Below are 72,089 nucleotides of genomic sequence, written 5' to 3'. Positions count from 1 at the left end.
TTTATTAGAGTATCTCACCTCTAATATCCTTCTTTATCGGATAAATATAATCCGATATACTTCTTTATTGGAATATCCAATATCCTATTTAATTCATGAATGCATGTATATGTTTTTCATGAATTCACTCACAATTATATAGCATAAAGCTCTTCATTTACTATATGGAACACTATCCAACATACTTCATCATTAAGATTTAACAAAACCTTAATATTCTTCATTTATACTTCATACATGATTAACAATCAATTAACGATTAGCAATGAGCATTATAAGCATCAACATGCATCAACAATCATGTAAGAATATCATTAAACCATGTTACAAGTGCCTAATTACACTTACAAACATTAACAAAAAGTTGCAGGTCCAGTACTGTTCGCTAAGCGAAGGGTAGCGAGCATCAGCGAACGCTACTAGAGAAATGCTAACTCATAGCGAGCATCAGCGAACATCAGCGAACTATTCGCTGAGCGAAGGCTTAGCGAGCCTAAGCGAACAACGCCAGGAAGACACCTGCTCGTGGCGAGCTGTTCGCCACACGTTCGCTGAGCGAAGGCCTAGCGAGTGCCTCCTGTCAGGACAGTTCAAAACTTGCGTTTTCTACACCAAATCACCCAAAAATCCCATTTTTCATGTTATAAATCCCAAAAGAGTTTGTATTCAAACATAACAAACATAGATAAACACAAAAGGACAGTTCATTTATCAGATCTACATCATAAACATCGAAAAAGTAAAGATTGAACACTTTTTCATCAAAACTCTCAAGAACACAAAGTTCTTGAGTTTAATCTCTTATAAAACTCGTTTTTAACCCTTAAATCCGTTCATTAATCATGTTAAAAGCATGTTAAACATATTAAGAACCTTAGGAACGATTTCCATCAAGAAAATCCGTTCTAAGCTAAAACGAAAATGGGGTGAAGAAAGTTCGGGTGAGGAGAAATCGACATTCTCCCCTTCCTCGGGTCACCCACGATTATGGAACCTACTCTCATACCTGGATTCGAAGAAAACTCGATGAAAAGATCTTGAATCTCTAGCTCTTCTTCTTGCCCTAGCTCCCAAGCTCTCCCTTCTCTCAAGAACTCACAAGAACAAAAGAGAATAATGAATTTCTCTCCCACTCATGGCCATATGGCACCCCACACACACACAAGGCCCATTGGGCCTCAAGCCCAGTTGGCTTGGCCCAATAACACGTTATCTCTCACTACTCGCTTAATAACTAAAGTACTCGGTAAATAACTCAAGTTATTAACTTAATTAAAATTCTACGTTAATAAAATGTTTTAACACATAAAAATTAATAATTTGAAAATTGGGTCGTTACACTATTAAGAAATTTGAATAAAAAATTATGATTATGCAATGGAACAAGACTTATTATTATGAGATTGGGAAAACGTGCTCTTGAAGGAAAAATTATTTCATGAAGTAATATTGGTGATCAGGTTTTCATACCTAGATTTTCTCTGACATCATCTGAGGTGAGAATTCCTTTTAAATTTCAACGGAGACAATTTCCTATAATGATTTCTTTTGAGGACTATTAATAAGAGTCAGGGACAATCTTTAAAGCATGTTGGGATATATCTTTCGTCGCCAGTGTTTTCACATGGTCAGTTGTATCTTGCAATTTCAAGAGTTACTTCTAGAAAAGGATTAAAAATATTGATCATCGATGACGACGGTGAAGATACGACTAAGACTTCGAATGTGGTCTATAAGGAAGTCTTCCGTAATATAACATAATTTTCTTTGTATGAATATTTATCCAAAATTATTGTTGAACTATCATTTAATGTTACTCAACTTTTTTCATATACCTTACATTATTGGAATTATCATATCTTATTTAATCATTATATATTTTACAGCTAATTAGACTCGTGCACCGCACGGGTCGATGTTCTAGTATATCTTTTATATTATAAGCTTGTATACATTTTATATTATAAGCTTGTATACACAAGCAAACTCTAAACCCTAATTTGTTTTCCCTGTTTTCCCTCCATTTTATCTTGCAATTTTTATTAAAAAATAATACAATTTTGTCTTGACTTGGATTCGAACCCTCGACCCTTCAGTGCAAGACAATATTTCCAACCACTATGTCAAGTATACCAATTGTGATTAAAATTATGTGCAATAATGGATAAGCACCATCAATTTTAAAAGTATGTCATATCAAAATTATTGTTGACTATATTATTCATCACAAAATATTTTTATGTCTTTCCTGATCAATGATTTTTTTTCTACCGAATCATAAATTTAGAGAATAATTATCATGTGAGATTTGGAAAGTTATATATATATTCTCATACTATAATACCTTCAACAATATTGAAATCTATTAAAAAAAAAAACATCTTTCACATTTCAATGTCTCATGTAATTGGAGTTTATTAAATTGAAGTTTTTTAAAATTGGAAAAAGAATTTTGTCAAAAAAAAAATGGAAAAAGAATTGATATTTTTTATAAATACCCTTTATTTTTACGTTAATATATTCAAACATAAATCAATTTTGTTTAACTCACTTTTAACCAAAATCAAATCTATCAAACTCAATTCTGCTAAATCAATTTTTTTTTTGCAATACAACCAAACATAACCATGGTCATGTCACTAATCACATTCATTATTTTGATTTTAACATTGCAGATTTAATATTAATTGATGATCAATTGATACAATATGCACTAACAGATATTGAGATGATGTTACGTAGTTGTGGGAAGAGTTTAAAAAATTATCCTCCAATGCTTAGAGCAGACACATCATTAAATAGTTTAATACATGACGAATTGAATTATAACAGACAATCATTAGCTGAGGAACATGTTAGATTGATGTCAGCTATGACTTCAAAGCAACGTAAAATATATGACACAATCATGGCAAGAGTTAACGAAAACAAACCTGGTGTTTTTTTTCTTTATGGTTATGGTGGTACAGGGAAGACATTTATTTGGAGCGCCATCTCAGTCGCATTACGCTCAAAAGGTGAGATAGTTTTAACAGTTGTCTTAAGTGGGATCGCTGCATTGCTTATACCTGGCGGTAGAACAACACATTCAAGGTTTTGTATTCCTCTAAATGTTGACGAGTTTTCAACATGTACCATAGTTTCTAAAAGTCCTTTGGCACTATTAATACAAAAAGCAAAGCTCATTATATGGGATGAAGCACCAATGATGCACAAACACTGTTTCGACGCTGTTGGTCGAACTTTAAAAGATATTCTCAAGTCTGTTGATGAAAAAAATAAACATATTCCCTTCGGTGGAAAAATTGTTGTTTTTGGCGGAGATTTTAGACAAATTCTATACCAGTAATACCCAAAGGTACAAGGCCAGAAGTTTTTCATGCTACTATTAATTCTTCGGTTCTTTGGAATTTTTGTGAAGTTTTAACATTGAATAAAAACACAAGTTTATATTATAAGCTTGTATACACAAGCAAACTCTAAACCCTAATTTGTTTTCCCTGTTTTCCCTCCATTTTATCTTGCAATTTTTATTAAAAAATAATACAATTTTGTCTTGACTTGGATTCGAACCCTCGACCCTTCAGTGCAAGACAATATTTCCAACCACTATGTCAAGTATACCAATTGTGATTAAAATTATGTGCAATAATGGATAAGCACCATCAATTTTAAAAGTATGTCATATCAAAATTATTGTTGACTATATTATTCATCACAAAATATTTTTATGTCTTTCCTGATCAATGATTTTTTTTCTACCGAATCATAAATTTAGAGAATAATTATCATGTGAGATTTGGAAAGTTATTATCACGTGTGATTTGGAAAGTTATATATATATTCTCATACTATAATACCTTCAACAATATTGAAATCTATTAAAAAAAAAAAACATCTTTCACATTTCAATGTCTCATGTAATTGGAGTTTATTATGCAGTTTATTAAATTGAAGTTTTTTAAAATTGGAAAAAGAATTTTGTCAAAAAAAAAATGGAAAAAGAATTGATATTTTTTATAAAGACCCTTTATTTTTACGTTAATATATTCAAACATAAATCAATTTTGTTTAACTCACTTTTAACCAAAATCAAATCTATCAAACTCAATTCTGCTAAATCAATTTTTTTTTTGCAATACAACCAAACATAACCATGGTCATGTCACTAATCACATTCATTATTTTGATTTTAACATTGCAGATTTAATATTAATTGATGATCAATTGATACAATATGCACTAACAGATATTGAGATGATGTTACGTAGTTGTGGGAAGAGTTTAAAAAATTATCCTCCAATGCTTAGAGCAGACACATCATTAAATAGTTTAATACATGACGAATTGAATTATAACAGACAATCATTAGCTGAGGAACATGTTAGATTGATGTCAGCTATGACTTCAAAGCAACGTAAAATATATGACACAATCATGACAAGAGTTAACGAAAACAAACCTGGTGTTTTTTTTCTTTATGGTTATGGTGGTACAGGGAAGACATTTATTTGGAGCGCCATGTCAGTCGCATTATGCTCAAAAGGTGAGATAGTTTTAACAGTTGTCTTAAGTGGGATCGCTGCATTGCTTATACCTGGCGGTAGAACAACACATTCAAGGTTTTGTATTCCTCTAAATGTTGACGAGTTTTCAACATGTACCATAGTTTCTAAAAGTCCTTTGGCACTATTAATACAAAAAGCAAAGCTCATTATATGGGATGAAGCACCAATGATGCACAAACACTGTTTCGACGCTGTTGGTCGAACTTTAAAAGATATTCTCAAGTCTGTTGATGAAAAAAATAAACATATTCCCTTCGGTGGAAAAATTGTTGTTTTTGGCGGAGATTTTAGACAAATTCTATACCAGTAATACCCAAAGGTACAAGGCCAGAAGTTTTTCATGCTACTATTAATTCTTCGGTTCTTTGGAATTTTTGTGAAGTTTTAACATTGAATAAAAACACGAGGCTTCTCGGCGGTGCTTCAAGTGCAGACGTTGAACAAAGAAGATTGTTTTCTGAATGGGTTTTGGGTGTTGGTGATGGAGAAAATGGAGATGACAATGACGATGATTTAGAACTTGACATTCCATCAGATTTATTGACTCCAAATTCAGGTGATCCTCTTGCTTCTATCGTTGAAAGCACCTACCCCCAACTTTTACAAAACATGAACGATATAACGTATTTCCAAAATAGAGTTATACTAGCTCCTAAAAATTCAATAGTCGACACAATAAATGATTATATGTTGGATTTAATTCTCGGTGATGAAAAAACATATTTGAGTTATGATACTCCACTCACAAAATGTAGAAGGTCAAACAATGGATGATGTTCATACTCCCGAATTTTTGAACATGATTTCTACGTCGGGACTTCCAAATCACATGTTGAGACTTAAAGTTGGAGTTCCAGTTATGCTATTAAGGAATTTGAATCAAAAATTGGGATTATGCAATGGAACAAGAATTATTATTACGAGATTGGAAAAACGTGCTCTTGAAGGAAAAATTATTTCAGGAAGTAATATTGGTGATCAAGTTTTCATACCTAGATTTTCTTTGACACCATCTGACGTGAGAATTCCTTTTAAATTTCAACGGAGACAATTTCCTATAATGATTTCTTTTGCGATGACTATTAATAAGAGTCGGGGATAATCTTTAAAGCATGTTGGGATATATATCTTCCGCCGCCAGTGTTTTCACATGGTTAGTTGTATGTTGCAATTTCAAGAGTTACTTCTATAAAAGGATTAAAAATATTGATCATTGATGACGACGATGAAGATACGACTAAGACTTCGAATGTGGTCTATAAGGAAGTCTTCCATAATATAACATAATTTTCTTTGTATGAATATTTATCCAAAATTAATATTGAACCATCGTTTAATGTTACTCAACTTTTTTCATATACCTTAAATTATTGTAATTATCATATCTTATTTAATCATTATATATCTTACAGCTAATCAGACCCGTGCATCGCACGGGTCGATGTTCTAGTAATGGTTATAATATGCAACTAGGTTAACCCTAATTTGCATATGCAGTTTTGGAGGGAATTTATTCACTATCTAATTTACTAAAAAAAGAGAAATGTGTCTTACATGAGATTCAAATCCGGGATCACTTGCTCTAAATTAAGTCTTTCAACCACTATGGCATGCAAATCAATTGTGATTAAAATTACGTCATCCATGTATTAACCTTATCGAAATTTTAAAATTGAAAATAAATCTTGCGGAATTAATTTGTTCATACCCAAATAGGAAAGATTTTGTATGTCAATTAATTTGTTCATACCCAAATAGAAAATATTTTGAATTTTAATTAACTTGATTTTATTTTTTTTGAGATTGGAATTATGTATTTAGTATCACTTTAGCACATATTTATAGTCACAATTAGAATGAAAAGGAAAATAAAATAAAAAAAAAAATATTGAAGGAAAATAGAAAGGAATCAAACCCGCATCATTTGCTTGCAATAAAGTCTTCAAACCACTAGAACATGTGCTTCAATTGTGATTAAATTTAGGAACTCAAATTGTTAACCATGTTTTTTAATAAATTTTGAACGGCATAATTGATCACAATTTCTAATATCTTTCTTATATCTAAGGGTTATAATTTGCAATTAGGTTAACCCTAATTATCTTTGCAATTTAGGCTGGAATTTGTATTTGCATGTTGTTTTGTGATTTATTATTTTTTATTCATGAAATCAAAATTTTTCTAAAATTTTATGCTAATTTTTTTTAATATATATATGGGGAGGGATCAAATTACACCGGTGTAACATTTGAGTAACGTTACACCGCTTGATGAATAATTTGCAAGTATACAAATAGCCGTCAAGTAGTATAAAAATCGTTCTTTCCACAGGGATTGTTGTAATTCAAAAACGAATTGAATTCATATTTAAACATATAAATTTAAATGTAAAAATGGGGGGAAATTTGTTGATTCAAATTTCGATCACAAGAATTAGAAATAACTTAAGATTAAAATCAATAGGAGAAAAGCGATTGATCCTTTAGGTTCATCTAATTACTACTTCTCTTGGTAATTTCATGTATGATTACAAATTACTCAATTTAGTTTCACGATTAGATTAAATCAAAATTGATTATGCCCAATGTCTTGGTAACATAATCCTCTCCCTTGATCATCGATTCCTAATGTCTTAGGTAATCTATGATCAATTGAGGTTTACAAACTTTAATCTTTTAATCTCAATTAACGATCCGAAATGTCTTAAGTGAAAGTTAATTGATCAATCATTCCTAGATCGATCATTCATTCCTATCGTCATAGTAAAACAAATAATTGAAATCATTACATAATTGATCAAGTCATGCAAAGCATTAAGCACAAGGAATAATTGAAGAAACTAACTTCGTAATTCATTGATCATATCATATGATAATCACATTGTTCAAGAGAAATAGAAATCAGAATCCCCTAAGGACCAATCATGGGAATTTTGTTACACATAGTAATAAAAGACATTACAATCAAAGAAATTAAAGAAAGCATGATTACAAGATGAACTTGATGTGTTTCCACCTTCAAATCCTTGTCTCCAAGCTCCTTGATCTTCAAAAGTTCTCAAAATTGATGTTTCCGATGCTATTTTTCGATCCCTGGTATCAGATCTACCATTTCCTTTTATAACGGAGGCCAATAAATGAGATTTTCGCCACAGGCACGAAGATTTTCGCCCCAGGCACAGAAATTTCGCCCCATCTTCCAATAACTAATTTCTTCTTTCTCTTGTTTGTTAAGAATTCCATGAACTTAGCATAGAGAAGCAAATTTTCCCATCTTCCAATAACTAAGTTTTTGGAATGGACACTCTCCCACCTTTGAGAAGATTGATGCTTCTTTGACAATTGATTTATCTCTTTAAACAACATTAGTTGAAACTCAAATGTCACATAGAGATCACCATGGTTCACTCTTCTCATGTCATTCTTCTTGGTTTTCAATTTTTCTTCTTCTCCAATAGCACGATGTTTCATCTCCATCTCAGCCAACTTCTCACACTCATTTGCCTTTTCAACAAGATTACGACAATCAACTTCAAATCCATCAAATGAACCTTGATTTAACCTAAAAAATTCATCCAAAATCTTTTCGAGTTGAGAGTTAAAATCAATCTTAATCCCTTGATGTTCTTCGTCCTTTAAACAAGACTCCTCACAATTGTCATTGTGATGATGCGACCCACAAGAATCACTTCTCACCTTCAATCTTCTTGAAATCTTTGCATCCAACCTCTCTTGTTCATAAGATAGTAAACATAGTTGATAATAAATGATATTTATTTCTTTGTTATCAACCAATCTGTTATCAATCCATTTCATTGCTACAAAACTTAGAGAAAATTTTCAGTAGCAAAGAAAATTAAAGAAGACATGAAGAGAAAATTTTAAATATACAAGAATAACATGAAAATGATAAAAAGAAACAAAAATTAAAACAGTAAAAATTACTAAGTATGGTTCAATTGCCTTGTTGAATCAATCAACAATCCCCGGCAACAGCGCCAAAAACTTGATGAATAATTTGCAAGTGTACAAATAGCCGTCAAGTAGTATAAAAATCGTTCTTTCCACAGGCATTGTTGTAATTAAAAAACGAATTGAATTCATATTTAAACATATAAATTTAAATGTAAAAATGGTGGTAATTTTGTTGATTCAAATTTCGATCACAAGAATTAGAAATAACTTAAGATTAAAATCAATAGGAGAAAATCGATTGATCCTTTTGGTTCATCTAATTACTACTTCTCTTGGTAATTTCATGTATGATTACAAATTACTCAATTTAGTTTCACGATTAGATTAAATCAAAATTGATTATGCCCAATGTCTTGGTAACATAATTCTCTCCCTTGATCATCGATTCCCAATGTCTTAGGTAATCTATGATCAATTGAGGTTTGCAAACTTTAATCTTTTAATCTCAATTAATGATCCGAAATGTCTTAAGTGAAAGTTAATTGATCAATCATTCCTAGATCGATCATTCATTCCTATCGTCATAGTAAAACAAATAATTGAAATCATTACATAATTGATCAAGTCATGCAAAGCATTAAGCACAAGGAATAATTGAAGAAACTAACTTCGTAATTCATTGATCATATCATATGATAATCACATTGTTCAAGAGAAATAGAAATCAGAATCCCCTAAGGACCAATCATGGGAATTTTGTTACACATAGTAATAAAAGATGAAATTCCTGGCACACAGTGGACAGGTGTTGCTCAAGGTGTAGCAACACTTGTCTGTTGTAGACAGATGTTGTTACTAGTGCGCCAACACTTGTCTATAAACAGAGCAAATAACATAAAACAATACAAACAGTAAAGTAAATAACACACGAGAGTTGTTAACCCAGTTCAGCCTAAAGCCTACTCTGGGGGATACCAATCCAGGAATGAAGTCCACTATCAGCAGTATTACTTCGAAGCTAAACTCACCCGTTTACAACTTCTCACTCAATCACTACCCAATGACCCTTCTACCTAGGAACTCCTAGATATGAGACCCCGTCCCAATTCCCACCTTAGCAACACAGACAGCGCTGCTATTCAACTCAGACGATTACAACGATTGGAGACACACTCCTACAAACTAGGATTCACTCTTGCTTAAAAGCTTGCGAGTAAACCACACAACACAATAGAACAATCTCCGTACTTCAAAGCTTAGGAGAAGTTCACACTTACAACTCAATAACACTCAGGTCCTAAGCTTGCATCAATGAGACACAAGATAGGCTCACAATTAACACTCTAAAATCCCTAAAAACACACGCTTTGTAAGACTCGATTTTAGATGCTTGAAACCATATGCTTGCCTTCGTATTTATAGTAGTAGAACGACTTGGGCTTCAAGAAAAATTAGGGCTTCTAGAATTGCGGCAGCAGTGATATATTTTTGAAAACAATAGTTATATTTTTGAAACCGCAAAAATATATTTTCCAAAAATATAATTCTTTTGGAAAATAAAACTAGGGTTTAGCTGCCTCATGAAACACATTAAACACGTGCGCCTTCCTCTGTAAGAAACCTTGACATAATTCTTCAAACAGATCTTCAAAAGATTGAGTAGAAAATAATAACATCCAGCTGGCGCGCGCAGAACAGAGTCAGGTGTTGTTCCAAAGTGTCACAACATTTGTCACAACACTTGGGGTCAGCACACTTGTCTCAACACTTGGCTAAAATATGTTTTTGCAAAATGTAGCCAATATACAAAAACCCAACAATCTCCCCCTTTGGCAAATTTTGGCTAAAACAATATTAGACCAGTATATAGAGAGATACAGTATTACCTTTCCTTCGAGTCAACATGATCACACAACTAGGAAAGAAAGTAACACATAATAAACAATACTTCCAAGATAGTCAAGTAGCATCAGAGGCAATGCAACAGCGGAATAAAACACAACTAGCCTCATGGAACAACACAAGGGAGAAATAAACTCCCATAGTAGATGCTAAGTAGTAGGAGAAATAAACTCCTAATAGTTTAAGGCGCATTTCATCAACATAAGAACAATAGGAAAAATAAATTCCCATAAACATCTGAGAAAAATAAATTCTCAGTCATAATAGATAGTGGACTCAATAGTCAGGTGCCATAACACTTGGCACAACATTTGTCATCAAACATATTCAGGCGCGATCAAGAGATAATATCACTCACACTCCCCCTGAATTCATGCATACACACACCAGATAGAGAAAGAATATTTACTACTCCCCCTCAGTACATGCATATTACTCACACTCCCCCTCAATACGAGCATACGAGCATACGAACAATTCATGCAAAAACAGTCAACAGTCTCCAGATGTGAGAACATCTGTCTTCACACTTGTCACACACACTGTCACACACACACACACTACTCCCCCTTTTTAGCCATAATTTTGACAAACATCATGCATAGGAAATAGTAGTGTACCAGAGCATAGACAAACATCAGTGTGCAGTTATTACAGACCATCTAGAAATCCAGGGCCTTGCCCATAAAGGAACAACAAAAGAAAAACAACAAAAGTACATCAGAAACAAATATAAGGAAAACATCAGAAATTATATTGAAGAACTTTCATCAGAGTCCTCCATCACATCCTCAGAACCATCCTCAGACTCACTAGCCTCTTCTTCTTCTTGTCCATTTGGCTCACCCTCAGCCATCTCAGTAGCTTCCTCAGCCTTGAGTGCCTCAATCACACGGTCTATTTTCAGCTTCCTGGCCTCAAGTGCTCTGCTGGTCTCAGTCAAGTCTGCAATCATCTGCTTCCTTGAAAGAACACCACCCTGGACAGATGTGCCAACACCTGCTGCAGCATTTGTCCCATCCAGCAGCCTCTGCTCAATCACCAACACCCCTTTCCTTTTGCAAGGAACATCAGAACTTCTTAGTATATCTGGGTGTTGTTCAAGTATAATATTGCATAGCAGAGTGGGGAGAGCCACTGGCTTCTCAACAGCATAAGTCAGGGCATGGCTTAAAGTTTCTTGAAAGAAATAAGACCCATAATCAAATTTTGCCTTTGTACCCACAGCATATATGAACTTTCCCAATCCTCTGGCCACATCACCTGAATGGGTTGTAGGGACCCAGTTGTGTGCAGCTATCCTATTCAAAACAGCATAAAATGGAGAGAGGGAAGTTGCAGACAACTTAGCCTTGCTTGGCCATACTTTAACTCTTCCTCCAGTGAGGACCTTGCAGATTTCATTATCTGTGGCTTTCAGAGGAGCCACTTCATCAGAATCCCTTTGCAAATATTGGTTGATCACAGTTGGAGAGAATTGAACACACTTTCCTCGAACAAACACTTGCCTATATTCAGGGCTTTTTGGATCATTACAGTCTGCAGCCACATTAATCAAAAATTCCTTCACAAGCCTGTCATAGCACTTGTCCAAACCAACCACAGTTTTCATCAAACCTGCATACTCAAGAGCTTCTACAACACTAGGACATTCAAGAATATCAGCCTTCAAATTTCTTTCCAGAGCTAACCTTCTATGATATACAAACTTCCACCTTGCAGACCCATTTTCCAGATGAAATGAAACATTATCTAATGGAGCAGATGGAACAGATTGAGGAACCTTCTTCCTTCCTACACTTTTCCTAGATGTGCTGCCAGATGCAGCAACATCTGTCTCTGGTTCAAAATCAGAATCACTAGTTGGAGGAGCTTTTCTTTTCTTGGTCTCTGACCTAGGGACCACTTTACTGACAGGTTTTGGAGGTCCATACACAGGCTTTTTACCAGTAGCCTTTCCAGTCTTAGAGGGTTTGGGAGTTTGGACAGGTGTGTTAGTAGTCTCTACAGCTTTACCAGCCCTACTTCTAGTCCTCCTAGCCACACTAGCTTCAGAATGTGCAGGAACAGCCTTATCACTAACAGTAGTTTCATTTTCATTAACAATTATCACCTCAGGAGTTTCATTCACAACTTTATCAGAACCAGCTTCTTTATCAGTATCCTTTGGTGGGGGACTCTCATCAGACTCAGAATAGTCCACAAGGTTTTCTTGTGCCAAAGATGTGGTAACATCTGGCACCACATTTGGCGCAGCGCCATGTGTTGCAACATTCGGCGCAACATGTGTCTCAGGAGCAGTTTTCTTAATGGACTCATTAGCAACAGGATTATTGGTCTCAGTAGAAGCACCAATATTATCATCATCAGCAACAGGGGAGTTAGGAACACTTTTCCCCAAATTTTCAGACACAGTAGGTTTCTCTAAACCTAGGTTTTCAACAGAATTTGGAGCATCAGAGTTTTGATTAAGTGAGTTCTTACCAGATGTGTCAACATTAACCTCTGCAGCTTTTACGACAGGAGTAGCAACACCACTCGATGGAAGTGGATCAACATGCAGTTCAGACATTGTAAAACTTCTTCTCGATTCAGTTCGCGATTTCTTGCTCTTCTTCTTCGTTTTCTTAATTGAAGAGGAGGGAGATGAAGGATTTATGCTCGTTCGTGATAATTTTTCCTTTTTCGCAACTGATTTTCTCCTCATCGTTGGACTTGTGGAAGGTATGGTGGTTAGAGGAACAGCATCGATTACCACCTTTTGTAGTGATGGAGTAGCATCTGACTTTGTTGGTGAAGATTTGACAGAGTTCGACATGATTTGGAATTGAAGTTTTCTGAGAAAAGACAAGGGTGGAGAAATGTTGATGCGGAAGATGGATAGTTTTTGAGCGTGAGAGAGAGAATGAATGAGGAGTAATGATTGTGGTTGAAGGAGGTTGTGGGAAGTTGAATGAGAACTTCCTTGATTTGCGTGTAACTTAAAGTGATGAGAGGTAGTTACACGCATTGCCTGCTGTAACTGCTATTTGTCTTCAAAAAGGCAAATTCCAAGTTTGCCTCTTAAATTTTCAAATTGACTTGCATCCAACGCTTTAGTAAAAATGTCTGCTAATTGTTTTTCCGATGCAATGTGCTCAAGTGTAACAATTTTTTCTTCTACAAGCTCCCTTATAAAATGATGACGTATATCAATGTGCTTAGTCCTACTATGTTGAATAGGATTTTTAGAAATGTTTATAGCACTAAGATTGTCACAGTAAAGTGTCATGACATCTTGCTCCACACTATATTCCTTCAACATTTGTCTCATCCATAACAATTGAGAGCAACTACTCCCAGCTGCTATATATTCTGCCTCAGCTGTTGATAGAGACACACTATTTTGCTTCTTACTAAACCAAGATACTAGATTGTTTCCTAAGAAGAAACATGCACCGGAGGTGCTCTTTCTATCATCAGCACTTCCAGCCCAATCTGCATCACAATATCCAATTAAGGTAGAATCATTACCATGAGAGTATAGAATTCCATAGCCACATGTGCCATTGACATATTTGAAGATCCTCTTTACTTGAGTCAGATGACTCATCTTGGGTTCAGATTGGTATCTAGCACAAACTCCAACTGCAAACATGATATCCGGCCTGCTAGCTGTGAGATATAGTAGGCTTCCAATCATACTTCTATAGAGACTTTGATCCACATCAACCCCTTTCTCATCTTTGGTAAGCTTCAAGTGTGTAGGTGCAGGTGTCCTTTTGTGACTACCACCTTCCATACCAAATTTCTTCACAATGTTTCTTGCATATTTTTCTTGAGAGATAAATATGGTGTCTTCCATTTGTTTGACCTGAAGACCTAAAAAATAAGTTAGCTCACCTACAAGACTCATTTCAAATTCAGATTGCATTTGATGCACAAAATGTTCCACCATTTGTCGCGACATTCCACCAAATACAATATCATCTACATATATCTGAGCTATCATTAGCTTCCCTTTCTCTTCTCTTACAAATAGGGTTTTATCATTACCACCCTTCTTGTATCCATGGCTGACAAGAAATTCAGTCAATCTTTCATACCATGCTCTAGGGGCTTGTTTCAATCCATAAAGTGCTTTCTTTAGTTTGTAAACATGGTTAGGAAAGCTTGGATCTACAAACCCTTTTGGTTGCTCAACATATACCTCTTCATTTAGATAGCCATTTAGGAATGCACTTTTTACATCCATTTGATATAGCTTGAATTTTAAAATGCATGCCACAGCCAAGAGTAATCTTATGGACTCCAAGCGAGCAACTGGAGCAAAAGTCTCATCAAAATCTACTCCTTCTATCTGGGTGTATCCTTGTGCTACAAGTCTGGCTTTATTTCTAGTAATATCACCATTTTCATCAGTTTTGTTCTTGTACACCCACTTTGTACCAATAACATTTATACCATCTGGTCTAGGTACCAGATCCCATACCTCACTTCTTTTGAACTGAGTTAGTTCCTCCTGCATAGCATTGATCCAGTATTCATCAGTCAAAGCTTCTTTAACATTCTTTGGTTCAATCTTTGATATGAAACATGAATTGGAGATTGCTTCTTTTGATCTTCTTGTTGCAATTCCTTGATTTGGATTTCCAATGACAAGTTCCAGAGGATGATTCTTCTGTGTTCTAGTAGATGGTCCCTTGTTTGGTCTAGGAACCTCTGTAGTAGACTCAGAATGTTGATCAGGTTCAGGTTCAGTTTGATCATCATCAGGTGTTGGGACAGGTGTTATGACATCTGTCTCTTCAGCTGGATCTGCATTTGTTGTATCACTGTCATCAACAACAACATTAATTGATTCCATCATCGTTCTTGTTCTGGAGTTAAAAACCCTGTACGCTCTGCTGTTGGTTGAGTAACCTAAAAATATCCCCTCATCACTTTTGGGATCCAATTTTCTCCTAGGTTCTCTATCTGCCAGAATATAACATTTTGACCCAAACACATGGAAGTACTTCACAGTAGGCTTCCTATTCTTCCATAGTTCATACAACGTTGTAGCAGTACCTTTCCTTAATGTTACTCTATTGTGAATGTAACATGCTGTATTCATGGCTTCAGCCCAGAACTTGTAAGGAACATTTTTGGCATGCAACATTACTCTAGCAGATTCTTGTAAGGTTCTATTCTTTCTTTCAACCACACCATTTTGTTGAGGTGTAATTGGTGAAGAGAATTCATGAATTATTCCTTCAGCAGCACAAAAATCAGCAAATTTAGAGTTTTCAAACTCCTTACCATGGTCACTTCTGATTCTTACAATACCACAGTCTTTCTCCTTTTGAAGTTGTACACAAAGATTTTTGAATTCCTCAAAAGTCTCAGATTTTTCCCTAATGAAATTCACCCAAGTATATCTAGAGAAGTCATCAACAATAACAAGAACATATTTCTTACCTCCAAGACTCTCAACTTGTATGGGCCCCATCAGATCCATATGTAGTAATTCAAGAACTCTAGAGGTGGACAAGTGTTGCAACTTTTGGTGCGACACTTTGGTTTGCTTTCCAATCTGACATTCACCACAGATATTGCCTTCCTGTATCTGTAAGCTAGGTAGTCCTCTGACAGCTTCTTCTGATATGACTCTCTTCATGCTCTTCAGGTTAAGGTGTCCTAATTTTTGATGCCACAGCTTAACCTCTTCATTTTTAGTTAAGAGACATGTAGATACATTACCTTCTTCAAGAGGAACCCACAAGTAACAATTATCCTTCGATCTAACACCCTTCATCAGGATGTCACCTTCATTATTGGTAACAAGACATTCATTTTTTGTAAAGTTGACTTGCATGCCTTGATCACATAGTTGGCTTATACTGATTAGATTGGCAGTTAGTCCTTTTACAAGGAGAACATTTTCAAGTTTTGGTAGACCATGGTCAATAAGTCTTCCAATACCTTTGATTTCCCCCTTTGCTCCATCTCCAAATGTCACAAAACTTGTGGCATAAGATTTTACTTCCTTTAAATATTTTTCAACACCAGTCATGTGTCTGGAACAGCCACTATCAAAGTACCAATCTTCTTTTGATGATGCTCTGAGAGATGTATGGGCAATCAGACTTTTCCCACTGCTTTCAGCTGTATACTCCTTGGTATTGGTTGCATCATCTTTTTGCTTCCATTCCATCTTTGTTTTAGTGATGGACTGATCAGGTTCTTGTGGAGTTTCACTTGGATAACCATACAGTTTGTAGCAATAAGGCCTTATGTGCCCCTTTCTTCCACAGTGATGACATCTCCATGAATGGTACCTGCTTCTTGGTCTAGGTATAAACCTAGGTCTCTGCCATCTTTGCTGATGTGGTGCCACATGTGGCAACACTTGTCTCTGCTGTCTAGGAGACAGGTGTGGCGACATCCTGTCATGCATTTTTGGAGGTGGTTGTTTCCTTATCTCAGGCATATATTTCCCCTCTTTGTTGTAATCCATAATCCTATTAACATTTTTGTATTCATACCCAATACCAGTTTTGGATTTGCTAGGAACTGGCAGAGTTTCCAGGATTTCATCTAGATCACTTCCTTTGAATAGCCTAAGAACATGTTTCTTTAAATTCTCAAGATGAGAGTTTAATTCAGTTACCTCTTCATTTAGATGGGCTATTTCAGTCAGTTGTTTGATCTTGTCAGCTTCTAAGTTGATGATGGTAGCCTTCTGTTCCTCAATGATCTTTAAACTATCTTCCCATTTAGTACTAAATTCAGAGATTCTTGACATATTATCAGCTCTCTCAGTTTGCAACTTAGTGATTGTTTCTTTTTGTTCTTCAGAGACTCTGCAGACTTCTGCACTCTTCAGACACAGCTTTTTATATGATTCAGCCAGTTCATCAAAGGTCAGTTCTTCTTCACATGATTCAGTGTCAGATGTGCAAACACTTGTCAATGCATGTATAGCCTTTGCAGTATCAGTTTCTCCTTCAGAATCTTCATCTGACCAAGTTACAGTTAACCCCTTCTTTTGTTTCTTCAGAAAGGTACCACATTCACTTCTAATGTGACCAAACCCCTCACATTCATGGCATTGAACACCCTTATTTGGAGCTGATTTTTCATCTGTTACAGGTTTTCTGAAGTTCCTGTAAGTGTTGCGCCCAATGTCAGCTGCACCTGTCTTAGGGCGTTTGTCCATTCTCTTCAGTACTTTATTAAATTGTTTTCCCAAAAGAACCATTGCATCAGAGATGCTTTGTTCAGACTCTGTGTCACTCAGTTGATCTTCTTCCTCAGCATTTGAAACAAAGGCAATACTTTTGTTTTTCTTATCCATCTTTTCATTTGCAGCTACCTCATAGGTTTGTAGTGAACCAACCAGTTCATCTAGCTTCATATCTGTGATATCCTTTGCTTCTTCTATAGCTGTGACTTTCATGTCAAACTTCTTAGGTAGAGACCTGAGCATTTTTCTTACCAGCTTTTCTTCAGGTATCTTTTCACCCAAGGCATCAAATTGATTGTCAAAGTCAAGTATGGTCATGTGAAAATCCTGAATGGTTTCATCATCATTCATTCTAAGATTCTCAAACTTAGTTGTTAGGAGTTGTAGCTTAGACAACTTCACTTTAGAGGTACCTTCATGAACAGTCTCAAGAATTGTCCAAGCTTCCTTAGCACAAACACACTTTTTGATGAGTCTGAATATGTGTTTGTCAACACCATTATATAGTGCATATAATGCTTTTGAGTTTGCAAGAGCAAGCTCATCCTCTTCTTTGGACCATTCTTCAGCAGATTTCAACTCAAGAGTTGGTTTGCCATCTTTGTCCATCTTCACAGGTGGAGTCCACCCTCTCAGAACTGCCTTCCAAGTCTTGCTATCAATTTGTTTTAGAAAGGCCATCATGCGGGACTTCCAATAGTCATAGTTTGAAGCACCAACCAGAAGAGGTGGTCTGGTAACAAAACCTCCTTCTTTGTCCATCCTTGCCAGAAAAAGTTTCCCTGGAGCTCACCCTAAAAATTCAGAACAGGGTGCCTGCTCTGATGCCAATTGAAATTCCTGGCACACAGTGGACAGGTGTTGCTCAAGGTGTAGCAACACTTGTCTGTTGTAGACAGATGTTGTTACTAGTGCGCCAACACTTGTCTATAAACAGAGCAAATAACATAAAACAATACAAACAGTAAAGTAAATAACACACGAGAGTTGTTAACCCAGTTCAGCCTAAAGCCTACTCTGGGGGATACCAATCCAGGAATGAAGTCCACTATCAGCAGTATTACTTCGAAGCTAAACTCACCCGTTTACAACTTCTCACTCAATCACTACCCAATGACCCTTCTACCTAGGAACTCCTAGATATGAGACCCCGTCCCAATTCCCACCTTAGCAACACAGACAGCGCTGCTATTCAACTCAGACGATTACAACGATTGGAGACACACTCCTACAAACTAGGATTCACTCTTGCTTAAAAGCTTGCGAGTAAACCACACAACACAATAGAACAATCTCCGTACTTCAAAGCTTAGGAGAAGTTCACACTTACAACTCAATAACACTCAGGTCCTAAGCTTGCATCAATGAGACACAAGATAGGCTCACAATTAACACTCTAAAATCCCTAAAAACACACGCTTTGTAAGACTCGATTTTAGATGCTTGAAACCATATGCTTGCCTTCGTATTTATAGTAGTAGAACGACTTGGGCTTCAAGAAAAATTAGGGCTTCTAGAATTGCGGCAGCAGTGATATATTTTTGAAAACAATAGTTATATTTTTGAAACCGCAAAAATATATTTTCCAAAAATATAATTCTTTTGGAAAATAAAACTAGGGTTTAGCTGCCTCATGAAACACATTAAACACGTGCGCCTTCCTCTGTAAGAAACCTTGACATAATTCTTCAAACAGATCTTCAAAAGATTGAGTAGAAAATAATAACATCCAGCTGGCGCGCGCAGAACAGAGTCAGGTGTTGTTCCAAAGTGTCACAACATTTGTCACAACACTTGGGGTCAGCACACTTGTCTCAACACTTGGCTAAAATATGTTTTTGCAAAATGTAGCCAATATACAAAAACCCAACAAAAGACATTACAATCAAAGAAATGAAAGAAAGCATGATTACAAGATGAACTTGATGTGTTTCCACCTTCAAATCCTTGTCTCCAAGCTCCTTGATCTTCAAAAGTTCTCAAAATTGATGTTTCCGATGCTATTTTTCGATCCCTGGTATCAGATCTACCATTTCCTTTTATAACGGAGGCCAATAAATGAGATTTTCGCCACAGGCACGAAGATTTTCGCCCCAGGCACAGAAATTTCGCCCCAGGCACGAAAACAGCAGCTGGCATGATTTTCTGATGAAAATTTCGCCCCAGGCACAAGAAATTTCGCCTGGGGCGTGAAAACAACAGTCTTGATGATTTTTTGCAGGAGAATTTCGCCCCAGGCACGAAGAATTTCTCCTTGGGCGTGAAAACAGGGACTTGGGTTGATTTTTCTGAATTCTTCAGCTACTTTCTTCCTTTGCAAATATCCTCAAACTAGTGCATTATTCCTCCATGAAATAGGTCACAATTCTTCTAAAAACACTTGCAATTGGTCTTTATTTTCATGTAATGACGAACTTATTTCATTCCTTGTCCTCAAGGAATATCTCAATCTCTTAGAAAACAACACACTACCTCAATCCATTTGGCTACACAAACTCAAACCCAATGAAGTTAATCACAACTTACACAATATATCAACGATCAATTTCATCATGATTCAAATGCATATAGTTTCAAATTTAGGCAAAACAAAGAGCATCAAAACAAAAATTGACCACACTTAATCTCTTCACACACTCACTGACTCTCCTGTTTAAGGGTAATATACACTCAATCAACACATCATAACTAGTCTACTATAAATTTGCAAACCTTCTCAAAAATCAATCACCATGTAATGAGCACACACATTAATAGAGGACTTTTATCGGTTGTAACGTGGCCTGGATAAAGGGTGGATGGTGGCATTTTGGTAAGTGAGTAGAAAAACTTGAAGTTAAATACTACTAGATTGAATAAACGTATAACACCCCACCCTATTTTTCAAGAATTGATACTAGAGAACAATTTTTCACATTTTCTTTTGGATTTAACTATCCAATTTCAAACACAATTTCTTTTTGTTTTCAAGAAGATCACCATGATTTTTGTATATTTTTTTTTTACTTCTTTTCTTGGTGAACTTTTGAATTTTTTCTTTCATAATTTTTTTTTTCTTCATTATTCTATAGTATACCCACCCCAAACTTTATTTGTTGCTAATTCCAAAAGCAACCCCAAACTTAGTGACGTGCATTTTGCAACAATCACTAAAAAAGTATCTAATTCTTCAAGAAAATCATCATTTTTTATATATATTGTGATATTCAAAACTTGGGTAAGAACACAAAACACAATATTTTTCTTTAAGCTCAAAGGGGTTAAGCAAAGGATAAACAATGATAAAGGCTCAAGGTATCAAACAATTTGCCTCGTGTGTGCATCACAACAATAAATCAATTAAAGACAACAAGCGCAAATTCTAGAGACATAGCTAAGTGTGGAATTCTCATAATCAACAAAAGATCAGTGTATGGCTCAAGAACTCACGGTTAGGCCGGATTCAAAATGTGGTCACTATTTGTAAGAGTCCCTAAGCTTTGCCTAAGTAATCAACAATGATGCATAAACATCACGCATTCATATCATGCAAATGGTCAACAAATTTGAATCTAAGGTGGTAGCCAAACAAATTGCAAATTGTAACGACCCAATTTTCAAATTATTAATTTTTATGTGTTAAAATATTTTATTGACGTAGAATTTTAATTAAGTTAATAACTTGAGTTATTTACCGAGTACTTTAGTTATTAAGCGAGTAGTGAGAGTTAACGTGTTATTGGGCCAAGCCAACTGGGCTTGAGGCCCAATGAGCCTTGTGTGTGTGTGGGGCGCCATATGGCCATGATTGGGAGAGAAATTCATTATTATCTTTTGTTCTTGTGGGTTCTTGAGAAGAGAAGGAGAGCTTGGGAGCTAGGGCAAGAGGAAAAGGGAGGGATTCAAGATCTTCGTCGTGTTTTCTTCGAATCCAGGTATGAGAGTAGGTTCCATAATCGTGGGTGACCCGAGGAAGGGGAGAATGTCGATTTCTCCTCACCCGAACTTCCTCCACCCCATTTTCGTTTTAGCTTAGAACGGATTTTCTTGATGGAAATCGTTCCTAAGGTTCTTAATATGCTTAACATGCTTTTAACATGATTAATGAACGAAAATAATGGTTAAAAACGAGTTTTATGAAAGATTAAACTCAAGAACTTTGTGTTCTTGAGAGTTTTGATGAAAAAGTGTCCAATCCTTACTTTTTCGATGTTTATGATGTAGATCTAAGAAATGAACTGTCCTTTTGTGTTTATCCATGTTTGTTATGCTTGAATACAAACTCTTTTGGGATTTATAACATGAAAAATGGGATTTTTTGGGTGATTTGGTGTAGAAAACGCAAGTTTTGAACTGTCCTGACAGGAGGCACTCGCTAGGCCTTCGCTCAGCGAATGTGTGGCGAACAGCTCGCCACGAGTAGGTGATCCACTGGTGTGGTTCGCTTAGGCTCGCTGAGCCTTCGCTCAGCGAATAGTTCGCTGATGCTCGCCGATGCTCTCCGTGAGTCAGTGACTTCCTGGCGTTGTTCGCTTTGGCTCGCTGAGCTTTCGCTCAGCGAAGGCCTCTGTGACAGCAATTTTTGTTGATGATTGTAAGTGTAATTAGACACTTGTAACATGGTTTAATGGTATTCTTACATGATTGTTGATGCTTGTTGATGCTTATAACGATTGTTAATCATGTATGAAGTTGTAAATGACGAATATTAAGGTTTTGCTAATCTTAATAATGACGTATGTTGGATAGTGTTCCACATAATAAATGACGAGCTTTATGCTAAATAAATGTTGGTGAATTCATGAAAAACATATACATGCATTCATGAATTGTTGTTGTATATTGGATATTCCAATAAAGACGGATATCAGATTATATTTATCCGATAAAGACGAATATTAGAGGTGAGATACTCTAATAAAGACGAAACGGTACCACATGCATTAGATATGTCTAGGGTGACATTGCATGAAGTTGACGCATTAGAATGCATTAGGTTATGTGTACATTTATGTGATAAGTGATATGTGACACATACTTGGCTAATTGTGATAAGTGATAATTGATTGTGTGAGTATTCGATTATATGTGTTTATATACTTATAATTGAATGGTAGCTTGTTGATGAATATGTATGAATGTATGATATATGCATGATTATTGAAGAAGTGTTCAAGTACTCTTTTACTTGCACTTGTATTTTGATTATGTGATCTAACTCTCATGCTTTGTGTTATGTGCTGGACCGTTGGGGGTTCAGATTCTCAGGTTGAGGATCCCGATCAGAGTTAGAGGATTGCTCGTGCTCGTGGTAGTGCTCTTTTTGGTGAGGAGTTTAGCTTAGACTACTCCTTAGATATATTTTGTATATCTTTTGACTGGGTTGTATAGAATTGCTCTGATTAGGTATTTACCGGGTCGGGTTATTCGTTTGAATTGTATTAAGCCCGTGATGGCATATTTGACCTTGCTAATCCTTTACTTTTGTTGTAAACATAATATCCTTGTTGTTGATATGGCCTAGAGCCTAAGGATATTGTGTGAACAATTTGGATATTGTATGATATGTACTATGTTAATTATTTGTTTTTAATTTCCGCTGTGCTAGCATGACGCGTTTATGCCGTGATTTCGTATTATAACATGTGACGCCTGAATTTTCTTAAGTGTTTTATTTATTTATATTTAATAAATTCGCGTTAAGGGGTTTGGGTGTTACACAAATAGAGTCAGGTTTTCAAAAATACTAAAGCATTCAATTCAGACAAAACAACAAAACAAGCATGGTAACATAAGACTTATTTCAGACCAATCAATTATTCCAACAAGAAAGTAAAAACGAGAGAGAAGAAAGAATCGTAAATCTCATGGGTTGCCTCCCATGAAGCGCTTCTTTAACGTCCCGAGCTCGACGCCTCAACCACTGTTAGGGTGGCCTAAATGATAGCAATAACACATCATCTTTCTTCTTTCTCTTGTTTGTTAAGAATTCCATGAACTTAGCATAGAGAAGCAAATGTTCCCATCTTCCAATAACTAAGTTTTTGGAATGGACACTCTCCCACCTTTGAGAAGATTGATGCTTCTTTGACAATTGATTTATCTCTTTAAACAACATTAGTTGAAACTCAAATGTCACATAGAGATCACCATGGTTCACTCTTCTCATGTCATTCTTCTTGGTTTTCAATTTTTCTTCTTCTCCAATAGCACGATGTTTCATCTCCATCTCAGCCAACTTCTCACACTCATTTGCCTTTTCAACAAGATTACGACAATCAACTTCAAATCCATCAAATGAACCTTGATTTAACCTAAAAAATTCATCCAAAATCTTTTCGAGTTGAGAGTTGAAATCAATCTTAATCCCTTGATGTTCTTCGTCCTTTAAACAAGACTCCTCACAATTGTCATTGTGATGATGCGACCCACAAGAATCACTTCTCACCTTCAATCTTCTTGAAATCTTTGCATCCAACCTCTCTTGTTCATAAGATAGTAAACATAGTTGATAATAAATGATATTTATTTCTTTGTTATCAACCAATCTGTTATCAATCCATTTCATTGCTACAAAACTTAGAGAAAATTTTCAGTAGCAAAGAAAATTAAAGAAGACATGAAGAGAAAATTTTAAATATACAAGAATAACATGAAAATGATAAAAAGAAACAAAAATTAAAACAGTAAAAATTACTAAGTATGGTTCAATTGCCTTGTTGAATCAATCAACAATCCCCGGCAACAGCGCCAAAAACTTGATGAATAATTTGCAAGTGTACAAATAGCCGTCAAGTAGTATAAAAATCGTTCTTTCCACAGGCATTGTTGTAATTAAAAAACGAATTGAATTCATATTTAAACATATAAATTTAAATGTAAAAATGGTGGTAATTTTGTTGATTCAAATTTCGATCACAAGAATTAGAAATAACTTAAGATTAAAATCAATAGGAGAAAATCGATTGATCCTTTTGGTTCATCTAATTACTACTTCTCTTGGTAATTTCATGTATGATTACAAATTACTCAATTTAGTTTCACGATTAGATTAAATCAAAATTGATTATGCTCAATGTCTTGGTAACATAATTCTCTCCCTTGATCATCGATTCCCAATGTCTTAGGTAATCTATGATCAATTGAGGTTTACAAACTTTAATCTTTTAATCTCAATTAATGATCCGAAATGTCTTAAGTGAAAGTTAATTGATCAATCATTCCTAGATCGATCATTCATTCCTATAGTCATAGTAAAACAAATAATTGAAATCATTACACAATTGATCAAGTCATGCAAAGCATTAAGCACAAGGAATAATTGAAGAAACTAACTTCGTAATTCATTGATCATATCATATGATAATCACATTGTTCAAGAGAAATAGAAATCAGAATCCCCTAAGGACTAATCATGGGAATTTAGTTACACATAGTAATAAAAGACATTACAATCAAAGAAATGAAAGAAAGCATGATTACAAGATGATCTTGATGTGTTTCCACCTTCAAATCCTTGTCTCCAAGCTCTTTGATCTTCAAAAGTTCTCAAAATTGATGTTTCCAATGCTATTTTTCGATCCCTGGTATCATATCTACCATTTCCTTTTATAACGGAGGCCAATAAATGAGATTTTCGCCCCAGGCACAGAAATTTTGCCCAGGCACAGAAATTTCGCCCCAGGCACTAAAACAACAGCTGGCATGATTTTCTGATGAAAATTTCGCCCCAGGCACAAGAAATTTCGCCTGGGGCGTGAAAACAGCAGTCTTGATGATTTTTTGCAGGAGAATTTCGCCCCAGGCACGAAGAATTTCGTCTGGGGCGTGAAAACAGGGACTTGGGTTGATTTTTCTGAATTCTTCAGCTACTTTCTTCCTTTACAAATATCCTCAAACTAGTGCATTATTCCTCCATGAAATAGGTCACAATTCTTCTAAAAACACTTGCAATTGGTCTTTATTTTCATGTAATGACGCATGTCATCACCGCTCAATAACGCTTTAACGAATACAAATTTTACAAAATCCACCGTTGGATTGAAAGCTTATATCGTATAGATCATCCATGTTAAATTTTACAAAATATCTAAAATCGTTTGATATGTTATTGAGACCGATGAAGATTAATGGTTTATGCGTTGTTATTGAATACCGTTAATCTTGATCTATCTCAAAAACATATCAAACGATTTTAGATTTTTATACAATTCAACATAGATGATCTATACGATATAAGCTTTCAATCCAGTGGTGAATTTTGTAAAATTTGTATCCGTTAAAGCGTTATTGAGCGGTGTAACATTACTCAAATGTTACACCGGTGTAATTTGATCCCTCCCCTATATATATATATATATATATATATATATATATATATATATATATATATATATATATATATAGGTCCTTTGAATCCCAATCTGATCAGAATAAGCTTATTAATGAACTGCAGATTAGATATCAGACCTACTACGTTGAGTTTAGCGTAACTGAAGTTAGTGTAGTTCTAAATTTATGAATATACGGTTTTTTGTTTGTAATTTGCAAAATAATGTGATTCTTATTTCTGTTGTATGTTGCGTTTATAGGGTGTTGATGCTTTCGAGATTTTTCTGCTAATTTTCATTATCGTTTTGCAAATTTGGTAGACCCATTTGGGAATCAATTCGAAGTATTAGTCGAAAAATAAACAAGAATATTTATTTAACGCATGACTGGTATGCTTTAAAGGATTTTTACAACATCTCTATCGGGACTTGGGATATTCTGATATATACCGGAAGATGACAATTTGGTATAATTTTATAAAGGCTTAACTACACATTTGGTCCCTTACTTTTATTTTAGGTTTCAATTTGGTCTCTTACGTTTATTTTAGGTTTCAAGTTAGTCGTTTCCGTTAGTTTTGTCACTAACACCTTTTGAACAGTACACATGTCAGCGTGTCCAAGTGCCACGTGTCAGTCCACATATGCAAATTGGCTGCAATTGTAACAAAATTGACGGAAATGACTAACTTGAAACCTAAAATAAACGTAAGGGACCAAATTGATACTTTTTAAACGTAAGAGACCAAATTGATACTTTTTAAACGTAAGGGACCAAATTGAAACCTAAAATAAACGTAAGAGACTAAATGTATAGTTAAGCCTTTTATAAAAGATAGGTTTGCTGTAGTTATAAGCTTTTGAGAAGAAAATTACTACAATTAATATTGTTGATGACTGTGGGACATATAGAATTGTGTTCTCATATATTTTAAGATTGGTGGCGAATGGAAAAGAATGGTGGCGGCGCGAAGAATTGTCGTCGGTGACATGATTAAACTTCATTGTGATCTATTTACTTTCGCAATCAGTATTTTTACATAGTCAGTTATTAGTTGTTGTGTCAAGAGTCACATCGAAAAATGGTTTGAAAATTTTAGTCGTTGATGATGATGACAACCTTATAAATACCACTTCAAATATAGTTTATAAATAAATGTTCCAAATTTTGTAAGATTGTTTGTACTTTCATGTTTACATAAGTTGGTGAAAATATATCAGACAATGTCAATAATATAATTGACTAAGTATTTTTGGTTTCTATGCGTATAAATTACTTTGTTTATTAGTCTATTGATATATAATATAATCGATGTACAATTATTGATCTGTGCGAACGCACGGGCATGATGACTAGTTTTTTAAAATAGGCGAACCAAAATTGTGCATTTTTTTTTTTTTATAATCAAAATTGTGCATTTTGTAAAATAGGGAATGAAATTGCCAAAACAAAATATAGGAACCAAAATTGCACTTTTTATAAAATATGGGAACTAAAACTGCATTTAAGCCCAATTATAATCAAATCACAAAATTAAGTTTGTATCATTATATATTATATAGAAAAATTCAAACAGTAAGGAAAATAAATATTTTTTATAAGAAACATTGAACGATTTTCAAATGTTTTGAATGTTTAATTTCACTTATTCACTTATTCCCTTATATAAGAAACATAAGATTTTTTTTTTACATAAATTTGCATAATAAAACACGAAACGAGTCTGACTGGGAGCTTGTAAATATAAAAGACATGTTTGAAAGAAAGAAAAAATAAATAAATACTAAACCCGTAGACGATTATGAATTGAAGTGTCAAAGAAATATCAACATAATGAAAATGTAATCTGAGAGGGCGCGGCGAGTGACTCCAAAAGTAAGGATAACACAATTGAATTGATAAGAGGTTATCATTCATTTCTTCGTCCACACACACACACACAGAGAGATAACATAACAAATCCTCTTTTCTCTCTTCACTCCCAAATTCCCACTCAATTTCTTTCTTCTTCTTCTTCTTCTTTAACCATGGCAATTTCAATTTCTTCATCATCTACTTCCTCCAAACTTAAACTAACCCCCTCTCACTCACCAAACTCCCACACTTTCATCGCTGCTTCCGCTTCCACCCGTTCCACCACAAACCCCCCCAAACTAACCCTAACTCGTCTCACTTCATCATTCCTCAACCCATCCACAATCCTCCACTTAACTCCCACTTCCCATTACTCAAACCACCAACGTCGTTTCACCGTTCGTGCCGCACGTGGCAAATTCGAGCGCAAAAAACCTCATCTGAACATCGGTACAATTGGTCACGTCGACCATGGTAAAACCACTTTAACTGCTGCTCTTACTATGGCTCTTGCTTCTCTAGGTAACAGCGCCCCTAAAAAATACGATGAAATTGACGCTGCTCCTGAAGAGCGTGCTCGTGGTATTACTATTAATACTGCTACTGTTGAATATGAAACCGAAACTCGTCACTATGCTCATGTTGATTGCCCTGGTCACGCTGATTATGTTAAGAATATGATCACCGGTGCTGCTCAAATGGACGGCGCTATCCTCGTTGTCTCCGGTGCTGATGGTCCCATGCCTCAAACCAAAGAACACATCCTTCTCGCCAAACAGGTATCTTAATAATAGTTTCTTTATTTTAATTTCAATTTCAATTTTAGTAATGATTTCTTTCTTACACTATTAATTAATTAATTAATTAATGTAGTGATGAAAAGTTCCAACAGATAATAGATGTGTGGAATTTAACCATATTTTTGTAGTATAGTAGTAATAGATTGGTTGGTAGGTAGGTACAGAGTTTCTCTATCAATTTTGATGGTTATTGTTATGTATGGTAATGGTAGTATTCGATTGGTTGATTTCAATAATTATAATGTATGTTTTTTTTACTGGTTGATGATATGTCAGGTCGGTGTTCCGAGTGTGGTTGTGTTTTTGAACAAGCAGGACCAAGTGGATGATGAGGAGCTTCTTGAACTTGTGGACCTTGAAGTTCGGGAGCTTCTCTCATCTTATGAGTTTCCTGGTGATGACATTCCGATTGTTTCTGGTTCCGCGCTCTTGGCTTTAGAAGCATTGATGGCAAATCCTACACTTAAACGTGGCGATAACAAGTGGGTGGATAAGATTTACCAGCTCATGGACGAAGTTGACAAATACATACCAATTCCTCAACGTCAAACGGATCTCCCCTTTTTGCTTGCCGTTGAGGATGTGTTTTCAATCACCGGTCGTGGAACAGTTGCCACCGGGAGAATCGAAAGAGGGACCGTTAAAGTTGGTGATGTAGTTGACCTTGTTGGTTTGAGGAACACAAGGAGCACAACAGTGACAGGAGTGGAAATGTTCCAAAAGATTTTGGATGATGCTATGGCCGGCGACAACGTGGGGTTGTTGCTGAGAGGTGTTCAGAAGGATGATATTGAGAGAGGAATGGTTTTGGCTAAGCCTGGAACTATTACTCCCCACTCTAAGTTTAGTGCTATTGTGTATGTTTTAAAGAAGGAAGAAGGTGGAAGACACTCACCTTTCTTTGCTGGTTATAGGCCTCAGTTTTATATGAGAACTACCGATGTTACCGGAAAAGTTACGTCTATTATGAATGATAAAGATGAGGAGTCAAAGATGGTGATGCCTGGTGATCGTGTTAAGATGGTGGTTGAGCTAATTGTTCCCGTGGCTATTGAACAAGGAATGAGGTTTGCTATTAGAGAAGGAGGGAAGACTGTTGGAGCTGGTGTTATCGGAGCTATCATTGTTTGAATGAAGATTTCTATCCGGCTGCTGTAGCATTGCTCTTTAAATGGGGTTTCTTTATTTATTTATTTTTAATGCAATCAATTAATTGACTTTTGCCTTCTCATACAACTTGTCTGCGGTAATTTATAGGGTTAAATTTAACTTCGGGATGATCTTTAGTCAAATTGGATTGGATACTATTTTTCCATCAGAATGTTTTGTTGTTTGTTGTTGTTAATTGCTTATACCTGTTTTGTCTCTTACTGTTGGGTTTCTTAAATTGCATCAATGATGAGATTTATGTTGAGGGATCAACTGTTACAGTTTTCCTCTTTATTAGATGGGGTTGAATGTTGCTCATAACCCGTGGTTGATGGCCTTTTCATATGCATGTTACAACGGAGAGCTAAATGATATGGAAATCTAAGCAAATTGAGTTTTGAAAACTTACAAAACTTTGCTGAATTCCTCTGATAGTTGATTTTCATGCCTCATTTTTTGTGGTACAAAATAAGTCACTGATGAACTTTTATACAGAATTTGTGTAGGGTTTTTATTGAAAATAAACCTGCAAATTGAGTTAACTAAGTTTTTATCTCAGTAGGGTAGTTCAATTAAGTTATGCTAATATGTTTTATGTTTCTCCTCATTTACGTTAGAGTGACAATTCTGCTCTTTGCAGTAATTCACTGTCTTGTTTATCTATAGATACATTATTGTCTGTTTTTAAAAGAAAAATGTTGCTTGACAGAGAATTAGAGATAAGCCTAGTTCAGTTTGCTTATGCTTCGTGTATTTTTTTTCTTCAACAATTATGAGATAAACCTAGATGGATTGCTTCACTAGTTCACTTCATCTTAGTTTCTGTAAATTACCATTTGAATTACTACACAGATTATTCTATGGTATATATAAAGTGAGTTACTTTTGCCACCCTACCGGTTGCTCGCACGTCCTACGACTTTTCAATTTTACCCGGACGTTATAAAAATTAGAAATTTTGAAAAATAACGTCCGCTATTTAAATAGCGACGTTATAAAGGTAGGGTGTTTTGAGGGGTGTCCATTACCTAAGTAGCAGTGTAGCGGATAATAATATTTTGATAATTTCGTAGAATGTGCCCAAGAGTCGGTGGAAAAAATGGGTCTCTATATAAAAACCCACTTGCTCACCTGTCTTTCACATGCTTTTTATTTGTCCGAGTCTTTCATATGCTTGAACTCTTCTATATTGGTTAACTGATAAAGGAGAAAGTAAGAGAAAATAGTAAAAGGAGTTTCATGAATTTGGATTTTCTTGTATTAGAACCCAAACTAAGGTACTATGTGGAAGATTGAATGCATAGTTACATGAGTGATAAATTACTGCTTATTTACTTAGAGATATTTTTATTGACCTTAACAATTAAAAAATGTTCAATGTTTTCGAAATATACTAGAGACCCGTGCGAACGAGTCAATTGATTTTTATTCGATATTTAAGTTTGTCATTAAGTTAGAAAATTTATTGAATAAAATATCAATAATTTTATTCTATAAAAAAAATAAGTTAGAAAATTTATTTATAATAAAATATTTAAAAATTTGTTATAAAATATTGATAAAATATGAGATAAACTATTGTTATAATAATTTTTATGTATAAGTGGTCAATATTATCCCGTAACGTTTTAGGACCATTAAATTAGAAATTTGATTATGAAAATTTAGGGTAATTCATTTTTTTTAGATGAGTAGCATAATCACATCAAAGAGAATATAAGACGTGCTAAGGATGTCACACCTTGTAAGTCTTAATCCATTGCCACGTGCTCGTATATATATATATCGCAGGGGAACGGATCACTCATTCTTCCATTGGAGACAGGTGCACGAACGACAACTCTAAACGTCACACATCTGTCTCCTACTTACCATTTAGGTGGCACTAGCGAGATCCAGCTAAGGTAAGGAACTTCGTGTCGCGGCTGCTCCACTCCGCCGCGGTCTCATGAACTGAACTTTGTAGCCTTCCCGCGTGCGAAGCGAATGGGCGCTGTGTTGTGGGTCAGTTTTGGGGTGGGGGACGAAGATAAACCTAGGGGATACTTCAAGTGAGAGGAGTAGTTATTGTGAGAGATGAGGGAACTCATTGACAACCATTGGATTAAAATAAACCAACTTTGCTAAGATCAACGCGTGCACTAGATTCTTCTCCCTTTCATCCTTGTTTTCTTCGATTACTGTACATCGCAAATCGGCAATACACATCTCCATTTGCATAAACCCAATTTTGCAACCATGTGTTTCAATCAACATTGAATTTCTTTTTCTTTATTCATGAATTAACCAAATAATGAAATATTGATCTTTAATTTGGTTCTATTTGCTTAGGTCACCCGTTTCCTTTTTGTTCTAATTCCTTTTTTTTTTGTTATGCGATAGACAGAGAGAATAAAAACATTCAGTTCCCTATTTAGTTTCAAACACTGCTTCTGCAAACAATACTTTTGCCATATTCTCATAATTATTCAGTAGAAAAACATAGATTCTTCTACTTTTAAAACATAGATGGAGGTTTGATCAATTGGGATTATTTGATGTGCTATTGATTTAGAATTATTTCCAGTCCAATTTCGATTTGAAGCAAATTGAAGTCATGGTAGTTTTAGACCTGAGATAATTGGGAGAACTGAGAAGAGAAACGGAAGAAGAAGAAGAAGAAGAAGAAGAAGAAGAAGAAGAAGAAGAAGAAGAAGAAGAAGAAGAAGAAGAAGAAGAAGAAGAAGAAGAGACATGGTTTTTTTTAGAGTAATTGTGTGAACAGTTATCACATGCTTGCTTGGTTTAAAGATTTAATTTAATCTCGATCGTTGATTTTCATTTGACGGTTAATATTATATCCTCTCATCTCTCACAATAACTACTCCTCTCACTTGAAGTATCCCCTATATATATATATATATATATATATATATATATATATATATATATATATATATATATATATATATATATATATATATATATATATATATATATATATATATATATATATATGGGGGCTGCTAACTTAGACCGAGTTGGGTCTAAGTTAGCAAGGTGCACCTTTTCAGTTGGACAAAAATACCCATTCTTTTTAATTAATTAACCAAATTACCATCAATGGACGCGGATCCAGTGTCGCGCGCGTACCGAAGGACCATAATTACAGACCGCTGATTTCCATCAGACAGCCAAGATCTGATCTCATCAAGACTGTCTGATCAATCAGACAGCCCAGATCATCCGAATCCATCAGATTCCAGCGCGTGCACCACACTGGATTACACCCTGGAGAGAAGAATCTACTTTTTAAAAGCAGGACACGTGTCGCTGTCTGATCGGCTGGGCGTGATTTTTTTCCATTTAATACTTTGAACTCAATTATTTCGTTGTAAATTAATTTTTTATTTTTTTTTTTTATACCAAAATTCATAAATTTTTTTTCTCTACAAATAGAGACTTGGTTCGTTTGATTTGAACACAGAAAAAAAAACCCAATTTTTCACTACCTTAATCTCATTTTTCACTACCTTACATCAACTCACTGAAACCATTCTACCAGCAAAATGGTTTCAGATTACAACTCTCTGAAACCATTGTACCAGATAAATGGTTTCAGAAGCAAACACAATTAATAAATTACTCACTGAAACCATTCTACCAGTAAAATGGTTTCAGAATACAACTATGTGCAACCATTCTACAAGCTAAATGGTTTCAGAAGCAAATAACTAATAATCAACTTACTGAAACCATTCTACCAGCAAAATGGTTTCAGATTACAACTCTCTGAAACCATTGTACCAGATAAATGGTTTCAGAAGCAAACACAATTAATAAATTACTCATTGAAACCATTCTACCAGTAAAATGGTTTCAGAATACAACTATGTGCAACCATTCTACCAGTAAAATGGTTTCAGAAGCAAACACTAGTTTTTAATTACCGTTTTATCTCATTTAATTAACTAAAAATAGTTTCAGGTCTCCAAAAATTTCATAAAATATACCAAAAGTTCCAGAATATTATCTACTATTTTCCTGGTATAATGGTTTCAGTGAGTTGGTTGAGTGGTGCGTGTTAAATTACAACACACAAGTAACGTATTTAGTAGACAAAAAATGAGATTAAGGTAGTGAAAAATTGCATTTTTTTTTCGGTGTCCAAATCAAACGAACCAAGTCTCTATTTGTAGAAAAAAAAAATTATGAATTTTGGTATAAAAAAAAATAAAAAATTAATTTACAACGAAATAATTGAGTTCAAAGTATTAAATAAACAAAAATCACGTCCAGCCAACTATTGTGTGACACGTGTCCTACTTTTAAAAAGCAAATTTTTCTCTCTCCAGGGTGTAATCCAGTGTGGCGCACGCGCTGGAATCTGATGGATCAGGATGATCTGGGCTGTCGGATTGATCAGACAGTCTTGATGAGATCAGATCTTGGCTGTCTGATGGAAATCAACGGTCTGTAACCATGGTCCTTCGGTACGCGCGCGACACTGGATCCGCGTCCATTGATGGGTATTTTGGTTAATTAATTAAAAAGAATGGGTATTTTTGTCCAATTGAAAAGGTGCACCTTGCTAACTTAGACCTAACTAGGGTCTAAGTTAGAAAACCCCTATATATATATATATATATATATATATATATATATATATATATATATATATATATATATATATATATATATATATATATATATATATATATATATATATATATATATATATATATATATATATATATATAATCTATAACAATAATAAAGGGAAAACTTTAAATTTAGTGTAGTCTATTTTTCTTCCAAAAATACCCTTCACAACAATTACATCTATGTCATGACAAAAATAATTATAACTTCCCTTCAATTTATTTTTTTATCTTCCAACCGCCACTTAACAATTTTTGTAGTTTTCTTTATCTTTTCAAAGTTTATGCAAGATGATTCAATGATCATCGATTCAAGTTTTTTATTAATTTTTTTACGTTTCTGTTTTTTCTTAAAGGCATGGGTTAAAATTGGAAGAGAGATGTGGTGATTGGTAAAGGTTTAATTAATAAGGATAATTGATGAACATTGATGGATACTCATGTTAATTCATATAGTTTTTTTTTGAACGGTCATATAGTTTCATTAATAATGTCTATTCTTTATTATTATTTTTCTTATTGTTTGTTAATCAATTTCATTATTAATCTCTATTCTTGATTTTAATTCATAGATGCCCAATGAAGTAAACATTGAGAGAAATAAATGGTTGTGTCTCTAAGAAAAACAGATTGAAGAAGAAGAAGAATAAGAAGAAGAAGAAGAGATACAATAGGAGAAAAATATGAAATAATAGGTGCAGATCGATGAAGATATATTGTTGGTTCAACAAAGGTCAATTTAAATTTAGTTTTTATATATCTATCTATAGATTTGATAGTTTAGTAACATGTTATAGAACACTTTCTTTATTTATTTAAATAAAGAAAGTATAGTGGTTTCTCGTGTTCTATATATTCTTTCTTTATTAATGAGTTTGTTTTCAATTATAATTTTATCGAACACTTCAATCAGTTTTTTGTTTCTATCTCTTTAAAAAAAATGTGTATCTTTGGGATGCTTCATTTAATTTGTATCAGTGTTATTACATAATATTGCATTTTTGTACATTTGGTATGGTGGTGATATCATGACTTGTGATATATGCTTGGTGCATTATTAGAGGGAGTTCTCATATATGTTTCTTTTTTTTGAAAACTTGGTATCCGGCCTTAGGACCGACTAATCCAAGGGGACCAATCTCACCGCCCACTTGCGGGGGCCCCATTTAAAGCCAGAGTTTTTTTTGCTCTGTATGGACTTAGCCCACCGAAATTGGCACCAGTGGGAATCGAACCTGAGACCTTGAGAGGAGCATACTCCAAGGGCCAAAGCCAACACCACTCGACCAACCCCAAGTGGGTTGTTCTCATATATGTTTCAATTTTGATCGTGTTCGGAACTGTGATTTTTTGGAGGAAAGATGTTGGCATCTTCTATTTGAATTGTTTGGGTAATTCTCAAATTTAAAAATAGGTAATTAGGCTAATTACATGATCAATATGGATGATAAGGTTAAAATAATATTTTCCTTTATTTTACTTTTACTTTATATGCATTTTTTCTTCTTTGATCATGCATTCCAATAGCAATACATTTGGTGTGAGAATAAAAAACCATCATCATTTATCTTTTCCTTTCTTTCTGCAGGTTTTCATCATTCTTCTAAATTGTTTCAAGTTTTCATTTTGAAGACTCTCTTTTTAAAAATTAATTTCATTTGTGCATATTTATCTATTTGTGATTACAGGTGAACCAAAACTCCGTAATATGGACACTAATTTTGTTCAATTGTGTCAAATATACTATGGTATTTTGAACACCTAAACTCTAAAAGTACGTCGTAGGAGTAGCATATGTCGAGAGTGCAGCAAAAGAAAATTCAAATACGGTATTTTAATTATCATACTAATTTGTTCAATTGTTTTTTAATTGAAATCAATTGTGTTTGAATTTTTCATTCATGTCCTCTTGAAGATATGTGAAAGGCAACCCTAAATGTTGAAGGCTATACATGTAATACTAAGGGGAATGCAAATCGGTTGTAATGATTGCCAATGGTCAACGTACAAATACAATTTTATTTGAAACTTCATGTATCTATTAAATTTTTTTAAGCAATAATGTATCTATTAATTTTAAAAGTTCAACTTTGATTATTCTACTATTTTTCTTAAAATCTTAAAGGATCATGTTAACACGTGCCCTTAGGTTATTTTAAATAGTAATTTTTTTTACAGTAGTAATTTTAAATAGTAATATCTTGAACAAAATACACATTTTTAATATAAAATTACTATCTATCTATAGTACATTAACAAAGAGTACTCATTAACAAGTGTATTAAAGACACGTATTAAATTTAACCAATATTAAATATTATATCCAATTTCAAAGGAACATGATATCATCACATAGTGAAAGTTAATGTGGTCATCATGATAAATAAGAGTTCCAAACTAAACGTGACAAAGAAAATACTACAATATTGTTGGGTTTTGAATGTTGGCTACAATTTTGCAAAAACAACAATAGCCAAATGTTGGACCAAGATGTTGTAGCATGTTTGTACAACATGTGTCTCCTGAAGCTGCGCGCGTTAATGCTCTGTTTTTATATCTTTTGAAGATTTGATTTACAAATATGTTCGTGCTTAACCAGCAAGCTAAACGCGCCTTCCACTACAATTTATTTAAAAGGCGATTTGTTTTATTTGTTACAAAAATATGTTTCAATATTTTTACATCAAATATTTTTGTTGAAGAAATATTTTTTTTGGAGTAAATCTTATCTCAAAGAAATATTTTTTTTGGGAGTGAATACTTTGTTGAAGAATTATTTTCAAGCAAATCTTGTGAGCTGGCCATTGAAGATTCCAGTCAAATATTTGAAGACTTTTACTTGCGGACCAAGACTACACAAGGCTATATATATGTGTGAAGACCTAAACCTAAAAAAAAAAGAATTCAAGGATCTAAGTCGTGTTTACTAAAGCGTGTATTTTTAGGGTTTAGAGAGTTCTTCATTTAATTGTGTGTCTTTCTTGCTTCACTTTGATGCAAGCTTAGGACTGTGTTTGAGTTGTAATTTGTGTACTAACTCCAAAGCTTTTAATCAAGGAGGTTAGGTAGTGTGTGATTGAAGTAGCAATAAATGTCACAAGAAAGGGGGGTTTGAATTGTGACCCTTTTTAAAATTCTTTTTTGTTAGTTTAAAATAACTCAAGACAATATTTCTTTTAATTGGTTAGTTAACAATTAACAAAATGAAAAGAAATATAGTTAGCAATAATAAAATATAAATGAACAATATAAATACTGGGTTAGTTGCTGAATAAGTAAATGTTTAAGGCCCAGAGCACTCTGGTATTACTCAGTTAGTTAGTTTAGTATGTTTTAAGGATTTTAGAGTCCAAGAGAAAAACACACAGAAGTTATCCTGGTTCACCCAACTTGGGCTAGTCCAGTCCTCACAATCCTTGTGAGATTGTCCACTAAAAATGCTCAGATCAGAACCTTCTGCTTCGCATCAAAAACTTGATCACAACTGGATCAATACAATCTGTTTTTCTTCACTCGAAAAGACTTTTACACAAATGCTTTTCTTCACTCGAAAAGACTTTCACTCAAAATGTTTTTCTTTACTCGAAAAGACTTTCTCACAAACACTCAATCTATCATGAAAGAAAGACTTGAGAGGGTTACAATATTTGTGGAGAATATGGGTTAAATCAACTCAAGTGAGAGATTGATAATAGCAAGCTTTGTCTATTTGTTTTTCACAAATTTATGAATAATATCTTTGAAGATTTGCTTTGCTTTTGAAGAGTTTATGACTTGTTGATTTTTGCTTCAACTAAGTATATGATTTAATTATTTTTGCAAACTCTTAATCTTTCCTTCATGTAGCTCCATTGTATTTATAGGCAAATATAACCTTTGGAGGAGCGTATGAGAGAGGGATTTGAATTTCAAATCCAACTTGACATGTCACAATGGTGTGCTGTCAATTTGCTGTGAATAGTGTGTTATTGTTGCTTCAGTAACATTACCGTTATGGCAATTTGCACTTCACTTTTAATCTATGGCAACCATTGCATTTACGTGGCCCATATATGTCCATAAGAAGGAATCTTTCCTAATTTAGGGTTGGACAACTTGTATGCAAGTGGGAAAAAATATCATGTGATCAATTGTACTTGTTTTGGTGACTCATGTCCTTTGTTTCACAAAGGGATGGATGTTGTTGGATTCTTGTCCCCTCTATGTTCCCTTGATGAGAAAGAGACTTGCTACATCTTGCCTTATGGTGTGACTTCACCTTGGTGGCCAATTTTCGTCCAAGGCATCATTGTGTGATGTGGCTTTCATTTGAATTTCAAATCTTTTTCAATCATTGATGGAAGCTTCCTTTGTTTGTCCAAAGGGGCTTTTAATCACTTTAGTCCAAAAAGGCTTTATGGCCCATGATTCAATTTATGCCATGTTTGGCATATTCCTTACATAAGTGTTTCCTTAAAATGTTACCACTTTTGATGAGGCAAAGGAATAATATATTTGTGAAGCACTTCATCATTTAAGTCAAGACCTTTGACAGATGATATCATTATCGTTGAAACATTTCTCACAAAACACATTAGTAGATAACAAGATAATCATAATTAAAATTAATTAACATGTTTGTTATCTTTAAAACATCAAATAAGGATTTTGTCCTCAACAATGATCGTAACCTTAAGCTTTTAAGTACAGGTTGCTATTAGTTTATGTGAACCTACTCTTAAGCTTTGAAGTATAGAGTTAGGGTTTGTCTTTGAAGAGTATCTTCACAATTGGTTTGTTACTGAATTTAAATCACAGGTTGTGTGATTGAGAGGAAGTGAGAGGAGTCTCATATCTAGGAGTTCCTAGGTAGAAGTTAGCACAGGTAGTGATTAAGTGAGGAGTTGTAAACGAGAGAGTTTAGCTCTGAATTAATACTGTTGATAGTGGATTTCCTTCATGGATTGGTATCCCCAGAGTATATATATATACAACTGTTGTAGCATTTGTCACAGCACTTGTCCACCGCGTGCCAGGAATTTCAAATATAAACATAAAATTGTAAAAATAACACATTAAAAAAAGAGTTTAGAAATAGTGTTTTGCTTTTTGTGTACTTTGCTACTTTTATTTTTCTTCTATATTTATATTTTTTTTTTCAAGATTGGTTCATAAATTAAGAATATAATTTTTTTTCTTCTTCTTTTCTGATGGCTTGGTTTAAGGTCCTCATTGAAGCCAGAAGTCAAGAACAAATACAACAAGGGGAATATAAAAAGGATGGCCAAACTGTGATCTTTTTAGTTTTTCAATTTTCATTATAAGTAATGTGCTTACAATTTTTAAGAATATAGGATAGGATAAAGTGTTTCATTGTTTGAAGAAACGTGGAATAGAAGAGAATATTTGAGAGTTCATATGGGTTGAATGACAGGCTTCCTGATGCGGTACGATGTGGTCATACACATAATTGAAGATCACACCGCAATTGTAAATGCAGACCACAATTTAAAACCATATATAATGCTATCAACAACGTTTACTTTGTACTCCTTTAAATAAGAAAAATTGCATGAAGTCATTCTTAAATATAGTAAAATTGATTATTAAATTATTTTTCTTTCATTATAACATTTTCATTCTATAGCAACGCCTAAAAGCCATTGTGTAATGCACCCTCATCGGTATAAAAAAAAATGCAAAAAAAAAAAAAAAAAAACGTTGCCATAGGCTATGAGAACGGTTTCAGGACGTGGTGTACTAACGCGTTCCCTTAGCCTTTCTCAACCGTTTTTAGACAGAGAGAGTACTTCTAAATCCATCAAGGTGTTTCTTTACCTATTATGTTGATCAATGCACATAAAATACATTTTTTATTTAAATGAAAACTAAAAGTACGCAAAAATTGAATTGAATAAAAATCAATTTTTTAGTAAAATCATTGTTTACAGTTTATATATAGGTTAGCAAAATAGAAAATATGGATCATACCGTGCCCGTTTAGCCACTAGTATATATAAGGACATATTTGTGAGAATGGTATTTTTACGTGAGAATAAACCATTAGATTAGATTGAAATGAACGGCTTTGATTAAAACCCAAATTTTATCACCTCCCTCACGTGATTCTCTCTCTCTCGTCTAATTTTTCCCAAAAGTTGTGATCTTTCTCTCTTCTCTCTGTTCATCAGCTCACATCAAAACGTGTTTTTTTCATCTGCTTTCATCATGTCGTTTTCTCTTCTCCAACATCCACCATGAGTTATGCCAACAATCTTGATCACCAATGAATTCACCATTGACAATGCTATTCAATAATTACCAAATTCATTGCCTCATCCTTAAAAATTCACCTTCTTCATATGAGAATTGAGTTACACTATCATATGAGGTTGCGTAGGTATGTGACTGTATAGTTGACGGAAGGCCTATAAGAATTGAATTACACTATCTATATAAACAAGATGCATCTTATTTTTTGTAGCACATTTCAAAAGAACTCTACACTAAAGCGTGCTTGATTTGGATCACTCTTTGGACATTATGGGAAGTTCCCGAAAATGTGCGAGTGAAAACAAAACAGCTAAAAAGATTTGGGCTGATTTGTGGAGACAATTGACAATTCATAAAAGTAGAATGAGTGTTACATTATCATATTCAAAATATTTTGGAAACAAGTTTCTGTCGTACATTTTGAACATATAATTTATTTTAAAGTTATTTAAAATTATTTTATAAAAATTAATTTAATGTTATTATTATTAATTGATGATTTGTTAAATGTGCTTGATTACTCGGTGAAGATGTACGTTACAGTTACTGATGTATTTACCAAACCCAATCCATCCTAATTAATAGGTGGCATTTAGTACGGTCAAGTAATAAACTTGTCCACCATAGAGCACTTTGAATTATTGGTTGGATTTTGCAATCCTATTAAATCTTACTATACATCTCCTACACCACATCACTTCTCTTTCTTCTTCCTTCTTGTCCCCCCACCCACTATCAGTCTATCACCAACAAAAACACTACTTGCAGGAATTCAATTAAAAATCAAGAAACAATTAATGTAAACATAAATCATTATCAAACTTAAATCCCCAAATCAGACAAATCTAACATATGCAAAAGTGCAAAACGCAATATAAAGATAACCCAGAAAAGGGATCCGAAAAATGAGTGTTGTTTGTTGGGGTCTTATTGTTTTGTTTTGACCCGTGTGATTTGTTCTGTTTTCTTTTATTACGGCAGCTTGTGCATGTGCCTTGCTCTCTCATGTACCCCTGGTTAAGGGTTGTTTGCTTTGTAATAATATTTATTGTTCCTTTCATTACATCAATATGTATTGTTCTAGTAAATCAAAGAGTAAAAGAGTATATTGTTAGATCTGAACATAGCTTGAAAGTTTGAATGAAATGAAATTATTGTAAGAGTTAGATGAAAATTTGAACTTTCATGCTAGGGTGAGAGAGCCTATCATATCTCTCACCAATGGGCAGCTGTTAAGGGCCTTTAGATTAAAAGGTCTATAGAGCTTATGTTAAGCTTTCCATATCAGAATATTTTCCCTTTTGGCCTCAAACTTTTTCAACCGTGATTTTTTTTACTTTCTCTGTTTCCAGTAATTCTTTTAATTTTTAATACAATACTACTTCTATCTTTTAATATAAGATCATTTTTTAATTTTCAATCAATTTTTTTAATCTACATAATTCTAATTATTTTAACTATATATTTTTTCCTATACTTTACAATAAATGCTTTGATAAACCTAAATAAATTTGTCCACAGCACCTAGCTCAATTAGTTAAAATGTCGAAAATTGTTAGGTAGACGTCATGGCCGTGGTTCGAATCCCGCCTCCTTTACTCGAGTGTGTGAATTTATAATGGTTTTGTCATTTCGTCTATCTACAAAAAAATAAACATAAATAAACTCTCTCTCTCTCTTACGGGATGAATTTATAAAGGGCGCACTTTTTTTTTACCACCAGTTTAATCTGGTTCCGGGGTCAGTTCTGACATTAATTGGCTACAGTCCTCTCCCTATCGCAGTTGTTGACATAGAATCGTGATCATTCCTAACAAGTTCAGTACCAATCACCACTGAATCAACTAACGATTAATAAATGGTACACATTTTAAAGCAACTAAAAATAGTAACTTTTTATTAAAAAACAACAATTATTTATCAAAAAATTATGCATATAATATAAATTATACAATGAACTTCGTAACGTGTTTAAAATTGCACATACTAGAAAAACTCATTTATAAAAAGGGTCTTGCTAACGAGTGCCCCCGGGGCACTCTTTAAGCATTCCATTTAAAGAAACTTTTTAAGGGCTTAAAGAGTACCCCGGGGGCACTATTTAGCATTTGCCTTATAAAAATAACATCAATTATCGATAAATTTATTATTATTATCACCAACTTTACTAATTCTCGTGATTTAATCAATAGAGTCATATTTACTTTTTTATTTATTTATTGTGTTTCTATTATTTTTAAATATTATACTCTCTTATTAATATTATTTTCATTAGTCTTAAGTCAGTAATTTTTATTTTGCTTTATGAAAATAATGAACCTCGGGAAATTTAAATATTCCCTCTGTTTTTCTTTAATTGTCCATTTATGTCGGATTTAGTATTTTATTTAACTGCCCATTAGGTATTTTTATAGTTGTAGTGTGGATAAAAAGTTGTCTCGTGGTTCAAATCAAACAGGGTACAACAAAAGTTGTCCTGTCCAGTTCCCTGTTTCTTAGCAAATCAAACGCACCCTAAGTGTTCATTCATCCAAATCATCTGAAAATATTGTTTAAAAAAATAAAATAATTTTTCCTTCATTCTTCAACCTTTATTTATAAAAATAATACTTCCTCCGTTCCATTTTATAAGATCTCATTTGACTAAATGCACTATTCATATGTCTTGTTTTGACCGTATTTTTCTACAAGTATATAAATGTAAATATTATCATATAAGATCTTGTTTGATTTGTTTCGACGAATATTTTCAAAATATCAAATTTCTATAATTTTTACTAATGCACAATTAAAAATATTTGTAATCAAAGTTATGCATTGGTGTGCGTATAGTGGTCAAATAGTTCTTTTTTTTTTTGGGACGGAGGGAGTAATAATAATAATAATAATAATAATAATAATAATAATAATAATAATAAAGTGAGGAAACATCAAATTAATTCAGGTATTTTAGCAAAATCTCGAAAAAAAATAGGTACAATTATGACTGTAAAAATAGCTTGAAGATTATCATTATTTTTCATGTTGGTGAAGCTTTTTATTTAATGTTATTTTGATTTTTCCTGAGTTCAATAGAAGTGAGAGGGAGATAATATGATTGATGAAGAGATAAAGAAACAAAGAAAAGGAAATAAATAAAAGTAAAATAGGATGTCATATTTATTTTATACATCTTCTGATAAATTTCTTTTTACTCAAAGATTTTATTTTCCGGTTAAATTATGTTCAAAAGTTTTGATTTTTGGTTATGGTTAAATTTTGTTCAAAGTTTAGAGTTTTTTAGTTTATGGAAGTTTCAATTTTGATTTTGCAACGGTGGTGGTGATTTTTGCTGTAGCCGCATTGTTAAAGGGATACAAGAATTGAAATTGATTGCAACATTGTTAAAATTTATGGTTTTGGAAGCTTTGAGATTTATTTTAGTCCTTGATTTCTGGGTTTTGTTTGTTTCATAGAGAGGTATAATGTGTGTAGTGTAGAGAGATGAAGACAGAGAAATAGTGATCTCAATTGCAGAAGAAAGCACAAAGATAATAATAAAGTGTAAGATATGTAGGATGCACCATCATTAATGAACGGCTGAGATTTGTATTTAAGTTGTGCACCCGTGAGTGATATGAGACACTCACTCACGGTAGAATCCGCCCTTTGATTTATCTTATTTGGGTATTTAAGTTTGATAATGATTTATGTTTACAATTTGTTTTCTTGATTTTTAATTGAATTTCTGCAAGTAATATTTCTGTTGGAGTGGGTTAATGGTGATGGTGGAGTGGGGTGGGGTGGGCGACAAGAAGGAAAAAGAAGTGATATAGTATAGGAGATGTATGGTAAGATTTAATAGGATTGCAAAATCCAACCAATAATTCAAAGTGCTCTATGGTGGACAAGTTTATTACTTGACCATCCTAAATGCCACCTAAGATATAGCGGATTCTAGGATGGGAAACCATGATAGGTCTCTCACCAATGAGCCATGTGTTTTGTGGATCGAATTGAATGTGTACGTGATATTACAGTGTATTGTCAGTATTATATTATTTTTTATTTTTGAAAAAAAGTTCCCGATTTTTTCGGAAAAAAGTTTTCGATCTTTTTTGGGGAAAAAATTTCGATTTTTTTTCGGAAAAAAGTTCCCGAATTTCACGGGAAAAATATCGATTTTAGATAAAAAAAAACAAAATTCCGGAGGTTTTGTCTGAACAAAAAAGTTTCCATTCTTTTTTCGGGAAAAAAGTTCCGATATTTTATTCGGAAAAAAGTTTCGGATATTTTCCAGAAAAAAAGTTTCCGATATTTTTCTGGAAAAGTTCTAATATTTTATTCGGAAAAAAAGTTTTAAATATTTTCTGTTTTTTCACTCTTTGTATCAGCAATACTTTTTCATATGAACATTTCGAAACTATTTTCCCCAAAAAATCGGGAACTTTTTTCCGGAAAACATCGGAACTTTTTCCTTAAAAAATCGAAATCTTTTTTTCCGAAAAAATCCGAAACTTTTTTCCCGAAAAAAGAACTGAAAAAAGAAACATAAGCAGAAAGTAAAAAGTCAGTAGACAGCAGTCTTGATGAAACGAAAAACAAAAGCCATGCCATCAAATAAATTACTATTTTCATTCAGATACATATGAAGAATAATAAATCACAGGGCACAGAACATCAAACTTTTTCCCCAGCCCCAAAAAAAGAAGGCGTCATCTTCATTGTTCCCTGCCCAATGCCTACCGACCATCAGAACATAACTGATGCAACTGCATTTACCTTTCAAAACTTAACTTATCCAAAACCTGAACTACATATACTCCAATATGACTGAACAAAGCACCAATATATATGTATGGGCTTCTGATGGAGCACAAAAACCATCTTGAAATAGAACAACTACTCATTAACAGCTTCTAATCAAAACTACCACTCTAACTAGTGGCCAGAGAAGTTTCCACCGCCTCGTCTTAAGTGAGTTTGACTTCTCTCTCTAAATCTTCCCCCAGCCTGATAATTACCATCTTTAGGTCGTTCATAGTTGTCTGATTTGTTGTCACCAACATGTGGCCCATTAGTTTGGTACTCATAATGATTATGAAAGTTTGGACCTTGTCTTTGCCGGTTAGCAGGATGGTTATGATGATGCATGTCATCTTGCGCAGCTGTTTTCCAATCTCCCTGAGATTCATGTCCCCTTCCATAACGATTTTGGTTTCCATTTCTGCGACCTCCAGATGATGGCCGTTGCTGATTCCTAAAATCCATACCTGTTGGAGCCTGCTCACTTGAGCTAGCAGCTACCTGATTTGAGGAGTGGGGATAGCCTTTTGGTGGAGCATTTCTACTCTCTCTTACAGTCTTCAGATTCCCTAAATTTGAGGCATCTCCACCCTTGCTCGTCTCGGTAACTGATTGGCTGCCAGGTTGTGTTATAAGAGTGCCAGACTCCTTGTCTTGACCATCTGGAAATGATACACCAGCATGAGTAGACTCCTTTTTCTTGGGTCTGTTTCCTCTCTGATTATTTGATGCCTGGAATTTGGGTTGCCAATGAGATGACATACTTTCTTTTGCAACAGCATTGTCATCTGGTTGATTGTGCTCAGACAATGATGACAATGTTTCAGTTTTACTTGTGTCCCCAGCATTTTTCTTTTGATCAACATCATGATTTACCCCTGTGCCCTTCTGTCGTCTAAAAGAAACCTGCCTCTCCCTGACCATTGCTTTATGATCTTTAATAACAGGAACAGCTGAATCATGATTGTCTGAATTGTTTAAGCCATCAGGTTTACTAGTGTCATTACCATGCTTAGAATATCCTCTCGACGAGCTTGTTTCAGACATCTGCACTTGCTGACGCTCCATCGGCATCAGATTTTGATAGGAGTTTGAACCATGGTCCAATCCATCTTGCATGTCATACACATCATATGATTCTGTTGAATTCCTTTGCCGCCATGAACCATGTGCTTTTCCCTTCCAAGCCCTGGTCTGCCTGTTATCTCCATTTTTAGATTCCATTACAGAACCCACTTTTCCAACACCGGAAATAGCATGCCGAGTTATCTGGGGGCCTTGAGGGCCTGAATCAGCTTTTTCAATACAGTCATCCGTTGGAGCTTGAGTTACTGAGGACACCGTTTGTTGTAAACTTCCTTGCTGAGCCATTTCTTTTGCAACAGGTTTTGGAATATATCTCTCCATTTCAGCCCTCTTATTTTTCGAATTATGCACCTGCTGATCACTCTTTGCAGGAACAATTGCCTCAATTTTACTTTTCTCACTTGATTCATCCACAATCTCTATCTTGTTTGATGGTTTAACAGGTGCCCACATCAAACCATCACTCCCATGGGATTTCTCAGCCTGTCTATTAGCCTGCATGTTTCTTGGTATCCTACGAGAATGTTGTGATTTCAACTGGCTATTCATTCTACCGTAGGATTCTTCATTTTCTATATATCTTTGGTCAGAATACTGATTTGAATCTTTCGGTAAGGACGATGACTGAAGTGAGCCCTGATCTAACTCGACGTCTTCCCTGGATTTATTTTCAACAGATCTTCTAGAAAGATTGACTTCTTTTGGTATTGCCGATGGTAATGTAGCCGAGGACAAAGTCTCTTCAACTTTCTGTTTGTTTTTGCTATTCCTGTTATGCTTCTTTTTCTGGTTTACAGATGACTCAACCATAGAAGTTGAATTCATGGGTACGCCAGAGACAAAGGCTGAACTAACTTCATTCACGGCAGTAGCAATGCCGGAAGATACACTAACATAAGCCACTGTGTGATTCTCAACTTCTGGGGCAGTTGAGGCTGTAGAAACATTCAAAGTCTTCTCTTGAGAAAGACTATGTTTATGTTTATAGCTCGCTCTTTTCTGCCTTGACGCAACATTGTTGTGAATCTGTAAGGCATTAGTGGCATCACCACAAGGTGTTTGTGTTTCACCAGACAAGATGGGTTGTTTTTCAACTATGTTGGTATCGCTAATCTGAGAAGCATCATTGTCACTAGGCATTACAGATGAAGCGGCTGCTCCAGATTTGCCCAATACTGTTGCTGATTCAGAAGGTTGAAATTCTTCTTGCTTACTCTGTAGGGCAGAATTTGCATTATAATCTTTCTGTGTTGACCCTGCCACGGCTTGTGTGCGCCTGTTTACTTCATCTAACTTCACTAGACTTTTAGGGTTTTGCTTTTTAGGCCGCTCAACCTCTTCCTCCAGCAGTTGCTTAGTCCGTTGCTTGGCTAACTCTTTTGTTTTAGCATTCTGAAGAGTTTCAAAGTGTGCAAGATTTAAATGTAAGAATAGCAGGTGGTAAGTAAAGAAATGGTGTATGCATTACCTGTGCATGGCTATCAGCCGAGGTTTGCATAGATTCTCCTTTACGCCCAACTTGGCTATAGGACCCGGACCTTTCATACGCATCAACAGATATTTGATGCTCACCAACAAGAATGTTAGAAGAATCCAACTGTGCAGCACCTGATGAAGTTGAAGAATCTATGACCCCAGATTTCTTTCGCCAATCATCAGCATCTTGAGTATCGAGTCTTCCTTTACGATGATTGCCTCTTCCTTGCATGCCATGAGAAATATGCCTGTAGATAAGCATTTCAATATGTTCAGCATGGTAAATGAACCACAACTGGAGCAGTTAATATATATTAAAAAAAAAGGCCAACCTAGATGTAGCTGTTCCACCGAGAGATGATGATTCAAAACTATTTTCGCCTCCAAAAGCACTCACTCCACGAGCAGTTGGATTTTTAACTTCAGTGGCAACGGTTGTCTCAGGAAACACAACACCAGCACCGAATTCATTTTCTGCATGGCTACCAGCATGAAACTTATTCCTCCTCTCCTCTTTACTTTTAGTAGATGAACTATCCCTGGCTTTTGCATTTAAACCCTCAATTTTCTGAATCAGAGAGGAATCTTTAGGGGTGGGCAATCTTGGGGAAGTTTCTAGTGTATTAGAAGCTACACCATCCCTTTTCCTTGCCGCAATATTATCAAATTTATTAAAGCTTTCTGTGTTTTCAAGTGATTTGGCATTATTGACCAAACTAGATCCTTGATTTCCCAATGTTTGAGAAGAAGCTTCTTTGCCATGAGCACTTGTCCTCCTTAAATCCATCTCCGTGTTCCTAATATGATCATTCTCTTGGACAGACATTGTCGGTTGGTCCCTCGCATTGACAAATGATGTATTTGTTGTTAATGAATCCTTTGTTGGTTCATTTTTTCCATCCCACTTGTTGTGTTGCTTAAGAAGAACCCTGTAGGGTCCGACAGTATCAGGAGTATGACTGGATTCTACCGGTTCTGAGGCCAATGACTTCGCTGCAGGATCATGTCCACCAGACCTACCATGTGAATTGCCAGGCTCAGGAGGATTCTGACTTGGGTTCCTATTATAAACAGAGGCTCCAGCTGCCATTCCCATGAAAGGGACATCTCGTTCGTTTGAATTACAATAGCCCATTGGAGGACCATAGTAGCCTTCATAGGCCATTGGGCCAGGAAAAAAACCAGGTCTCAATGGCATACCTGGAGGAATGTAAGCATCAGGCATATGAGGCCTGTAGATTTCTCCATTATTATGCTGCCCTCTTGGACCGCTTCCAGGAGGAGGAACTTGAGGTGGATTAGCATGACCGGTAGGTGGAAATTGTGGACGATAAAATGGAAATGGTTCAATTGGAAAGCCACCTGGAGCAACATGAGTTCCAAAAGGAGGACCATTAGGTGGACCTCTGAACCAAATATCACGATGGTTATTTACTGGAGAACCACGCCAAACATCAAAGTGCTGAGGTGGAATAACAGCATTAGGATAAGGCTGGAGATTCCCATGCCATTTCTCTATTCCAGGCCTCATACAATCCTCATTGAAAGCCTGATAGTCTCTTCTCCATGAATTTACAATTTCACCCTTCGCATTAGCATGACAATCATCTATAACACAACCAACATTATCACTATTCACTATCAATGACAAATCACAAAACTTAAAAGCAGAAAAAGGAGTAACTAAACCACACCAACACCAAGTTCCAAAAAAAACTCACACCAACAACAAGAGCATGAAGACATACCGACAGTTGAGGTCTCATTTTTCTCTTTCCCAAGTCCAGAAGATGAGCCTGGCCGAATATGAGAACCATGATCTGCCAATGGTTGATAAAGTTTTAATCAAAACTAACAAATGCAATTATTTCTAAACAACTAACATCTCTGAAGTCACTCTTTCTCAACTATTTTAAAACTCATGTCATAAAAAACCACAGCAAAAACAGTCAAACAAAATACAGTGTAAATACCACACCAATATGTATATACGCAAATTAATTTAAACCAAAGATAAGATGTGCCACAAGTAAATCCTTTCATTTTTTTATTAAAGTAATTTATTTTTAAAAAAAAATAGTACAACGTTGACAAGACATCGTCACAAGAAAATTGCAACAGAAAACACCTAGAAACTAAGAGAACACGTCAAGTAATAGAGCATGCCAATCTCTTTTCATAACTAACTCTGACAAAAAGAGACACCAATAAAAATTCCCCAACCAGGACATGACAGAGTATGGGCAAAAGACAATTTCTAAGAAAAACCTTCGGTTTCTGGGTAGATATCCACATAGCAACTACTAGGAGTTCAAGGGGTAAATTAAAAGGAGACAGGGCAGGGCACCAGATATTACAGCAATCACTCCTCAATGAACAATGTATGCAGTGTAAAACTGTAAATCTAAAACTACAAATGCATCTAAGACCAAAGAATGCAGCACTATTATCAATGTAAGATTGTTAATCAGTATAAAACCATACTACCCTTAGTATCGATAATAGTTCTGCATATGCTACCTTGCAACTCAACATCATGTACAGATTTGTCCTTCTCGGAACCAAGAGTCGGAAAATCTCCAGTGCTCAAAGAAAAATCATCATTCTTGCGTTGTGTAATTCCCTACAATAGAACAGTGGTACAATATTAGACACATGAAAAATCAAATTTGATAACATCGCTGGAATTAGTAAATACAACACAAGAACTTGAAACTTGAAAGAATATGAAAGGACTGCATTCTTTAATTAATTAAATATAGATGGTTTACATTTAGGCTCGTTTGGACAAACAACTTATACAAATGCTTATAGCATTAGAGCATACGTCATAACCTCTTATACTCAATAAGCTCTTTAAGTTTGGATATGTCATTACATAAGCAATTATAAATTGTTAATATAATGTTTTTTATTTTTTTTAAATTACATAATCAAACCATGATTAAAAATATAAAGTGTGTGTGTGTGTGTGTGTGTGTGTGTGTGTATATATATATATATATATATATATATATATATATATATATATATATATATATAGATAGATAGATAGATAGATAGATAGATAGATAGATAGATAGATATGCTGGGATGATAAAAGATAAGTGTGTAGCAAAAAACGGAAAGCTTATAAAAAGAGGCACACAGGATTCAAAAAGAGTAGTAGTTTCATAAGCTCCGTGTAAGCATAGTGAGATCTTACAAAAATATGGCATAAGCAGCTTACCAAATTGTGATAAGCCCTTTTCATTAATTTATCCAAACACATTTATAAATAAAGGCTTCTATTAGTAGATAAAACGGGCCCTTATAGGCTTATGCCAATGAAGGAGAATAAATGAGAAAAATAGTCCAAATAAGAGAGAAACTAAGTAGTAAACCTGTAAAAAAACACACTGACCTAAATTTGTGCTATTTACATTTACAATATTTACAAATTACAATGCTCCCCCTTGAGCTGATGAATGGATACTTCATTCTCACCTTGCTAGTAAGATCCTAAAAGCTCCCTGTAAGCAATCCCTTGGTACAATTTCCAAACAGTCTCAAAGGAAACAATACTCCGGTTACAAGTCTACTACAAATCTCTCCTTGATTAAGTGCTAGCCTATCACAATGTGTTTTGTTCTGTAATGCATAACAAGATTATGGGATATGGTGGTGGATAATATTGTCAACAAACAGTTTCATGAGGACATCATACTTTATCCTCAAGTCATTCAATATGATCTTTATCCACAATATATAACAGAAACCTTGTCCTTTGCACTCCACTGAGCAACTACAGTATGTATCTTATTCCTCCGTGTTACTATCAACACCTATGTACACCTTTATGACATAATTTTCCACCATTTAGCCAAAAAGTCCTATTTTGGGCATGGTTGCTAGGTATTTAGCCTGCAATGATCTTACCCTAGAGTCATGCATGAGTTGGCTTACAATATTAAGAGTGTACTATGCTAGATCAGGTTTGATATGTGCCAACAAAGGTTTCCCTGGTAACCTATGACATAGATAGCAGTGCAAAGCATCTGACAGCAAGACTACTGTTCTGATAGGTCACAGATTATGAACACCTAATTAATACAGTAGTTTGTAATACAAATATTTAAACACTCGTTTTTATAGCAATAAAAAAATAAAAACCATAGTAAAGTCAAAGACAGTATTGATAAAAGGTAAAAAAGAATGGGTAAATAGTCAACAACCACAAACTCGTGAGACTGATGGACGTTTTTGTTTATTAAGAAAGATGGTGCAGTTAATTAAAAAAACAATAGACGCAGTAAACTGTTGAGATCAAAATTAACAGGCTGTTGACGGTGAAGTGTAAAGACATATGAAAAATCAGGACCCCGATTGATCAATAATAAGATAGGGTCAAGATAAGCACTTGTCCTGTCATATGTTTGATGTGCACATAATAACAAACAAGATACTGTAACATTTTTTTAATCCTGTTTGGTGTTTGGTACACACCTAATAATGACGTAATATGATATAAATCATATTTAACTGACAAAATTATCCTTGTAAACAATTACATATTTTTTAAAATTAACTTGTAATATTTTCTTTAATTTATAAATTTATAAAATAAATGAAATATACTAAAAATATACTAAAATCAAAGTAATAAAATAATAAAAAAAATCATTGTCACTACTAAATAAATACAAATTTTAAAATCATACGAGTAACTAAATAATTCTATATATCTTTAATATTTAAAATTAATATAAATTATGCAATAAAGTGTATCAAATTAAAATTGTGATGCACATAAGTAGCAATAAAAAAACCATAAAAAAAGTACATTGTCGTACACGATTAATGTACTTTTTGTTTTTAGTTTTTTTTAATGTTTTTTATTTATAATATTATATTTTTGTTTTTTATTTTGAACCTTTTGAGGTTTTAATAGATATTAAATGATTTATTCAAGGGTAAATGTTATTTTATCATGTTTCTAAGTCAGCCCTCATCCCAGAATAAGCTGGTATATCTATCATCTACTAACTTTAAATTAATTCAAGATTCAAGTCATAAATCAAATGCTAAAAGAAAAGTAGCCGATTATACAAAATGACAAAACAGACATGGTTAGCTACAATAAATAGGTAGTGATTCACTAGAAAGAATCATAATGAATCCGGATTCATCATTGTGAATCAGTGTTCAAGATGAGATTCATGATAAAAAAAAATACACGCTAAGATTCATTACGATTGAGTTCCATTCTGTATTGAATCGAGATACAACTCACATTTATCGTAATATACTGATATGAGATAATTTTTAGATATACTAATACTTCCATTAACCAAGAAACTATGACCGGTGACAAGATATGTATCAGTCATTCATTCCCAAGCCATAGAAAGATAGGTGCGAAATGGAAAATTGTTGGCTTTAGGAGAATAAACTCTCACGTCAATTTTTGCAATTGTTGATGCAACATCTTCAACATTGGTTAAATCAATATATTATTATATTTATTAATCTTTTAACACCATATAAATTACAGCAAAAAATCATATGAAGTGACTAACCACAAATTAGAACAGAAACCTACCAGTGTCACTGTAGTTCTAGATCCACTCCAAGCTACTGAATTTTCAGCCACATTTTCAGCAAATCTTGATAATTGTGAACTACCAGGTCTTGTTTCAGCACTGCGAGGACGCAATGATGTCTGTGAAGACTGATTTGATGTTGGTGGCCCCGATGCTGATGAAGGCCGGGAGCTTGACCCCCATGCACTAGTAGTTACTTCGGAAGCCCTATCACTGCCAGAAGTTGAAGGTCGCGTGCCACTTCCACCAGATGATGGACGGGCACTGAGATGACTGGGCGAACTAGCCCCAGCATTGGCATTTGGGGGAGACAGAGAAGAACCCCCCCATGCATTTGATGCAGGAGATGATGATTTACTGCCCCAGCCAAGGGTACCCCTAATAAATATAAGACAACACAAGAATCAATTATCTAGTCTCGGGGAACAAAAGCAGCTGAAAAATATATAATAGTAAGATTAATAGAATATTTACTCACTTGGGTACAATCTCCACATTTGGGTCCAGACCATGATTTTCTAACCTTAAAACAAAAGAAAATAAGCAAGTTTAGATCATGGACCAACAACCCAAGATAACTGAGAAGTTAAATAATCCAGCCAGAAATCATTTACCTCTGACTAGGTAAGTTTATAGGTTTTGGAACTGCAACTTTCCCTAACACAGTCATACCACCTCTTCTGGTGGAAGAGGTCCACCTGTTCAGTATTATCGTTAATTTCTATTCAGCATATTAATAAAAAATACATTCATGCACAAATGGAGAGATCAAAATTTGAAACCTCAGTTAAGGAACCTAGTGGTTGGCACTTGCCACTTAGCATTAGAATAATATGATCGTAAAAACAGTTGGTTTTCTACAAGGACGTATCACAAAATGATATGCATAACAAGGCACAAAATAGCTTTTGAATAACCAAATCCCTCATCACTAGCCCAATTATAGTGGCTTCCAATGCACACAAATCCAAAATTACCTTCGCTCCCCACCCAACATGCTTGAAGTCATAGGCTGGTTGTCGCAACACGGTCATTCAAGCCAATTGAAAGGCCTGATAAAGAAGATACATAGAGAACGACAATTCCGTCAATAAGATATATTGCAATTATTTAAGTATATCTTTGCAATTATAACATTACCACTAAATTTCAGAGGAGGAGAGCAGGATTGAACTCTTCCTTAAATGTTATTAAACCATTCAGGAATTACATACAGTGATATATTTAAAATGACTTTCTTGTAGCAGAAAATTCCCGACAACCCATCTCATTATCATCATTTCAACATTATCAACCCTTATTCATAATAAAAATTAAGGACACCGGTATCTCATAACAAATTATAGCTATAACTGTATGCTGCCACTCATCCAAAACACCATTCTCATTAGCATATTTCATACAAAACAGTAGTTTTCTTCCATTGTTTTTGACCATTCATCACCACATTTCACAACTATTCCTAATTATTGAGCAATCAAACTCAAAGTCTCAAACATAACCGAGAAGTTCACCTGTTGTTAGCAGTTGGCACCCATCCGTCAGTACCCAAATTACTGACTAAAATTAAATAACATTTTTTTCAATATTATCAAATAGCGGATATAGCATAACGGAATTTTAACAATCTGCTATTGTCCTACGCTACACGATAAAGTACAACATGTTGTCAAATAATTGTAGCACTTCAGAAAAGTGGCTACAAAATTAGTTTTTCCCCATTCATATTACCCAGCGTAGAAAATTTACATTAAGGATTTATATTCTAATTCTCTTTTCAGCCAAAGCAACTAATACTATACTACTAAAAACATACACCATAAACTTTTAGCTTCATTTCTTTTAACAACGCTTATAATGAATACGCTTACAAATCACAAGATTCAAATAACACATTTCAGAAACATTTACATTCAAATCTAATAATAACAGCAATAATTTTGAAAACTCTTTCGCATCCCTATTCATAAACAAACCCAATCCAACACCAATTGCAAACAAGTAGATCCAACAACCACATGCATATACCAACGAGTTCAGAGTAAAAAGCAGGGTTCAAAATTAAAATTAAGAAATTAAAAACAATAATTAAGAACAAGTTTTCAAAAATTGTTTGCAATTGAATTAGAATGCGCGATTAACGATTTTCAATACCTTAAATGAGAAGAAAGGAAAGTGGTTCGTAGAAACCCTAAAGAAGCGATTGGAGAAAAAGGGAATAAACGAGCTTGATGGATATGAGATTGAGAGAGATCTGTGAGAGTGGTGAATTTCGGTTAAGGTAAAAGCGGTTTTGATTTGGGATCGTAGAGATTATTATTATTATTATTAATATTAATATTGTAAGAGAGAAAGAAGAAAGTTGAAGATAGAAAAAAAAATAGAAAGAGAGAAGAAGCTTAACCTGAAAACAGTCGAATTACTTACAACGACGTGCTTTGCGTATGCGTAATAAGATACCAACCAGTAGAGTTCCACCCCCTAACTATGTACTACTAATACTATGTAGTAATAATAATAATTTCTTTTCTTTTCCTTTTTTTAATGAAAAATGAAATCTTCTATACTCTACATGAATAATAGTAATTTTTTTATCTAAGAACATCTCTAATGGTGGTTCTTATTTTTTTTAAGTACTAGTACCTAATAGGTACTCTCATTGGAGCAAAATCAAAATAGTACCTAATAGGTACTAGTTCTAAAATAAGACTTGGTACCTATATCATTTTTTGTGGGACCCATTTATAATGATGTAGAGTTATTGGTTAGATGTGTTATTGGTGGGACCTATTTAAAACTTTTTAAGAATTGTTGGGTTGGAGGGATTAAGTACTTATTAGGTACTATTATTAAAAAATTATAAAAGAGTGATGTGTGCACGTGGGGCCCGATTAAGTACAAAAAAATGGGGAGCTCCATTGTGGATGCTCTAAGTGGTACGATAGGATGATATTGTCGTAAATTGAACTTGTTAGGATGATATTCCTCGTTTTAATAGTTATTTTTTAGTTTTTATAAAAAATTTAGTAGTTTTGATCCCCAAAATTATGGGACATTCCACTTTTTGGTCTTTACTTTTAAGGAACTAATACGTACTCTTCACATTTTTGAATGAGTTTTAATATTCACGTTCACTATATTATAATTTTGAATTTTTTTAATAAAAAAAATAAAATAAATATGAGTTTGTAAGCGCAAAATATATAAAAAAAAATTGAAAGAAAGTATTAATTTAAACAATTTTTTTTAGGATGTATTTTCTCTAACAACTCAAATTTGTTGAGATATTTAGAAATTTTTTAAAAATAGAGACTTGGACTGATATGGAGATCATATCATAAAATAATATTACAGTTTGACCATTCAGGTCACCATGAGCTCCACTTCTATATGCTCAAATCTACCACGTCATGAGCTCTCCTCCTACACGCTTAGCTCTACCACCCTGGAAGTTCCACTTCTACAGGCCTAACTAAATTACATCATGAGTCATCTCTACCTCCACGTTACCTACACGGACGAGTGACATGAGCTGAGTTTGTTACACCTCCACGTGATATGCACGGACAAGTGACGTGAGCTGAGTTTGTTAACCCTCCACGTGATATGCACGAACAAATGACGTGAGCCACGTGAGTTCTATCCACACGTCCTGTACGGACGAGCTGCTTTTGGATCTCAATGCCATATCTATTGGGCCTGGATAGTTCAACACAGAAGAAGGCCCATTAGGTCAAGGGATGATGGACTATAAAAGGAGGCACTTAGGAGGAAAAAAGGAGGATTGATTCTAGGTCAAAAACAATATATTGTAATAGTTATTCTCTTAAGTGCTCAAGAACACTCTAGGGCAGCTCATCTTTAATATTCATATACGTGAACATTGGCGCCCACCGTGGGGCTACGGTAAAACTCTCCAACGACCTAGCTCCATTTTCATTTGTTCATTTTACTCGTAACTATGGTGACACGCCGCATAGCAACTTCGTCGGATTCCATTTTGGGAGACAATGACCCCAACCAGCAGCTTGTTGACCTGCTGGCAGCAGTGCGGGTGCTTCAAGAACAAAACTTAGTGCAGCAACAACGGAATGAGGAGCATCAGCGCCTTCAGGAAAATGAGGCTCTAAGAGTCAAGAAGAAAGCAACCAAGTTTGTTATCATTTCAGACCAACTTTTTAAGAGGGGTTTTTCTAGCCCACTTCTAAAATGTTTGGCTCCTAAGCAAGCTGAGTATGTGACAGTTGAGGTGCATAAAGGGGCCTGTGGAAGTCATATTGGAGGATGAGCTCTTGCGGCGAAGGTGCTTCGAGCAGGTTACTATTGGCCGACGATGAAAGAGGATTGTGCTGATTATGTAAAGAGGTGCGATAAGTGTCAAAGGTTCTCAAATCTCCACCATGCACCTCCGGAACATCTAAGCTCGGTGGTTTCCCCATAGCCCTTTTTTAAATGGGGAGTTGATATTTTAGGTCCATTTTTAGAGGCAGCGGGTTAGGTGAAATTTTTAGTTGTTGTGGACTACTTCACTAAGTGGATAGAGGCAGAACCAGTGGCCACCATCACAGCTGAAAGGATCAGAAAGTTCTATTGGAAGAAGATTATATGTAGGTTTGGTCTCCCAGCAGTGCTAGTAACTGACAATGGAACACAATTTGTCAGCTCACGTGTCGCTAATTTCTGCAAGGAATGGGGAATAAAACTTAGCTTCACATCGGTGGAACACCCACAAACAAATGGTCAAGCTGAGTCAGCTAACAAGGTAATCTTGCAAGGTTTGAAGAAAAGGTTGGAGGCAGCTAAAGGGTTATGGGTAGAAGAATTACCAATGGTCTTGTGGTCTTACCATACTACCCCTCACTCTTCCACTCAAGAAACTCCATTCAAGATGGTGTATGGATCAGATGTTATGATTCCAATCGAGATCAATGAACCTAGTGCGAGAGTCCTCTTTGCTCGTATGGAAGAGAATTCTATTAACCTGCAAGCCAATTTAGACCTCCAGGATGAAGTTCGAGATTGAGCTCATGTGAAGGAGGAGGCTTGTAAAAGAAGAGCAGCTAGAAGATATGATTCAAAAGTCAGGAAAAGGATTATTAAGGAAGGGGATTTAGTGCTGAGAAGGAAACCAGGAGTAAAGACACTGGGAAAGCTCTTCCCACACTGGGAAGGTCCATTCAGAGTTAAGGAAGATTTAGGGAAGGAAGCTTATCGTTTGGAGCATTTAGGTGGTAGTAAGGTACCGCGAACTTGGAATGCGGCAAACCTCCGTTATTACTTCAGCTAAGAAAGGAAGAAGAAAATTAAATGAAAGAAAGCGAGCAAGTATCTATTTATATTTTATGTCTATTTTATTTTTGCAGTAACAAAGGCAATTATGCCAAGACATTGTCTCTTTATGTAAGGATCTCTTATATATTAATGATATGAAATCAAAGCCGCTTTCCATAGTATATATGCAGATTTTTTGTTAAAGACTTTCCATGACTTATGGATAAGGGTGGCCGAGCAGAGCCATGCCCTCAAAACCTGAGTGAGTTTCGGTATAGACCCGACCCTTAGGCAAATTTACGTTATAGGGAAAAATTCGTTAGAGACTTTCCTTGACGTCTTAATAAGGGTGGCCGAGCAGAGCCATGCCCTCAAGACCTGAGCGAGTTTCGGTATAGACCCAACCCTTAGGCAAATTTACGTTATAGGGAAAGATCTGTTAGAGACTTTCCTTGACGTCTTAATAAGGGTGGCCGAGCAGAGCCATGCCCTCAAGACCTGAGCGAGTTTCGGTATAGACCCGACCCTTAGGCAAATTTACGTTATAGGGAAAGATCCGTTAGAGACTTTCCTTGACGTCTTAATAAGGATGGCCGAGCAGAGCCATGCCCTCAAGACCTGAGCGAGTTTCGGTATAGACCCGACCCTTAGGCAAATTTACGTTATAGGGAAAGATCCGTTGAGACTTTCCTTGACGTCTTAATAAGGATGGCCGAGCAGAGCCAGACCTTCAAGACCTTAGCGAGCTTCGGTATAGACCCGACGCTTAGGCAAATTTACGTTATATGGAAAGATCCATTAGAGATTTTCTATGACGTCTAACGAGCAGAGCCATGCCTTCATGACTTTCTATGACGAGTTTATATTACAAATGATAATAACAGACGAGTAATGAACAAGCAGAGATTATAAATATCATAATATCATAAACGATCCACTATGGAGCTCCGCTCGAATACATAAAGTTCAAGTAGTCATGGATAATACAAGTACAATATAACATAGTAGAAAAGGTCCAAAAGTGACCATATAAAAATTGCAAAATTCCAAAAGAGATTGTGGAATAGTAGAAATGCAAAATATGCTAGATATCACAACTAAGTAGATCGGTGGCCAGTCACAACACCAAAAGTAGATCTAGCCTTTGGATTCACAATCCGACCATTTTCGACCACGAATCTCGAATTTGCCCCGCGGGTATCAAGTCCGGGATGAAGAATCTCAAGCTGCTCAAGAGCTCGCGCAAACCCAAGTTCGAACTCTTCAACGGAGGACCTCTCCAGAACATGAATACACTTATCCTTTTTCTCCATCTCTTTGTTCTTTTTCTCAAGCTCTTTGACATTATCTTCAAGCTTCTTGTCTTTTCTTTCATACGATACTTTAAGGGACTTCATTTTTTACTCCAACTCTGAGAACTTTGAATGTGATGTTTCGAGCTCACCCTCAACAGTTTTTAGTGACGCCTTCAAGGTGTCAATATCACCAGTCTTTGTACGAAGATTTTCTAAGTAGCGAGTGCGCTCCTCCTTGAGAGTCTTGCAGGTCTCGGTAGCAAGGGAAGCTGACCACAAATTATAGGTCCTCATAGCCTCCAAGGTTTGTTCAAAGTCAAGCTCTTTAATTACCTGTACATCAGAAGAGGTGGTATACTGTGATGTAACTCCCTCACCGGAGAAATGCACATCCCAAGCAGATTCGGATTCGCCACCGCGATCATCAATGGCCAGCTTAGCACGCCAATTATTTGCTGGAAAAGAGGAGGTGTCGGTGCGGATAGGAATCCGAGGAGCAGGCTGAGGGCTCACATGAGCTGGGGGAGCTGCCAAAACTATCTCATTTCTAGCAATGTTTTTCCTCTTCGACTTTTTCTTCCGAGGAGAAGTAGGACTAGTACTACCAGCCGGAATGGAGGCACTTTGGTCCTTGTGTGCATCTAGTTGTGGACCTCAAACCTCTTCATCAACTTGGTCCCAAATTCGAGCGCGCTCCTCGTTAGTCATCACCATTTCTTTGGATCCTGGAGATATAAAGGAAAACAAATGGAAGCATTAATAATAAATTATGCAAATACAACAAAAGTTACAATAGTTCAAGTATTGAAAATTACGTAAATATGTAGATAGTTGAGCTGCATTGTTCTCATAAAGAAGTAACTCAGCTACGGTCACCGTTTGCATCGTACGTAACTTTGCAATAGCTTTCATGTCATCGACTGAGTGAGGTAAGCTACGAAGGTCAGGTTTGGTCACTGGTCTTTTGGTCCAATGAAAAGGAAAAAAGGGAACTCCAGAGTCATCGTACCATAGTGGGGAGGTAGGACTAGGAGAAACACGAAGGAAGTCATTTTTGAAGTTTTTCCAAGACGAGGTGAGGGGAGTAATGAGAGTGTGTTTAGCTTTGTTTGCCATATAAATCCAAGAATTTCTCTTAATACTTTTAGCTTGGAAGCAAGAAAAAAAGGAATAGGTCGAGAAAGGAAGACCTAAACCACCTCATAGGATTTCAAATGCCCTAATAAAGCCCCAACAATTTGGATGTAATTGGGTTGGTGCAACGTTGAGCGTATTAAGAATCTCACATTGGAAGTCAGTAAACGGCAGGCAGACTCCCAATTTTAAAAAAGTACAGTAGTACACATAAGTAAAACAAACACACTCTCCCTTTGAGGGAGAGTCACAAACAACATCTCCTTCATAACAAGGACGAATATCAAACAGTTTGCGTGTAGCAGGATGACTCAAGTTTGTAATGCACGCCAAAGCTGAATTGAAGTCGAAATATTTGGAGGTAGCATTACGAACTTCTATATCGGCCCAAGCTTCCTTGGGTGGTTCCATTCGAAGAGGATTAATGTCATTCCCTTCCTCTATGTCAGATCCGGGAGATGATGGAGGCGTATATGAGTCGGGAGACTCGTACCTTTGTCTCTCCCTACGAGACATGGGTAGCTTGAATCCACCTACAATCCTAAAAAAAAATAATAGAAATATAGGTGAAAGTTAGGCTAGGGTGGATCAAATAAGTGAAAGCTTCAATAAGTGAAAAACAAGAAGCACGAGTTTGAGCTAAGGTAGAACCAAAAGTGATGAGGGAAACATTTTGTAGCCAAGTTGCCTAGTTAAAGGCGGGAGAGGTGTTGTTGTCACTTATGGAATTCATAGTTGTTTAGATCATGAAATATTGGTTTGAGCTCAAGCAAAAGAGAAGAGGAGCTCTTGTAAGCGGCCGAGCTGTTTAAGCAAAAATAGTGTTTGAAGTATTTTATCAAACACTTGGAGTGCTTTGGTGAAAGGCCGAACAAAAAGAGGTCGAGCAGAGAGCTGATGTTGTCATGAAGAGAAAGAGCCGAACAAAACTTTAGCTATTGTTATAAGTGGAAACCAAACAGCTGGTTTTAGGCTGAGCTGTTTGAACTGAAAATGTGTTTGAGGCATTTTATCAAATATATGGTATGCTTGTCAACTAGACATAGAGGAAAGTGAAAAACAAGAGGAAAAATCAGTGAAAAATTTGTTTGCAACAACGTAAGATTTTTAAGCTCAATCATAAGTTAAAAAAAAAAGATCATTTTGAAGTGCTTACCTATTTCATCAACAAAAAACGTTTGTGAAGAGGAGGTCGCCGAACAGTAGAGGAGCGGTGGAGGTAGAGTGTAGCCGAGTTGAGAGAGAAGATAGATTTGGGAGAGGCCGAGAAGAGAGAGTCGAGCTGATATAAGAGAGGCCGAGCTGAGCAAGGGGCGATGTAGAGACTACAGAATTGAGCAGGGGGCCGAGCTTAGAATTGAGCCTATTGCCAAACCAACTGAATCCAAGTTTTTGCACTCAACTACATAAGGCATTGAAGAATTGTGTCTCAAGGATATGACATCTTCAAATAAGAATAGTTCTTTTTTTATGGTTTCATCGACCTTTTCGGTGGCTATGGGGAGTCCTGGAATTGGAGATTTGGAATAAACATAAGTAATGGAGCTGCTCCCTTTGTTATTCATTGGGCTGTTTTAAGTAACAACTCTCAAAAGTAACTACTCAAATTTTTTTGTTCAAAATATGTTAAAAAAGAATATAATGTCACAACTTCATAACTTTGTAGTGTTGTTGCATCGAGCACAGCTACTGCTGTCATAAAGTACTAGGTTGAGTTTTAGGAAGGCTTGTTAGTAGCAGCTTTAGATATTTTAATTCTACTTTATTGTACCTCTTTGTTGTGTTGTCAAGTTATTGTGGGGGGTTGTAGGAGTTACCATGCCTAAGTTATTAGGAGCTAATTGGTTAGTTTTTTTTTTTTTTACTTATTTATCTCATTTACGTTATTCTTTATGGAGGTGAGTACTTATGTGTGTATGTATGGAGTGGAGCTAACAACCATTTACGTTATTTCATTTACCTAGTAGTAACAACCATTTTGTTCACTTATAGTTTATTGAATATTTGGAACAAAATATTATACTAGTGGTCCTCCATAAGTAAGTCGCGATTTAGCTAAACGAAATTTTAGTAAAGTTGCGGTGAGAGCCGAGCTGGCCTCGATAACGCACAAAAAAGAAGTAGAAGGAATCAATGTCACTTATATACTCATAAACAAACAAAAGAGAAGGAAATTTCGACAAGTAGAGCTGATCGATTACCTATGAATTGTCCTTGTTGAAGATTGGGGAAGAAGGTAAAGTGCTCCAAAAGAGAGTAAATTCAAAGGAGTGAAAAGAGAGTTTGAGAGAGTAATAAGTAAAATAGTAAAAATGAGGAGAGACGTATTTATAGAGTGGATCCTAGAAAAACAAGTCATGGTAAAAATATAATATAAAAAGATGAAGACAAGACGACTGATGTGACAAGACTATATGCAGTATCGGGCTTGACAACTAGTTGACCGTGGACTGGTATAGGTCGACCGAATAAAGAAATAAACGTCTACACCTTAACTGGCTTGACGCTTGGTGGACTGTGGACTGGTATAGGTCGACCGAATAAAGAAACAAACGTCTACACCTTAACTGGCTTGACGCTTGGTGGACTGTGGACTGATATGGAGATCATATCATAAAATAATATTACAGTTTGACCATTCAGGTCACCATGAGCTCCACTCCTATATGCTCAAATCTACCACGTCATGAGCTCTCCTCCTACACGCTTAGCTCTACCACGCTGGAAGTTCCACTTCTACAGGCCTAACTAAATTACATCATGAGTCATCTCTACCTCCACGTTACCTACACGGACGAGTGACATGAGTTGAGTTTGTTACACCTCCACGTGATATGCACGGACAAGTGACGTGAGCTGAGTTTGTTACACCTCCACGTGATATGCACGGACAAGTGACGTGAGCTGAGTTTGTTAACCCTCCACGTGATATGCACGAACAAATGACGTGAGCCACGTGAGTTCTATCCATGCGTCCTGTACGGACGAACTGCTTTTGGATCTCAATGCCATATCTATTGGGCCTGGATAGTTCAACACAGAAGAAGGCCCATTAGGTCAAGGGATGCTGGACTATAAAAGGAGGCACTTAGGAGGAAAAAAAGGAGGATTGATTCTAGGTCAAAAACAATATTTTGTAATAGTTATTCTCTTGAGTGCTCAAGAAGAAGACTTGTATTAATATATGAGTTTAATTTTCATAGAAATTATAAAAAAAAAATAGACACGTGTATTATTATATGATTAGAAACATAAGTCCCCGCAGACATTATAGAAAAAATAGACACACCTATTAATACATGAGTAGAAATATAAGTTTCTGTTGAAATTATAGAATAGACACTTGTATTAATTAATATAGGATTAATTGCATATTTGGTCCCTTAAATTTATTTTAAGTTTCAACTGGTACAAATTACTCGTGCATTGCACGGGTTAGTTTTTACTTATAAAAATATAATTAAATTATTTTATATTATAATTCAATTTTTATATAGTATTTTAATAATAATTAAATTAAAATGTATATTTTTTAATAATAAATTTAAATATACATTTGCTTATCCTATTTGTAAATGTGTACATAATATTTTTTTTGTTTTGTGTTAATCTTTCAATTCCTATGAGAAATAATTGTTTCATCAAAGAACTAAAAATGTATATTAATTTATATACGCCTTGGCCAAGCATCAAATCTTGGACCAATTGTTGAAATTTTATTTTGCTATATTCGAAATTAAAGTTTTGAAATTTTAAAACTTATAAGTAATTTATATTAAACATTCATTATATACTTGTAAAAAAATACTTTTAAATTTTTCATCCTCGTGGTCCTATGAATATAGCTTAGTTGGTAAATTTTGACACTATTAGAGGGACTGAACTTCAAACTTTAGATTCTTCATTTCTCTACATTGAGTTTAGTCACTAATATATAACCCGGAGTACTTTCATCCCGTGTATAAAAATTCGGATGTTCCGCCCATCATAAATATATCTAATAGATTTTTTTTTGTAATGTTTCATTCAATTATTCTATTATTTAAATTTTTATTCAATTTAATGTAAGATTCAAATTCAGAATTTATATTAAACATTCATTCATATACTTTAAAAAAATTATCCCCCCGTGGTCTTATGAATATAGCATAGTTAATAAATTTTGACATTATTAGGGGATCAGACTTCAAACCTAGATTCTATATTTCTCTACACTTGTCAATTGGGTTGAGCCACTAATATAACTTAGAGAACCTTCGTCCCGTATATAAAAATTGGAATGATCTAATGATATATTATTAATAGAAATTTTGTTTTTTTTTTGTTGTTGTTTGTTTGTAATTAGACAATATAACATATAATGCTTCTTCCCATTATTCTTATATTTAAAATTTTATTCAATTTATTGTAAGATTCAAATTCAAAATTTATATTAAACGCTCATTCGTATAGTTTTAAAATTTTCATCTATGTGATGCTATGAATATAGATCGGCTGGTAGTCTAAACCTTTGGGTAGACCTTCAAACATATGACATATATAAAAAAAAAATGTTGTCTACCTATTTTATGTGCTAGCGTAAGGTAATTGCTGTCCAAAAAAATACTGGACCAATTAATCACGAAAATTTTTAGGATAGTAAAATCAACAATTTTTATACTATAATACTCCCTCCGGTCCTATATATAAGGAATACTTTGGAAATTTTTTTTTTGTTATTTTTATAAGAAACACTTTTAAGTTTATTCTTTATTAAATAGATAATTCCTTGTATACTCTTATTAAATTGTATAAAATGTATGGAGATACTTGAGGCAGCCAACAAGAAGCGGCGCCTATGTTCACTTGGTTTACCACAAGCACCTTCACCACCACCACCTACAGCGGTCCAAGAGACAGCTCACTAACTACCCAGGTGAATGCTAGGATTACTTGTTTATATTCATGTTTAGTGAGGTTTAGTTTTTTGTGGGCAATTGATTATGTTGAACATGTTAATGGAGGTGCTAAAGTATAATAGAGAATACTATTTTTCTGCCCTGAGTTTATGGTATATAACTACCAGCCGCCACTACACTATACTATCTCATCTTGCATCAGTGTTGCTTACGATTGTTACTTAGTTCCTTGAATAGTTTGGTTATAAAAAATGTTGTTTAGAATTGAAAATTCAGGTTCTCAAGTTGTGGGTTCTGCTGCCATGTTTATTAGTTTAATCTAATATAGTTTATATCAAGAGAGCTATGTGAGATAGTGGCTGATTTTTATTATGTTTTTAAAGTGTTAGCCTATAAATTAAGTGAAGTAGGTGCTAAATGCAAAATGGTCAGAAACAAGGGTCTGTTTGGTAAAAATAAGCTATAAGCTAGCTGATAGCTGAAAAGCTAGCTTATAGCTGATAGCTGAAAAGCTAGCTTATTAAAATTAAAGTGTTTGGTAAAATTAACTTTTAAAGTGGTTATTAAATATAAAATTACATAATTGATAGTGGGTAGTTTATTTTTTAGAGTGGGTGGTTATTAAATTAAAGGGTAAAAATGGAATAAAGTGTAAAAAGCTATAAGCTATAAGCTCAAATGCTACTTGAAATAGCATCTGGAAAAAAGCTATAAGCTAGTACAAAAAGCTTGTTACCAAACACCTCTAATTTTTTGAAACAAGCTTATAAGCTCATATAATAAGCTATAAGCTAGCTTATTTGTGTTACCATGGTAGAATTTTATTATGAAAAAGATTTATCTTACCTCTTTCTCTCTTCTCCGCCGCGTATTTTGAAAAAGATTTATCATGGTAGAATTTTATTAAATAATGGGTTTGAGTGTTACAAGAAGCGTCGCACACGTGAAGAGTTGATCTCACGACGGCACAACGGTGGAGCGTGACGGCACAACGGTTGAGCGTGACGGCGCAACGTGACGAGGGATAGACGAATAGTGAGATTTGAGGATTCAATGGAAAACCAGAAGGAATGATGCATCGAAGAGGATTTTGTGTTTCTCTGGAACAAAAAAGAGGGAGAACAAAAAATAGAGATGGAAGAAGAAGAAGGCAAACAAACAAATTAGAAGCAATGACCAAAATGTAAATTCATAAAATATATAATACTTAAAATATAATTAATTTAAAATAAAATTACTTTGTGGTAAAAAATTAATTATATTTGATTTAAATACATGTGGTTGAATTTGATTGGTGAGACATCATGCCACATCAGCATAGGGCATATGCCCTCAATTTATGTGAGGGTAGAGAAGTAGTCACCAAAAAATAATATTGTTAAATATATTAGTTACATAATCAACATATTAGACCAAAGTGATTAATGAATTTCCCTAAAACGAATCGTTCAAGAGAATTCACGTTCGATTCCTGATAGAAACAACTCTTATTACTTATTTTGCGGTCGAACTATGAATTGTTGGATTTTTTTAAAAAACAAATCAGAGGGTTATTACAATAAAATAAATAAATATTAGTCATATATATTTAATTAATTGTAATTATAATTATAATTAATTTCGATATCATTAGGTGTAGCATTTCATCTAATCCAGAATTGATTTGTTAATAAAAAAATTAAAATCTCCATCTTCACAATATCGATGGAGAAAGATAATGAGGAATGAAGAATTTCTAGATCTGGAAAAACCTCTCTCTTGCAGTATTTTCAAACGCACCCCTCTCTTGCTTGAATATTGCTGGAATATGGGAAAAAGGTTGAATGTATTGAGTTTCAATAAATTTTGGAAATTATTATTATGATTAAATATGTTTTTGGTCCCTATAGTTTCACATAATTTTTGTTTTAGTCTCTGAAGTTTGATGATTTCACACTTTTTAGTCCATGAAGTTTCATTAGTCAATGGTTTAAGTCTCTGCCGTTCACATGAATTGAATGGAGGATGACGTGGCAGTGAGGTGGCACTGCCACGTGTATTTTTTTGGCTTGCCACATCACCAATCAGTTTTTTTTTCAAAATTTTGTGAGACGAAAACAAAAAATTTTGTGAAACTATAAGGACTAAAAATATATTTAACCCTTATTATTATTATTCTCAAACTCAAGATCTATTGTTTCTTGAAATAAATTTTAATAATTTGATAAAAGGAATATGTGCAACATTAAATGATTACGTTAAGATGTGGATTGTGACTTGTGATGGTGTGAAGAGATTACAAGGATGGAAGAAAGATGTTAGGTTCGGTACAGGAATTTGGGAGTATAGAAGAAGAGAAAAGAAGGATAGAGAGAGATTATAATATTAAAAGATAGCCAAAATTACACTACAAGTCCTTTATCTTATTTTTTTGTAATACTTTGGTCTTTTATCTTTTTTTTTGTAACACCTTGGTCCTTTATCTTTTATTTGTAACACTTTAGTCCTTTATTTTTTTTATTTGTAACATTTTAGTCCCTTTTTTTGTAACAGTTTGGTCCTTTATCTTATTTTATTTGTAACACTTTGGTCCTTTATTTTTTATAAATAAATAATATACGGATCAAAGTGTTACGTAAAAAAGAGATAAAGGACCAAATTATTACAAAAAAAAGATAAAGGACCAAAATGTTACAAAAAAATAAGATAAAGGACCTGTAGTGTAATTTTGCCTAAAAAATACTAATAGGGGTGAAGAGACATTCTTGCATGGCGACTTCTACTGTGCACAAGTGCTTCAAATCTTGCACCGTGCAAGACTTATTTCTTCCCTTAGATCAAAATGTTACTCAACATATTATGATGTTCTTTCCGTAGTATATGTATATTAATTAAATTTTTTTGTTCTTTCGTATTTAAAAAATAAAAATAAAATTGATTCTTTTATCAAAAAAATAAAATAAAATTTAATTCTCTCTTCATCGCTCAGAAGTCTTTTCTTCTTCCTCTCTTTTCAATTTTCACCAGCGGCCGGCTAACTCCAACGCTTCCCACCGTCGTCTTTCGGTCATATTCGGTCATGAAATCACCAACACTTGATTCCTCTCTTTCTCCTCTACAAAAGCCCTCAGTTTATTTTCAGATCGGAGAGATTTCAAAAAAACAACCACCACTTTCTCTTATTTTCCGGCCACCTTTGGCCGCATATGGATAAACCGGACTGACCAGTTTCTTCCCTTTACATCAGCACCAAAACCCCTAAATTTATTATATGGTCAGAGAATTTTTGTCGGCGACCACCGTGTCAAAAATCATTTCTGCCGTGCTGGAATTCGATATCCATGGTCACTTCCATTTTTCGTTGCCTGTCATTATTTGATGGGTCCCTCTGCCATAATTTTCTCTCCTCACTATGTTACTTTAAAATTAAATCGTTTGTTATGGTATCAATGAAAACAAGAATAAGCAAATTTAACCATCGTCTAATCAATTTATGTGACCACCTTCGTTCTCTTTTTTGGTTATTGACCACCTTCATTCTAATTTCAACACTTACAGCTAAAAACAGATAATCACCGCCTGATTAATTGACAAATCTAATTAGTTAAAGATAAGTGACACAATTTGACTGGTTGTTGGAGAAGCATGAGTGGTTGCAGAGGACAGAGGAGGGCGGCGGCGTCGTTCCCATAACAGTTCATCTGGGTTGAGACGGAAAAAACATTCAAGGAAGAAAAGAAAAAAAATCTAGTGTTGATGACCTACCATAAGACTTGGTGCACCTATATATCCAACTGTGGAAAAATAGTTGTGCATCGTAAAAGACTTTTCTTCCTATTTCATGTTAGCCAAAGCCTTCTTGCATAGGCACAACACATTTAGGCACAAACTTAGTGTGTGTGTGTGTGTGCGCGCGCGTGTGTGTGTGTGTGTGTGTGTTGAGAATAATTATTGGCCTTTAAATTAAAATAGATGGTTGAGATTAAAACATTTTTAAGTGTGTCCTTTCCACTCAATCTCATCCCCTTGACTTCTCTTTTCCTTCCTTCCCTGAATCGTTCTTTCTCAACGCCTACCACCGTGGTGGATATTCATCTCGTTCAGACCATCACCCCCACCTCCTCTGTTCAGTTTCACCCCTGCTGATTCAACACAAACTCGTCTTCTTCCTCTCACCCCAACCTTCCACCATAACCGCCGCCAATGAGATTACTTATCTTTGTCGTGTTACCGCTGCTCTACCATTTGTGCCGCCAATGAATTGCTGTTTTTCGTCACCATTGTTTCCCTTAGATCCGCTGAATCGCCACAATCATTGATTAAGCAGTATCAAATATTCGATATTATAAATTTTGCCCAAGTTTGTTTGTTTTATTGATTTAATTGGTTCTTTTTTAAGTGATTTAATGAGTGAAGTTTGAAATTTCATTGAATGAGTGAGGTTGACACTGATTTTGTAAACAGGGACGTATCCAGAAGTTTATCATATCAGGGGGCGAAAAATAGTAAAATAATAATAAAAATGAATGTAGATTTTCTATTACACCTGTCCATGTAATTTTTTTTTAATGTTATCGTGTTATATTTACGAAGTTCTTATATAATGGTGACTGATGACTAATCGCCTCAGAGAAATATGTGGGGCACAAAAAATATGTTCTTCCCCTCAATCGATATGAAACTTTTGACTACTTACTTAAGAGACTCAAAACTCTTACCACTCGAAACGACTAATTTTTTATTTATTAAAAGGCTATATTTTTAATAATTCAACACTTATAATTGTTCGCCAATATAAATATTTTTACACCGTAAATACATATCAATTAAATTCTTATTTATATAATCTAAATGATAAATAATAGATATATTTATAAATTATGATATACTAATGGTATATGATATAATATTGCTTAAAAAAAAATGATATATGATATAATATGATATATTATGTTATTTATATGTGTGTATGTAGATGAGAGGGCCTAGGCCACTGCTTATCCCCTCCAGGTCCGTCCCTGTTTGTAAATTCAGATTAACTTGCCCTTTATTCAATGTGAAGTAAAGCATTTCAGATCCGGTACAACTTGCCCCCCTTTTCAATTTGTTGTGTTTGTACTCCATTAATATGAATATTAGTTTGCTGAAGCTGTCAGATGAAGAAAATTGTGAAGGGAGGACAATTTGCCATAAAAGTTGTAACGCAAATACAAGACGGTGGTATTGTCAGAGAAAGAGAAGAGAAGGTGAATAGGTTTAGGAGATAGAGTGTGGAAAAACACATGTATTAGCTTTTAATCTGAGCCGTATATTTTAATCAATATATATATATATATATATATATATATATATATATATATATATATGGATAAATATATTTTTAGTCTCCATAAATATTCAAAATTTTATTTTTAATCCCTCTAAAATTTTTCACCCAATAAACTACCCTCTAAAATTTTCCTTCTCCAAAATTAGTCTCCGCCATTAAGGGTGTGTTTGGTAACACAAATAAGCTAGCTTATAGCTTATTATATGAGCTTATAAGCTTGTTTCAAAAAATTAGAGGTGTTTGGTAACATGCTTTTTTTACTAGCTTATAGTTTTTTTTCAGATGCTATTTCAAGTAGCGTTTGAGCTTATAGCTTATAGCTTTTTACACTTTATTCCATTTTTACCCTTTAATTTAATAACTACCCACTCTAAAAAAAGAAACTACCCACTATCAATTATGTCATTTTATATTTATTAACCACTTTAAAAGCTAATTTTACCAAACACTTTAATTTCAATCAGTCAGCTTTTCAGCTATCCACTAGTTTATCAGCTATCAGCTAGCTTATAGCTTATTTTTACCAAACAAACCCCAGGTATTTCACTATCTCTAACAGAAACGGATGCTGATGTGGCAATTTTAAATGACTGGATCTGACTATATCATGTACAAGTGACAATTTGATATAATTTATCTATAACTTTTTAAAAAAAGG

At 34.7% G+C, this 72,089-nt stretch overlaps 3 protein-coding genes across 7 annotated transcripts; 1 reads left to right on the top strand and 2 right to left on the bottom strand.

Annotated features, from left to right (window-relative positions):
* The first annotated feature begins 27,640 nt into the window (after positions 1–27,640).
* Positions 27,641–29,925, top strand: LOC123895505 (elongation factor Tu, chloroplastic). The gene is made up of 2 exons (XM_045945877.1): positions 27,641–28,534; positions 28,832–29,925. The coding sequence occupies exons 1-2, from the start codon at positions 27,929–27,931 to the stop codon at positions 29,684–29,686; spliced, it is 1,461 nt and encodes a 486-aa protein (XP_045801833.1). The 5' UTR covers positions 27,641–27,928; the 3' UTR covers positions 29,687–29,925.
* Positions 29,926–45,161: 15,236 nt separating this feature from the next.
* LOC123898630 (protein MODIFIER OF SNC1 1) lies at positions 45,162–56,038 on the bottom strand. 4 transcript variants are annotated; one of them, XM_045949641.1, is made up of 11 exons: positions 55,930–55,988; positions 54,666–55,039; positions 54,503–54,577; positions 54,140–54,223; positions 54,004–54,048; positions 53,525–53,903; positions 50,464–50,566; positions 49,692–49,763; positions 48,276–49,551; positions 47,936–48,191; positions 45,162–47,859 (listed from the first exon to the last, which is right to left on the bottom strand). In XM_045949641.1, the coding sequence occupies exons 3-11, from the start codon at positions 54,532–54,534 to the stop codon at positions 45,517–45,519; spliced, it is 4,590 nt and encodes a 1,529-aa protein (XP_045805597.1). In that variant the 5' UTR covers positions 54,535–54,577; positions 54,666–55,039; positions 55,930–55,988; the 3' UTR covers positions 45,162–45,516. The 4 variants fall into 4 exon arrangements, with proteins under 4 accessions (XP_045805597.1, XP_045805596.1, XP_045805598.1 ...); XM_045949640.1 differs by lacking the exon at positions 55,930–55,988 and adding an exon at positions 55,680–55,910; XM_045949642.1 differs by lacking the exon at positions 54,666–55,039 and having other exon boundaries at positions 55,930–56,038.
* A 3,664-nt stretch (positions 56,039–59,702) lies between these two features.
* LOC123898248 lies at positions 59,703–62,939 on the bottom strand. Of its 2 annotated transcripts, none has more exons than XR_006805286.1 (2): positions 62,382–62,939; positions 59,703–60,816 (listed from the first exon to the last, which is right to left on the bottom strand). XR_006805286.1 is itself a non-coding variant. In XM_045949153.1 (2 exons), exons 1-2 carry the CDS (start codon positions 61,205–61,207, stop codon positions 60,746–60,748), a joined length of 372 nt encoding a protein of 123 aa, XP_045805109.1. In that variant the 5' UTR covers positions 61,208–62,085; the 3' UTR covers positions 59,703–60,745. The 2 variants fall into 2 exon arrangements, 1 of the variants encoding a protein (XP_045805109.1); XM_045949153.1 differs by lacking the exon at positions 62,382–62,939 and adding an exon at positions 60,907–62,085.
* Between the last annotated feature and the right edge of the window lie 9,150 nt (positions 62,940–72,089).

Source organism: Trifolium pratense, linkage group LG7 (assembly GCF_020283565.1).
Source record: "Trifolium pratense cultivar HEN17-A07 linkage group LG7, ARS_RC_1.1, whole genome shotgun sequence".
In the NCBI taxonomy this organism is placed as follows: domain Eukaryota; kingdom Viridiplantae; phylum Streptophyta; class Magnoliopsida; order Fabales; family Fabaceae; genus Trifolium; species Trifolium pratense.
The sequence above is the reverse complement of the archived record's forward strand: the minus strand, read 5'-3'. Positions and strand labels throughout refer to the sequence as shown.

What these genes read in the sequence shown, in the direction of transcription:
- LOC123895505 (XM_045945877.1), top strand. Translation starts at nt 27,929, where the DNA reads ATGGCAATTTCAATTTCTTCATCATCTACTTCCTCCAAACTTAAACTA. An exon ending in ACATCCTTCTCGCCAAACAG is followed by an intron (nt 28,535 to 28,831) that starts GTATCTTAATAA and finishes ATGATATGTCAG; the next exon opens with GTCGGTGTTCCGAGTGTGGT.
- LOC123898630 (XM_045949642.1), bottom strand. Translation starts at nt 54,534, where the DNA reads ATGACTTCAAGCATGTTGGGTGGGGAGCGAAG. An exon ending in AATGTGGAGATTGTACCCAA is followed by an intron (nt 53,904 to 54,003) that starts GTGAGTAAATAT and finishes TATATTTATTAG; the next exon opens with GGGTACCCTTGGCTGGGGCA. An exon ending in GGTGGAACAGCTACATCTAG is followed by an intron (nt 48,192 to 48,275) that starts GTTGGCCTTTTT and finishes GCTTATCTACAG; the next exon opens with GCATATTTCTCATGGCATGC.
- LOC123898248 (XM_045949153.1), bottom strand. Translation starts at nt 61,207, where the DNA reads ATGGCAAACAAAGCTAAACACACTCTCATTACTCCCCTCACCTCGTCT. An exon ending in TCAACTATCTACATATTTAC is followed by an intron (nt 60,817 to 60,906) that starts GTAATTTTCAAT and finishes TTATATCTCCAG; the next exon opens with GATCCAAAGAAATGGTGATG.